Source organism: Amblyomma maculatum, chromosome 8, assembly GCF_055883805.1.
Source record: "Amblyomma maculatum isolate TAMU_Amacu chromosome 8, ASM5588380v1, whole genome shotgun sequence".
Lineage (NCBI taxonomy): Eukaryota > Metazoa > Arthropoda > Arachnida > Ixodida > Ixodidae > Amblyomma > Amblyomma maculatum.
Window position 1 is genome coordinate 32,336,428 of NC_139351.1, and position 67,386 is coordinate 32,403,813.

Below are 67,386 nucleotides of genomic sequence, written 5' to 3' on the forward strand. Positions count from 1 at the left end.
TTGCCAAATACACTTATTTCTCACACCTGTCCCATCAAGATATCACAGCAAAATCTCACCATCAAGTTGTCTAGGGGGTACAAAAGCAACATATCCTGTTTTTTTTTTCTACTAACATACCTCCAACGTGGCCTTTTTTTGTGGCATTTGAAGAGAGCCTGAGAAATGTGAAAATATGTCATGTGACTGCAATTGTGCATTACAATATTGCAGCACACTCAACATTTGGACTCCCGAAACATGCTCTGACCATGCTGCCACTAACTTCGACGAGCTGCACCATGACAGAAAGAAAACCAAACTTTCAATCAAGTGACTTTAGTGCTTTTTCATTTTTTTTTTTTTGGCTTTGTCAGTGTGACAGCTTGATAAAAGCTTCATTGAAGTAGGCTGTTGGTGGCCCGCCCATTGCATATCACTGATTGTGGCTTGGGCTTTCCATGCTCCAGCAGAATGTGCTCATGGAGTTTTGACCACGCTGACAACAGCTTCAGCCGCTCATTTCGAAACAGGTAGTGTATCTACTTCGTTGATTCAAAACACATTTTGCAGCGCTACAGTATGGTAGTGCAAGGCTGCAGTCACGAGATATTTTTTTATATTGCCCACGCTTTCATTAAATGCTGGAAAAAAAAAAAAAGATCATGCAAAAGGTACACTAGCAGAAAAAACTAGACCCCTACCACAACTTCAAGGTCACTTGGCCCTGAACTGAATATTAAAGACTCCACATAAATCAACTTAGCTAATTAACCATTTTACATGAAACATTAGAATACTCCAATGTATAAAATGATCCACAACATGATGGCAAACTATAGCATTGATTTCAGTCAGCTCCATTGCTCTGCTTTTTTTTAATATCCTAGTTCAGGCATTTGCCGTATTTGCCCCGTATTTGCCCTTCTAGTCAATGCAAATGACCTACTTTAGAATCATATGCTTGGCGCCTCATTACAACTGCACTGCCATGGTTCTGAAAGCATTCACTGACACTAGAAAAATCATGCAATGCAGTACGTGAAATGTTTTATTCCTTTCGTTTCCTTAGAAAAGGTCAGACCATAGCTTCTTTTCTTTCTGTACCTACTGTCACTATGCCCATATGTAGCTCCCGTGAAATTTTGTACTAGACCTGGCTGCTTTGTTTGTACACTGCAAAAACAACAGTTCAGTAAAGAAGGAGTACCTTTAAATCCACCGTATCCATCGACAACCTCCGTGCTTTTCTTCCTCTCTACCTTTCCCACATCCTTGGAGCAAGGTACTGTTAGCATAGCACTGCTAATACAACGGTGGTAGTAAGACAACCTCAGAGTACTACTGTTTTGCGCTCAGTACGAGCTATACCACACTAGCACCTGCATGAGCACTCGCGTGGTGCAACTTTTACCGAACGCAATGCTTACTGCACTCTGGTCTCTCACCTAAAACACTTTCAACCTCGGATTAAGCCAGGTTAACAATAATTTAAGCATTCAAAAACTAATACTTTATTAAGGAATAACAGCGCGGAGACAAAGGACAAGGAAGAAGACAACACCTGCGCTGCGCTGCGCTTCCTTGTCCTTCGTCTCCGCGCTGTTATTCCTTAAACATGTACCAACTAGCTCAACTCTGTTTTAAAGCCTAATACAACTTACAGAGAAAACTGCTCCACAGAAAGTACAAGATATCCACTAGCTCACATATGTGGTGCATTCCGCTGTGGCAAATCACATGTTCTTGAACGTGCATTTTCAGAATGAAGTCAGGTCAAGCCTAACTTCTCTCTTCTAATCTGCGTTAGAGTTCAATGACTCACTGCTTTCTTTTTAATTCAATACATTTATGCAAAGGCTTTGCCGCAGTGTAGTTGCAAGCAGTGCCAAATTTTTTTTTGAAGTGGATGGTACACAGTCGGGGACCGATCTTTAAGACTCCAATAATTCGGACTTTATTCAAGAATAGCCACGCGCCTCATAGGAACATGTACATTTGTATGACCGATATTTCAGACTCTATGGTGTCCAAAATTATAAATTTGGCGCCAGCAACACTGTGGAGATAGTTGTTTTTACTGAAAGCTCGTTTTTTTGGCATGGCATAGATGCGAGTGGGCATATTTGTCGCTAACAACTAGTTCAGTGCGGCCCTAAAAGCTACAGGTGAAGCAGAGTCATTCAGACAAACTAGCTTGGCTCTCTATTCATCGTTGCCACTTGAGGCAGTGGCAGTAAGGAAACGCTTATCGTCGTCGCGATAGCCTGCAAAGAGCATGCTATCGGACTGAAAATGGAATGTGTGCACCATCTGCCACGGCTCACTCCGACGCGCCAATGCCCGTGGTGAAAAGTGCAGGGAGTGTCAGTACACTATGGTGACTCTCATTCCGTTCGCTTTTTTTTTCACGTGAATTCCATTCACAGTTTTCATTATCGTCGTTGATTATGAAAAGTGAATGTTATTGCTTTAAGTGGTGTGTGCATTCGTTCGCAGCTTTGAGCATAACCAGCAGTTATGTGACAGTATGTCGTTAGGTGGCATGTACATGACGAAAGCATGGCTGGCCGAAATATCTGGAATGTTATAGTGGTTACAGCTTAGCAAGATCAGCTTCTGCGGGACACCACAGCACATGCGATGACCGCCTTAATCGAGCTGCATGCTTCCCAGAAGCACGCATACCTGCCGTGTCAACAGCAATCGGCGTGTGCGCATGGGCAGCGCGTGAAAGCAGATCACAATAACAGATTGGTCTATGCTGTAACAACTTTAACTCCCTATTATCGACATGTAAACAAAGCTTCGGGGGTGACAATTCGCAGATGTGATTTTTTTTCAAGTTTACGGATTTTATGGACTGTTCGATTATTCGGACCGTTTCCCAGGTCCTGCACCTACTCCGAAGAAGCGGTCGGCGACTGGTGTTCGGTACTCAATCTAAAAGCACGCCTTGAACTCCTTTACTTCTACCAGAGCAAGAGCATGCAGAGTATGAGCACTCCCTGCCTGCCAAGAATTACATAACAACGGTGCAACAACCTTAACATCAGCTCCTGCAGATAGTTCAGCTATGAGTAGCCGTATCACATCTCTGGAGATGTTCTTAGGCGGCAAGAGTCTCACAAAGATGCGCATAACCACGCTCAAGGAGGGCAGACTTCTCTTCATGATCATCTTTACTTTCTTCAACAACAATGCAGACATGCAAAAGGGCAGACTGCAAAACAACATTCTCTAGCAATCAGTTTAACACAAAGCAAGCTTATATATAACCAAAAAAAAGTGGGTTCACCTAAAGTGCCCAAATGACACGAGATTGAGTTTAGGTCTTGAATAACAAGAAAGAAAAAATGCCCCTCCACAGAACCTGCTGAATGCTCACAAATGTTTCAACAAGGTTCTTTCATCTCGGAAAGCACACAGAACAGCCCCAGCCAGAGGAATCCAAAGTACCAGGCTTGCTGCTCAGGCTAGCTTCCGAGATATCATCTGGAATACAACGAAATATGCACAATGTTACAATGCCCAAAGTGGCCACCTGACACACGAGACACCTACAAACATTGAAACGATACCTTGTCTACTGCAGGAACACTCGACCGAGAAGAGAGTGCTGCTGCTGCTGTGAGTCCTTAAAATATCTGATCCCGGAGGAAAATTTACTAAAAAGCGTATCAGACATCAGCAAGCTCTCATCTTCTACTTTGACTTCTTCTCCTGAAATGGGAAGTCAGTTCGTTGCGGTAAATGTGTTGCGCACACACTGCTATGAAATCAGTGCCTAGACTATTAGCACTAGAACTGGATTTTTGTCTTTGTATTAACCTTCCATGCTGATGCTTTAGGAGGAGTGGTTAAAACAATTTCGAGCTCTTTAATTATTCCTGGCACGAAATAAAATGTGAACAATGGAACTGATATGCAAATAAGTGGACTGCACTGTATGTTCATGAAGCACTTCTGCATGAGGGATGGCCACTGTGTCAACTGTCCACGAAAGACAAAGAGACGTGCCCTTGGATATTGCAACCTGCATTGCAGACGGTGCTCCACCGTCTATTCTCTTGTGACATCACACAAGCACATCAAAATGGCAGTCGCTCTCCGTGGAAGGAGTTTCCCGATTCCGATTTCTATTGAGTTTTTTGTAGTATGTGCCACGTGCTAGGCACTAAAACTTTGCAAGTAGAGCCACAGACTAGTATATTGTTCGCGGAAGTATAAAATGGCAATACATCCAATGGCCCTGTCATTGCTCCTTTAAGTGCCCCCAGAATTTTTGCACTGCTTTGTCATGCTTAGCATCAAGTCCAGCAGCTACACAAGAATGCATTGTTTAACACTTATGCAAGGCATTAAGAAGATGGACACTGAGCTATCTTACAACACAAAAACAGATTTAGAAATGGGAGACCGACAGTGGTGGCCCAGGGGATATTAGAGAAGTAGGCTCGTAGCAGCCAGATATTATCTGGCTGCTTGAATTTTATCTGATAAAATTCAACCCGGAACAGCCTCCTCATTCTTTGTACCAAAAGCCTGATGCTAAGAAATGATGCAAACATGCGCATATACAGGGTGTTTAAGCCAACTCTGATGTGTGGCTGAAGAACATTTGAAAGGACTGCCAACAAATTTCTTAAATGTGCAAAATTTTCTACCTGTTAATCAAAGATAAATTAACATACAAAATAAATGATGAAATCACCACAGCTTTGCTATCATTAAAGTTGGTGCAAAGTTTCTGCGCTAAAGTGAGAGAGTAGATTGGTAACGTCCCGTCTAAATTGATTTTTCATTACAACTTTAGCTTGGCTTCTTTTTATGTTCAAAAGAAGGCCCATAAAATCGTAACCTCGTCAAGCTCACCTTTTCTCATGATTTCATCGCACAGTGACTATAAATCATGCTCGCACGGCAGATGCTGTGCAGCAGAGACGTGGTCATGGTTATGTGTGCACAATATGGACACATAACAATCCATAAACAATTCTACTGCATCATGGGAAGTTAAATTTAGTAAGAGCTCCTGTTTGCATGTACCCAATTCCTATTCTGAAAGTCTTAGTAGGCACAGCTCTACTAAGAAAGTGAAAAGCTTAGATACTGTTACAGTGAGTGCAAATGAGGTCGGTGAAATCAAGCTTACTAGGTAGAACGCATTCTAAAGCCATACTCAGCGTTATACGGTGACCCTCCTGTGTGTTTTATGGTACACCGCAAATGCAACATAAACCATGGAAGCAATTCTCTTGGACTGGTTCGGCAGCCCTGCCCAGCCAGACGTGCACAATGTATGCACACATGATGTAAGCCAGATGGGATTGAATTCCACCAATCATCTTAGCAAAAGAAAAACAGGGGAGCTATGTCTGCGCATATTTGACAGTCGCCACCACCACCTCAACATTCGTAGGGTTTCCAGATGCTACACTGCATTCCAGCTGAAGCATTGGGGTAACCGCGTCAATAACCACCCATTCTCAGCATTGTAAAACCCTTCTATAGTGAACTCCGATATAGTACAGTGAAACTAAAGTCCCATTTCATCTTCCATAGACAATTGAACGTCTTTTACCCCTTCATAGTAAAGACACTTATCGGTTACACAGTAGAATCCCGCTATAGTAAAAACTTTGATATAGTAAAGTGAAACTGAAGTCCAAGTTCATCTTCCATAGACAACTGTACATTTTTCCCCCTTTATAGGAAAGATGTTTTTAGTAAAAGGTGGTTATAGTAAAGTGCGCCTGGCCGCGACGACGACTTCCACGATAAGACATCACCGCGCGCGCGCTCTACCTAGAATCACGGGGCAAAGGTTTTCTTGTAAATGAAAACCAAAAAATAACACCAAGTATTCCTTTAAATAGCTTTACCACCATGCTTAGCAGCATTCAGGAGAAGCCTACATTACGGAGGCCTTGGAGCCGTGAGGGAAAGCACGCAGTGCATAGGAAAAAAAAATGTAAAGCTGTCTACAAACATCGAAAGGAGGCGGTGCGGTCCGTTCAAAAAGTAAAGGAGAGTAAAAGTGCCACAAGAAATAGGGAAGGGGAAGAAAAGAGCGAACATTCACAGCACTGTGCACCACGAAGCATGAGGCAGCAGAGGTAAAAAGTGGAGGTGCAGCATATGCAGCCTTGCAGCAATTGATTGCAACGCACATTCATCATTTATTGCTTTTTAAAAGACAAAAACAGCAAAAAGTGACGCCATGTTCATGCAAGGCTTTGGTTTTCACATGAAATGAAGCTTGGTTGCATCCGTAGCCACATTGTCCTCCTGCTTAAGAGGTACTTCCACAAGATGTAAAAAATTTTTATAACAAAAAAATTGCATGAAGAGATGATAAGAGTGAGATAGAAGGTATTTGTTTGTTTTTTTTCATTAGGCAACAAGACTTTTTTTGGTAAGTGCCTATTTAACTACCAGACAGCATCTTCAGAACCATGTCATTACCAACAACTGCTATAGTAAAGACCCTGATATAGTAAAGATTTTTGCTGGTCCCAGTGACTTTACTATAAAGGGGTTCTACTTAGTAAAGCGCATCTAGACACAACGATGACTTCTCACGAAATGACGTTGCCACACATGCGCTACCTAAGGTCGCGGGGCCATTAAAAAAAAATAACTCCGAATTTTTTTTTAAACGGCTTTGCAACACGCAGAAGCCAGCTTTACGTAGGCTTTGGAGCCATGGGGGAAAGCATGCAGCGCGTAGTAAAAAGAAAAATTAAACTGGCTACAAACATGGAAAGGCGATGAGATCCATTCAAGAAGTAAAAGAGAGTAAAAATGCAGCAAGAAATAGGGAAGAGAAGAAACAGCCGAACATTTGCAGCACTGTGTTGCATGAAGCATGAGGCAGCGGTGGCAAGAATTGGTGGGGCAGCACATGCGGTTTTGCAGCGCTTGACAGCCACATGCATCACTTAACTATTATTTCATAAATGACAGAAACAGTAGACAACATCTAGTTCATGTAAGGCTTTGGTTGTGTTAGTTTTTCCTTGTTTCCTCAAAACAAATTTTTTACTGTTTACTAGTTTACAACAAGGATATCTGCATCAAAAGCAGATAAAGTATACAATGCTACGAACTGATTTGTCAGTTTACATACCAATTACATTGTGCACTGTAATTTGAACTGCTTGCCAACCAGTCCTCCCTACACTGAACTTCAACAAGTTGCAAGTTCATAAATGACAGAAACAGTAGAAGATGACATCATGTTCATGCAAGGCATTGGTTGTGTTAGGTTTTCCTTGTTTCCTCAAAACAAATTTTTTACTGTTTGCTAGTTTACAACAAGGATATCTTTGCATCAAGGGCAGATAAAGTATACAATGCTACGAACTGATTAGTCAGTTTGCTTACCAATTACATTGTGCACTGTAACTTGAACTGCTTGCCAACCAGTCCAAAAAGGTACTTCCTACATTGTATTTTATACTATCTAGCAATATATTAATAATAGTTTTCTCATCCGCATTCTTTTTTATTTGTTTTTGCAAACAATCGAGTGAATATGTCCAACATCTTGAAAACTGACATTTTAAAAAAAAGTAATTACACTTTTGAAATCAGTGAAAGAAAAAAAATGATTGACTGTGCATCTTCCTTAAATTTACCTAGTCGAAATATATAACAAATATAAAAAAAAATGTTCCAAGAGCCCTGTCAACCCTTAAGAAGCCCGGTGCCCTATCAACTATGCAGTGCCTCCAAGCTCTGTCAAAAGCATGCTTTTTTAGTGAGCCCCAATCAGAAGCTGCCCAGATAAACAAGCAATCAACCAGAGCAAGAAAGAGATGTGAAGTGAAAAGAATGTGACAAGGAAGTTCTGCTTAAAGGACTCACTTTGGTTGTGTCGTGGGGATTTGTTGCTGGCTCTGCTTGTGAATAAATGTCAGATAGGAATACAGTAGGCTCCCTGCGACGCTGGAAAGGAAAAAGGCAAAGGAAATGAAATATAATAGAAAACAAACATGCTAAGGTTCTTAAAACTCAATCGGCACGCAAAGCTCACCAAGGTAATCACACTTCGTTAACTCCCTGCAGGAATATGGTACACATGTACCACTCATTTGCCATGCTCCAAATGCCAGCAAATGGGAATCGGTGCACAGATGTACCATATTTCTGGATGCTACCAGACACCCAAACAAATCATTCATTATGTTATCGTTCTATAAAAGGCATCCTTAGTAGCCTGCATGCTTTTACTAAGTGAACATATACAGTTTGACATACCCCATTCTGGTACAGAAAGATGAAACTGTATGAGCTATTCAGTCTTTTTCTATCATTGAACTGGCCAAAATAATTCTTGAAGCAATTCACAGCTTGAATGTAAATCTTTTTACATGTCACTAAGACAATGACATGAACATGTACATCCACATTTGAGTTCTTAATACTAAGCAAAAAGTATTCTTTCTATAAAACAGGAACCAAACTGGTTCAAATATAAAATTCCCCGGAACACTCAACAACACTGCACGTGAAGGAATTTCTCGAAGAAGTGCTACTAATCTGGTCTAATCTAGACCAGGGGTTCTCAAACTAGGTTCAACAAGCTGATTTTCACGATTCCACAAGCTCCGAGTCAAGCAGCACAAATCGTGGGCCCAATATTAGTACTGCATCGGCAATGCAGTACCAATATTGGGCCCATGGCTTTTGCTGTCTAGGTAATGGACTGCCTCCCCCTCCTCTTCCCCCACTTTACCTGTTCTACTTTTTGCTCGGGGCCTGGTTTGTTGAGAACCATTTTAGTGCATCAGCTATTCCTAACCTAGCTCATTCCTGATGCGGCAACTCCCTTTGGCATAGTGCCAAGATGTTGTGCATCCCCAGCAGAGGCAGCTTGCCCAATGAACATTGCTGCAAGCCAAACTGCTCCAACATTAAGGCATGTTTGTGCAGAATGCCTGAGGAAGGTTTAAAAGGGGGGCATGGCACAGGTTACGCACGTTGGAGTTCGTGCACGTGGCAACTGAAGGTGTAGGTCGCACAGCCTAGTTAGCTGAGACAAGACATAAAAGCGTGTACACCCGTGAGCAAAAGTGGTATGCGCCCCACGAACTGCGACGACTGCATTTTTTTTTTGTATAAAAAGATGTGCCAGACAAAATTGCTTGGACAAGATGGCAAGTATATCAAGCAGGGTACCTTATGTGTATCTCAGAAATAACTGCTTCTCTGTCAGAAAAATCTGGCAGGCAGTTTTCTCGCAGCGCGAGCAGTACAAAGCGACTCAGGCTATGAGAGACGCCGCAGTAGAGGGCTCCGGAAATTTCGACCACCTGGAGTTCTTTAACATGCACTGACATCGCACAGCACACAGGCAAGGCCCATCGGAAAGCGGCCGCCGAGGCCGGGATTCGATCCCACGTCCTTGGGAACAGTAGTCGAGCGCCATAACCACTGCGCCATCCCGGCGGGGACGAACAACTGTACATTTCAATTATCATTTTCCCGGGCGGTTCGATGGCGTCAAAAGTAGAGGGGCGAAGTTTCGCTGCTAGTGAGCCCTTTTCACCCAAAAAAAAAAACAGTAACTGCCAAAGTAGGAAAACAGGCCTAGGCAATGCAGAGCAGGGAAAGGCAGATTACCAATGAAAGGTGGGCAGACTGTAATGTTATCGTTGAGTTCACTGTTTAAGGTGCTTTTCACAACAGCAGCTGCAGAGTCGCAGACAAAGTGCCACATCACTCTTGGCGCTCAGCTATCACAGCCACATCCTCCTCTTTCAATCTTATGCTCTTTGCTGGCAGCACTGAGCTTTCATCCTCCGCTCTGCTCATTCACTCAGCTGGTTATGGTCCCAAAACTAAAGCTGTCATACAGACGAACAGGCACTTAAGAGCTATGCCCTGCTCTTTTTTTTTTTTTTTTTTTATTGACATACGGGAAAAAAAACTGAATAACAAGTAGCACATCCTAAGCAAGGTATTTGAAATAACGATAAAGCATGCTGTTAACAACGCTCGGGGTTAGGTGTAAAATATTTGCAGTTGGCATACAATGAATTGAAAATTTATATAGCAGGCATACAACGCTAGATGCACTTGCAAATGAAAGAAACTCATTGGCTGGAAAAAGCAAGTCCGTCTGTAACGCATGTGATGAATTCTTCGAGAGTCATGCACTTTACAGCAGTGCCAGGAAGGGAAATCCACACATTAATCGCTTTTGGAAAAGAACTGTACTTAAAAAGATCAGTGCGAAAAGAAGGAGCTGAAATAAACAGAATGATGATGCCGTAATATCTCGTCAGGACAAATTTAAAATTATTGTGATCTGTCAATATTAATTTGGTTATGAATAAGTCGCCCACCTATTTCTCCGACCCTCAAAGGACCGAGATTGCGTCCGAAAAATCAAGCAGTTCGAAAAAACGAATTCCCGCAAACAAAAGTCACTTTATTTAGCGAGCAGCTTGAAAAAGTAGTGAATGTGCCTCTGCGGGGTGCTATGTTGCCGTACAAGTAAGTCGGCTTGCACATCGGCAAGGGCGACATTCTTGCTATACACAGCCGACAGCACCATCAGAGCTCAGGTTAGTTCACTACTAGTTGGTAGCACAAGCTCGGGCTTTGCCAAAGCCCGAGTCATCCCTTTCAAGCGCCTGGCAAACAATTTCATCGTCTGTGAGTTCAGCGCAGAGCTCGATCTCACTGTCAGCGTTAGCAAACTGCTCCAGCAGCGCACAAGTGCTTGATGAGGTCAGCAGATGAAGACGGCTGATGAGATTCACTGGTGCTATCATCGGATGACGACGGCACTTCATCTCTGATCGCGAAACCCACATGGTGGAAGCAATTCTGCAGTGTCTCCTCGGTCACTGCCTTCCATGCATTGGAAAGCATGCTTAGTGCAGACAAGTCATCGGACACAGGCACGTGTTTGGGAATCATGGCTTTCAGCCACACCAGAATGGCTTCCTCGAGTTTCGGGTAGGCACATTGGCTGATATCCTTTTGGCGGGATCCAGATAACTTCTTGGCGGCTTCTAGAATTTTTACCTCGTTTTTTAGGTAATCAGAGGTAGTCTGCTTCGAAATTGCAAATTGCATTGCAACGTCCACTTGCGACCGGCCACTTCCCACTTGTCTGATAATGGCAACCTTCTTTTCCAGAGTCAAATGGCTGCAATTTCCTCGCTTCGATGGTTTTGTCGAGGCGGCAGATGAGGACGGCGATGTCGGCGCCATCAGTAACTGCCTGTACAGTAAAAGCTCGTTAATTCGGACTTCTAGAGACCGTAAGATATGTCCGAATTAACCGAAACCCGAACTATCGAGAGAACAAAAAAAAACATGCGCGATTTTATCTCAACATACCTTTATTACTTAAAGTAATCACGGATGCTTGTCTGCTTTCCCGCAGAAACCCGTGCAGATACTATTTTCCTCAGTCCTTCCAGGTGCTCAGCAGCGCGCATGCCATCTGCAGTGCCCCAACAAAATTCCTCTAACACAACGAGGGCCTCTGCTGCTTCCTTCACAGTGCGAGGGGGCCGAGGCTGCTCCTCTCGTAGCCCCTCTTCCTCCTCCGAATCTTCGTCGTGCAGTACATCCCGGACAATTTCTTCCTCAGAGAGCCGGCTGTAGCAACACCGTCATCAATGCTGATGTAATCGGCGAGTGTCACCGCATCCGGCAGCAGACCTCCGAAATCCGGGCAGTCATCTGCATTGTCGTCTGGAGACACTTCTGCCACTGTGTCACTGCAGGGCTCAGGCAAAACGAAGCCACTAACAGTTAGCGATGACGTGCGCAGGCATGTTCTTCCAAACGTAGGCAAGAATGTTGACCGCGCTCAGAAGATCCACGTCGTACTGCTTACCGACTTCATTGCACAGTAGCATGCGCTCCATTACGCGCCTGCGGTATTTAGTCTTCACATACTGAATTATACCTTGGTCCATCGGTTGGAGGGCCGATGTAGTGTTGGGCGGCAAAAAAAAACAACTTCAACGTTGTTCAGTCCGATGGCACTGTTATGTGCACTACAGTTGTCAAGGACAATTAACACCTTGCGGTTCTTCGCGGAAAACTGTCGGTCTAACTTTTGTATCCAGCCGCGAAAAATTTCTGATGTCATCCAGGTCTTTTTATTAGCCCGGTACTCCACTGGAAGAGCAGGCACGTTCTTAAAGCACCGTGGCTTTTGTGCCTTTCCAATGACAACAAGCAGCAAGCGCTCTGTCCCTGTCATGTTTGCGGCTAAAAGGACGGTGACTCGTTCTTTACTCCTTTTTCCTCCAATGCAGGGATCTCCTTTCATTGTCACAGTCTTGTCAGGCAATGCCTTAAAGAAAAGTGCTGTTTCATCAGCATTAAAAGTGTCATTTGGATCACATGCTGCAATATGTTCCAGCAGCTGAGCGTTCTTCCAGTTGTTGGCAACATCTTCGTTGACGGCACCTCTTTCGCCGCACACAGTCTTGAAAACGAGACCATGTCTGTCTCTAAAGCGCGCACACCACCCTTCTGATGCTTTGAATCCATCGATATGCATCATCAGTGCAAACCTCTCGGCCTGCGCCATGATGAGGGGTCCACTCAATGGGAGGTTTGCATCACGCGAGTTGACCACCCACCGAAGCAAGGCTTCTTCCAACTCCGGATGAGCTGCTGTTCGCAGACGCTTTCTTGACGCTTGGAACTTCTCGCTTTCGAACGCCTGAAGAATCTGTTCTTCATTTTTTACATATGTGCTCAAAGTACTCCTTTTAACGTCATATTTTTTCATTGCTTCTTGGCGAGAGAGCCCGTTCTTAAAGGCCCGCAAAATTTCCACTTTGGTAGCCAAGTCCTTGGCCTCATAGCTCTTCGGCCGTTTTGCCGGTGTTGCCATTGGGGGCGAGTGCGGTGATACCAGCGCACAACAGAGAAGCAATGAGCCGCACTAAAGCGAGCAGTCTTCAATAGAACAGCGTAGCGCACCGACAGCAGCAAAACGACAAAATGGCACCGCCAGTAACGTCGACTCGTGAAAAAACAAGAAAAAGCGCCCATCCAGCCACAAGTCGAGCCAAGTTGATTCATTGATGTCCATGGCGATGCTGCTTTTGGGTATCGCTATTGCGCCGCGTTCGTCTTATTTTTATAGTGCCTAGAATATACTATGAACCCGGATATATCGAACTCGAAGGGGATCGCGAAAAAGTTCGATATATCGATAATTCGATATACAAAAATTGGCTTGTGACGGCACTTACGATGCGAAAAAAACGATACCGCATTTGCCGCGTAATCGACCCACTCGCATAATGAACCCTCTCTCCACTTTTGCTTCCGAGAATTTAAAAAAAAATAAAAATGCTTTAAGGCCAGCTCGCTCACATGCAAGCGATTGAGCGATCTCAGCGACGAGCGGCAGCGACAGAGCGAAAAATTTCCACCTTGTTGGAACTGCGTCCCGCTCGTCGCTCGAGCCACAGCGGCAGCTTAAAACAAGGTTTCTGTGTCGCTGCGGCAGGAAATCGCGAGCGTTTTCGCTTGCATGCCGTTGGCGCGCGTCACTCCGTTTCGGTCGTCGCATCCACAGCTCATTTCTTGGCACCGTGCCAAGATGTTGCGCAGCGATAAAGTCAGGGCGCGTTTATCTTTTTATAGCTCCTCCGGTGGCGGGGAGCGAACTTGGAAGAGTGCCCATGATGGCTTGATTGCACAAGTCTGGTTCGATTTATCACGCCGCGCTTAGGGCGGGCGTCATGATCGCAGCAGCTAACGGCGTGCTTCCCTTGATTCATACATGCAAAAATATACGGCTCTCGCCAAAAAAAAAAAAAAAGAAAGAAAAAAGCCTGCCGCTTCTTAACATCCGCAGCCGCCATATCTTACGCTACGTCGCGCGTACAGCACAACGATAAGAAAGAAAAAGAGAGAGAGAGCTGCCGCTTCTTAACGTCCGCAGGCGCCATAGCCACGTCAGCCGCCGCGCGCAGAGGGTTCGCAACACACGCTGGAGAAAGCGTCCCACGTCTGTCTGAAAACGGGCTGAGCTGGCTTGGCGCATGCGTAGCGCGTGCTGAAGGAGAGAGCTCTGCAAAAGAATGGGCACACCCACGCACATGGCTTGCAAACGTAATGTGCTGGCGCGCGGGAAACGATAACTGCAGATGCGCGCGCCTTTGGCGAATGGGCGCGGCGCTGTCCAGAACTGTCCCCTCTCATTCCTTCCGCGCGTGGCTTGAAAACGTCACGCGGTAAACGGCCAAGAGTGATGCGATCGTCTTTGGGGAAGGCACACTTTCCAATGCGTAGTGCGGAGTTCTATATATATCGAACGACGGTGAAATTGAGTTCGATATATGACGCGGCTTTCCTATACTTTTACATGGGATTTTCAAGGGGATATTCTGTGAGTTCGATATAACCAAAATTCGATATATCAGGGTTCGATATAACCGGGTTCAACTGTATTATTTTCGTTTTCGAGCCTCGGTAGCTGCCCGAAGTTGTCCGAATTATCCGTCCGAATTAACGAGAGTTTCGTCCCCTAGACTCCTATACATAATTCTGGGGACCAGGCACGAAGGTCGAATTATCCGATTTTCCAAATTAACGGGAATCGAATTAACAAGCTTTTACTGTAGTTGACGCGGCGATGTAGACAGCACAACACATTACACGTGAACGGCGACTGACGGCTGTACACGATGGCAGCACGGCAGCACTGGCACCGGCAAGACAGTGCAGCAAGCAGTGCCTGCTATCGAGGCTATACCGGCTATGCGAGGTTCCGATGGCATGATCAGCCCGTGCCTCCTGGAGAACAGAGGGTGCAGCGTCGCACCCGTCTCCACAGTATTGAAATCGGCAGTCTGTTTCACTGAGAGACATTGTGGTGGAGCTAGCATTACACCCTATACCAATACATGTGTAACGTGCGCGCAAAACATTTGCAGGTGCACTTTTGCTAGTGTAGCCCTTCCTTGATTTTCTGCTGGTTTGCAGCATCTTCAAGACAATTAAAATGCGCAGAAGTTGCCTGCAAGTGGCTGCTCCGCTGGCGTGAGGAGTGTCCGCTAGCATGGCCTCCGAGATCACCCCCACGCGTGCACGTTTTGCGTGTGTGGGGGTGATCTCGGAGGCCATGCTGCTAGAGAATAACTTCGCAATGTGGACGCAAGCCGGAGCCACAATTACACCCTTTTGGGAAAAGGAGTGGGAGAGGGTATGGCGGGAGGCAAAACCCCCAACACTGCAGGCACGGATAACTAAAAAGGCACTGCATCAGCGGACAATATGACACGTGGGTTCGAGGTTGCAGAAAACCAAAATGGCAGCAGCGTTGTTTGCGTTTTCGGTAGCTCTTGAGTCGCGAATCGAAAGAAAAAGTCCGGAAAATGGAATGAGAAAGATTTCAAACGTCCAAAATTTTGGTCGGTGTTATACATTGACTCTATGAAATGCGTGGCGGCGCCATGGCAAGGTCCGGATTTTCAGGCAGGTCCGGAAAATTGGCCGTCCGAAATATCGGTCGGCAACTGTAATTGGTACAAGTATTTTAGCCTTTCAAGTTTTTTATGTGACTATTAACGTATGAAAACCAGCTTGTGAACAAAGATCGGAAGAGGAGGTATGACCTTGGTAAATATGAGACCTAAGTATGTACTTATATTGCATTGCCTTTTGGATCATTTGATTTTCTAGTTTAAAATGCAACTCACTCCCAACTAACTGCCCAAAGCTTGGCAGTAAAGGCTTCGTTTACTGAAATGCCCAGGCTCTGGTTGTTTAATGCAGTTGAACCTAGATGAAGACTGAATTGGAGTCAAAGAAAATCGATAGAAATAAGTTGTGCCTTAACTACAGAAAGCAAGTCGCCTCCCTTGAACATTATGAAATAATCATTTAAGCGCTTGTTTATCGTGCTTTCTGTGCAAAAAAAAAAAAGTATTTTTACTCACCTGATGTTAAGGCCCACAAAGTTAGCGAGGTTGAAGATGTAGTCACCGCCAACGTACATTCCAACATATGTGGTCATTATGTTCTAGGGTAAAAATAAAAGGTAGAAACATACTAAAGTGACAACACGAACAAAAAACAAAAATTGGTCTGACCATTTCTGTTAACACCTAATAAACATCCATAGGAAAACTTTTTATGAACAAGACAGCATGGCAAGGCATGGCACTCAAGTGCTGTGCAATGTCAGTGCACATTAAAGAACACCAGTTGGAATTCCGGAGCCCTCTACTACGGCATCTTTCACAGCCTGAGCCACTTTGGTATGTTAAACCCCATAAACCAACAAGGCATGGTGTATGGTATCGTATATGAGGCTGTGCCAAACTGAAATTGGTTATGAAGGATGCCTTAGTGAGCAGCTCCAGAAAGTTCAACCGCCTGAGGCACCGACATCGCACAGCGCGTGGATATCCTTTGTTTTTCATGTTTATCAGCTGCAACCACCACATCTTTGCAAGCTTGCTAGTCTCATCCCTACACCCGACTTTCTGCCACCCCGTGCTATGCACGAATGTTGTCCTGCCTTCCACATTACATGCACTAGCCAAGCCAATATTTTTTTTGTATCTACCTTGACTTCAGCTAGGACATCATTAACAACTCACTCCTGTTCCTTGTCTCACCCTTTCTTCGAGTCTCTCAATGTTACAGGTCTCGTTACATGTTGACTACACTTTTTTTCACCAGTTTCAAAGACTGTGTTAGGTTGGTGAGTAGCGGCAACACAAACACTCGCTACAAACATGACTGCTTTGGTGTGATAATGCAAAAGCATTAACTGCACCACAGCCCAGTTTTGTCTTTGAATGTGTCCCCCTTTGAACAGGCAGTACTCAAGAATTACAACTATACAATAATGATATACAGTCAAACCAATATATATCAAATCTGGGTATATTGAGTAATTTCTTATATAGAACTGCTTGAACATCCCCTTGGAAAACCTAAGCAAAAGAATAATACCGTTAGTCGCATTTATCGCACACCTACTAATGGATCATTCAATATACCGAACGACACTGCAAGGGGTACTTCTAACGGCACTCCAAAATCACTTTCTCTGTGTTCACATTGTACCAGCAACAGAATTAGACCTCTTATAGCTAGTGACAGGTTTTTCAAAAGCAGCATCGGTTGCAGCAGGTTTGCAAATGTAACAGACACACCGAAAAAAAAAAAAGAAAGACACAGGATGCATGCCGTGTCCTGTGTTTTCCATTTTTTCTGCGTCTGTAACGTTTGCACCCCCTTTTTCCATTACCAACATGCAGCACATCATTGCAAGAAGAACATCCCTAGCGCCAGTAGATCACACTAACGCTTCTAGGTTACAGGCAAACCCATCTGTAGGCTTGTTTTATATACCAAATTATCAAAGTATCGAACTATATCATGATTCCCTTCGAATTTGATACATGGTGTATTTACAAGTGTACATTTCTTTTTTCCCGTTTCAATTCTTCGTCCTCATGTTTGCGGCGTTTTGCCTCTGCCTCCCATTGTCTTATCTCTGTGCCTTGTTGGCGCTTTTGTCACATCACCTCATCCCCTCCTGTCTTTGGGCACAATGAAGACTCACATGATCCGATGAGCACTGTGCTTGAATGGTTGTACACACACACCTTTTCCTCAACACCAAGCGAAACTGTGCATGCACAGCGCACCTCAGTCTTCCATAGGCATGCCTTGTTACTGTCTGCATACTTGCAGGAAAGCCCACCTACAGACCAACTCAGCGTCAACGATCTCCTTTCAGTGTGTGTAACGACGCATGAATGCGAGGATGAACGCACAGGCACACGTGTAGAGTGTTCTTTGCGCGAGCTCCAAACGATATCCTTACGCTCTCACCGCTACTCCACTCGCATGCGTGCTTCGCAATGCTGCCGACGACAGCAGGGTGTTGATACCGAGTGCTACCAACCCCAATGCCTTTTTATACTTTACTTTCCACCTGAACACAGGCACTTCAAACATCAGGCTGTTTCATCTGCGTCCCCCTGCCATGTCACTGGGGCGCCACCCACCTTAAGGCAGCCAACAATGGTGGTGGTGAGTGCAGAGTTGAACGCCGTGCACAGCACAGTGGCATGCATGATCATGAAGCCCATGAGGCAGGAACAAAGGAAGGCACTCAAGAAACCAGGCTCCATCCACCGGGGGAAATCCAGGGCCTTCACCAGAGAAAGAGAGATGGGAAACTCGGGTGAGCAGAAGCCTCCCTTAAATTGAGTGGAACCGGCACAGAATACATACTCAGCGGACAAATGTCATGACACTGTTTTTATAAAATAAAAAATAAGATGCCTATGCCTGCACCACAGATGTATACCAGACTGTACTCAATAGACCAATGTTAGAGTGGGCAGATAAAAATTAATTAACATAAAAGTACCTATCGATACTGGATGGATGGTTCCACCCTAATGTATTGGCAACGCAATGAGGACATTCGACGTCAATGGGATGTTGCGCCAATCGTTGATAAAATTTGGGAAAGTTGCCTGCGCTCGTACGGACACGTCCGCCGGGCGAGCAATGGGACTGTGGCAGCAACTGCCTTCAACTTAAGGTAGACAGCAAATGCCCAATTGGCCGCCCGAAAGATGCGCTGGCTGGATGCTGTGAAACGCGACCTGGCCGGCATCGGACTAGCGGTCACAACACTGGATTACCAGAATCGCCCAGGATGGAGGAAGCTGATCAGGGCCGCCGACACTAAACTGGAATAAAGCGTTGCTGATGATGATACCTATCGATACTGCAACGAGCTTCTGATGAATGCAGCTCGTTCATAATCCCCCCCATCCGAGCTAAGTGGCATGCAGTGCAGAACAGAGGCTTTTCGCGCCAAATCACAGTTATTATGGCTGCACACCAGCCGTTGACACCAAACTATGTAAATTTCCAATCTCATGCTCTAATCTGACCTCCTACAAACCCTAAACCTGTTCAGATGACGAATCAAACCATTTTAAAACTGGCAAGTCATGAAAACTAATACTGACTGCTGGACTTGGCTACAGAGCCTTGGATAAGACCAAGCACAGTTCCTATGAGACCCACAGCATGTGTCCACAAACAAGACATTACCTCTCACTCTACCACCTTGTACCTCTCACTCTACCCCCTTGTAGCTGCTACATCACAACCATCTGTAGGCTTCATAAATCAATACCGACTGCTAGCTGCTACTGGCCCGCAGTATCGACAAATCCTGCCTGCTAATAAACACCACTATCACCACTCGATCTACACACCCACCCGAAAATATTCCACATGCAATGCGACCCCAAACTGGCAAAATCGGCCGTGTGGAACGTTTAAATAATCACAGCCAAGTACAAAGCAATGTGGAGTAGTAAACCATGCAGCATGTTGGTTCTACATTAAATGGAAAGAAGACCACTAATATTAGGCTCCAGGAGCATCTGTTCCCATAATATAAGAGTAACCATAAAAGCTCGCGAATAATGTTTCTTTTTTTTTTTGTGTTCAATTTTATTGAGTCAGATTTCCAGCTTGTATTATATGCAGATCCGAACATATTTCAGCCTAAATTCAAAGTTACGACCTTATTATTAATAAGTGCTATCAGCATCAGGCTTCCAGCAAGAAGAAGCACTATGCAGCAGGGACATGGGCTGCCTGTTTTCATGGTTTCGGTTTCACCATGCCGATCCTGCGATACTCGCAGCCACGGTGCCCGCGGCGCACATGCAACCGGAAGGTCAATCGCACCTTGCATGATGCAAGGGTTGCGAAAAGATCACTCTGCATGTCGCACGGGTTTCTCACAGGCCTGTTCAGTCATGCTGGCTGTGCCTTTCAGTCGAATTGCGGACGCTTGGCCAGTACTCCCAAGCAGAGAGTCGGCCGCGGTTTCAAGAAATGCGGGATGCCGAATGTGTTTAGGGGTACCGAAAAAAGTTTCTACATGAGATGTCTCCAGCAAGGTACTCTCAGCAGACAATACACATACTGGATGATAAAGATCATGAAAATCCCCGAATCTGGAACACTCCATGTGCCTGCGCACGGTGCTAGACACGCACAGGCGCAAGTGTGGTGCACGAGCTGCCGTCCCGCATACAAGCTGGAAGTGGCCTACTAGTTTTTGAACAGCCAGAGGACAATGTGGCTTCCACAATTGCCAGAGCAAGTGTGAGCTGCTCTTATCCTTATGGTGCATGATTTTCTCCGATCATGTCGGCATGACAAGGGGAGTGATCTAGCACCACGGCACATGAAGGTTCGTGGCAGTATTTGACATCTGGTTGCATTGGACCGGAAAGCGCGGAATGCTTACGATTTGTGGAACGGTTCTGCAAAATGCAGAATAAATAAATACGCCGTTGTGAGAGAAAAACTGCGAGCATGGCGCTGGCAGGCGGCAGCGTGCAGCTGACATCGGTGCATACTCACTGAATGCATTGTTTGCCTAACATAATGTGTTGCAGGAGCTGCCAACTCGGGCCTCTCCTTTTAATGTGATGGTGATATCAGAATCAGCCTGCCGTTGCAATCATGTTACCACTAGCTAGGCCATGCAAGGACATTCATACAGCTTAGTTAAGCGAGGCTCTATATGTGGGTTGGTGGCGTAAGCTATCGCGTCATATTGTTACGATACGGCAAGCCGATGAAAACAGGAGAACAGAGGACAGAGAGATTGTCGATGACAGTGAGATGACGTTTACTGAAAATGTTGCCGAGCCTAGCGCGAGCGCTCCTGTCCGCGCCACTGCCCGCTTTTTCTTCCTTGATGTCGTCCGTAACATAACCCGGGGCCACCGAGCGATGGTCCCAATCGTGGACGAGGAAATGCACGATGTTGATGATTCCATGGCATGATGATGGGTGTGTCAAGATGCTTGAAAAGAAGAGGAAGAAAGAAGAATAGAATGGCTTGCCGGCACGATGATTCGCGATGAACCTTGGCAGGACACTCTCGGGCCACACGTTGCCACGACTCGATGGCGGAGGCCAAGGCACGCACCGCATGGCATAGGCAGGAGAGAATGTCTTGAAGTGTTGCGGTGTCTTGGGTCGTAGGGTCTTTGGTCGGCAGATCAGGTCAGTGGGGTCACATTAGGTCATTCGGGTCTCTCCTTGTGTCTTGTGGTCATGTGTGGCGTCTCGGGTCAGTCTCTCCTTCGTCGTGTCTTGTGGTCGGGGCAGGGGGGGACGATTTGGGCGGAGGAACAGCAAGGTCTTTCTGGGTCCGGCAGGCTGGGGAACAGCCATGCAGTGCCTCCTAACCTTTCGCCGACGGCGCAAGAAGTCGCAGGGCGCTGATGCTCCAGACCAGGACGGGGGGGGGGGTGATGACGAAGTACCCAGCACCTCCACCATATGTTACGATACGGCAAGCCGATGAAAACAGGAGAACAGAGGACAGAGAGATTGTCGATAACAGTGAGATGACGTTTACTGAAAATGTTGCCGGGCCTAGCGCGAGCGCTCCTGTCCGCGCCACTGCCCGCTTTTTCTTCCTTGATGTCGTCCGTAACAATATCCTTAAAGGCAGAGCTTAAGTGTCCCCCATAACTTTTAGCAACATCTTGCAGAGACCCTAAACTCCGTTTCATACATCAGGTGCAATGCAGCGAAAGCTACGCAAGTAGTCCACAAGATAAAAAAAAGGAGGTGTATCACTATGCGCTCGTTTCGTGGCCGAATTGTTTCTGCAGAAACGGGCTCTATTCCATGCATACACATTTGCAATAACTTGCTTCGCGTGTCTGGACATCTTCGCAGTGCGGTTCTTAAAGAAAAAGTCCGCTCTGAAGAGGCAGTCGAAGTCGCTGCGTTGCACAGCGTGGAGGGCATCGCTGGCAGGGTTGCGGGACAGCGAAAATTCAACACGAACGAAAACGACAAACAAAACATACAAATTCACTGAATCCGATCCTTTCTCCCTAAAAAAGGTGTTTTTTATTTAGTTGTAAGATGTATTCAGCTTGCAGACAAAGCAACTATTATTTCCTTTTGTCAAGAGCATGTACTATTTTTCATCGCAGATGCGGGGAGCGCGAACAAGAGCTTGTTTGTTTGTTTTGTGGGGTTTAACGTCCCAAAGCGACTCAGGCTATGAGAGACACCGTAGTGGAGGACTCCAGAAATTTCGACCACTTGGGGTTCTTTAACGTGCACTGACATCGCACAGCACACGAGCGTCTTGATTTTCGCCTCCATCGAAAAGCAGCCGCCGAAGCCGGAATTCGATCCCGCTTCCTTGGGAACAATAGCCGAGTGCCGTAACCACTGCTCCACCCCGGCGGGGCGCAAATAAGAGCTCTAGCTATATAAGAGGTGAGAACATGGAAACATGGAAACGTAATGGAAACATCTTTTGATCCATTTCAAATTTCTGGTTCATAGTTTGTAGGGTTGGCAGAGTTTAACATCCCAAAGTGACTCTGGCTATGAGGGACACTGTAGTGAAGGGCTGTGGAAATTTGGCCCCCTGGGATTCTTTCACATGCACTGACATCGCACCGCAAATGGGTACCTAGCTTTTCACCTCCATCAAAAAACAGCTGTTGCAGCCAGGATTCGATCCCGCATCCTTGGGCACAACAGTCGAATGCCCTAATAATAAGAGGCAGCACGAACAGACAAGGACAAAACACAAGACAACCGGAGTGTGTTTCGTCCTTGTTTGTTTGCACTGTCTCTTATTATGCAATCTGACCAACAGGCCCAAACCAAGATTCGCGCACTCTAACCACTGCACCATCACAGCGGGGCAATGACATTTCTACTGGAGAAATGTCTACATGGAGAAACAGCATCTGTGAAGCACAGACGAAAATTAGATTCCCTTAATCCTTCTAACGTGTTCTCATGTGCTGGCTACAGTGTTACAAGCAGCATGAAGAACTTAAAATTTTCTTTTTAATGCCTGCAAACCTACTTACCTTCTCTTTCTTTTTTTTAGGTGCAGAGTTAGAAGCAGGCTCGGGCATTTTGGAGGTACTCGGGAAGCAGCAATAAAGCAATTCTGGAGCAGCCTTGAAGCTAAAGCAAGTGCTCTGGACCATTCGAATTATGTTTGGAAGCATGTTTCTCATGTCAAATGTCAAACACTTTTATTACCTGCAATTTTTTATTCCTTACATGCAAAAACACCCAATTTTATTCCTTTTCATTCCAAGCTAAATGCTTTACTGACAACATGCACATCTCTGACAAGACAAACAGTCAAAACATGTACACATGTTTCAATTTGAAACAGACTAGGAGCAAACGGAATACAGTCAAACCCAGATATATCGAACTCTAAGGAGATCGCGAAATAATTTGATATTGATAATTCGATATACAGAATATACAGAGTTAGAAGCAGGCTCGGGCATTTTGGAGCTACTCGGGAAGCAGCAATAAAGCAATTCTGGAGCAGCCTTGAAGCTAAAGCAAGAGCTTTGGACCATTCGAATTATGTTTGGAAGCATGTTTCTCATGTCAAATGTCAAACACTTTTATTACCTGCAATTTTTTATTCCTTACATACAAAAACACCCAATTTTATTCCTTTTTATTCCAAGCTAAATGCTTTACTGACAACATGCACATCTCTGACAAGACAAACAGTAAAACATGTACACATGTTTCAATTTGAAACAGACTAGGCGCAAACGGAATACAGTCAAACCCAGATATATCGAACTCTAAGGAGATCGCGAAATAATTTGATATTGATAATTCGATATACAGAAATCGGCTTGAGACGTCGCTTGCGATCATGAAAAATGACACCGCATTTGTCACGTAATCAACTCACTCGCAAATGAACCCACCCTACACTTTTGCCACTGAGAATATGAAAAAATAAAATATGTAAGTGGCGCATCCCTCCGTTTCAGCCGTCACATCCCCAACTCATTTATTGGCAGCACGCCAAGATGCTACACAGCGATAACGACGCTGGGTGTTTATCTTTTGACTATACTTTTGATGTTAGCTCCTGCGTTGGCGGGGAGCGAACTTGGTGGAGTACACATGATGGGTTGATTGCGTAGTACGTGCTGCTGCAAACGAAGACTGGGAAAGAGAAAGGAAGTGGAGAGAGAAAGCTTAGTAGAAGAATGGGCACACCTTGCACTTCGCTCTATCGCGCGTTTCCCCTCTCCCGAACATCACGGCTGCATTGGCTGCGTCTGCTCTGTACCGGCCGCTGCTAAACCGATTCCCTCTCGTTCCTTCACGCACATGGTTTGCAAACGTCACGTGCTGGCGCGCGGCAAACGATCACCGCAGATGAGCGCGCCTTTGGGGAAAGGGTGCGGCACTGCTCTAAACCAGCCGTTGCCGAACTGTTCTCTTTGATTCTCTCCGCGCATGGCTTGAAAACGCCATGCGACAAATGGCCGAAGGTAATGCGATAGTCTTTGGGGAAGGCGCACCTTCCAGAGCGTGGTGCGGAGTTTGATATATTGAACGACCGGTGAAACTGGAGTTTGACATACAACACAGCTTTCCTATGCTTGTACATAGAATTTTGAAGGAAATATTCCCCGAGTTTGATATAACCAAAATTCGAATTTTGGTTATATTTGCTTCGACTATATTTGCTTCTACGATTCATACCTGCACAGTAACTAACAAAGCTTTTGACTATTACGACTTCACATATTCAAGAAATATGAAGTCTGCCACTTTGATGTGCTCAAGTACCACCAATAGTTTGGAGTTAACATTAATGAGCAGCACATTTCTGCTATCTTGTGCACATCATATCTGATCCTATGCCTGTGCTGACAAAAAATTTCTGTGCACTGGTCAGTAGTGTCATCAGGAAGGAAAGACTGTGCTCAAGTGTAGCCTTTTCCTCCTTCAGATTCTTAACTTCGTGGCCTTCTGCCAGTGGCTTCTGACGTTTTTGCTTCGACATTGCGACTTCTTTAAATTTAACATGTTAGAGATAGGCCTTCTATGGTTTTCCAACATTCACAAGAACATTTCTAGTGATTGTCACCTTGATGGCGTCATCTTCATAATGCTTTAAGCATGCTTTTATATGACCTAGGCTCAACATGCCTGTTATTAACCTAGAGGCTCGATGTTGCAGTGCCTGTTCGTTTTCAAAGCAGGACCAACAGAAGCGCTCGTGCAGCTCCTTGTTGCCAGACAAGTTTCCCAAGAGCTTGAGATAGCCCACGAGTGGCTCTTTCGCTTGCTGCTCTCACTTCTCTCTCCAATGGTGACTCAAAAGGCTAGGAAAAGATGCTATGTCAGTGTGCAGCACAGTTTTTCGCAATTAATTCCTTCCAAATGCTTGTGGCTTCTTTTATATTTACTTATGAACACGGACTTATTATATTCTATGCTGTTCTAGTTTACGAAAATTTTACATATATTACGCCCACTGCCAGATGCATTATTAAACCTGCCACTGGTGTCTTCCATCGTTCGGACTATGGTCCCCCTATCACATGTACACACAACTCACAACATGTCACCGCCCTACTGTGCTTCTCACAGTCACTTAATCTAATAGCATAGCACCACATTTTTCGTAGGCCGTACCACAGGCTATTGTGCGGCAAAAACCTGTGTTCTGCTAAATTTGATGGCCTCGCTGTTCAGCCATCAAATTTAGCAGAACAATGGTTTCTGCTAAATTTGATGGCTGAACAGCGAGGCAGCCGGTTCGGCACAGTTTTGGAGCAATATTCTGTTTCAGAGAGAGCTGGAGCAGGGAAAGCAGTTTGGAGCAGCAAATGGAGCAGCACTTCCACCAGTGCCATCATAAAATGTGCTCACACTGCACACGCCCCTTCGAGATATCCCGAAAAGGAGGAGGAAGACGAGACGACTTTGGCCTGAACGGCTACGTGGAAGCAGAGGTCGTAAAAGAAACTGACAAATACCTATTTACACCAGGCAACCAGATTAGTCCAGATAATGATGCTACAAAAATTAAAGAGCACTGCAGAATCTACATTGGAGTAATGCGAAAGCACGGATGCTGCTGTTGGTTGCTTTTGGTTTCTTCTAGTAGCTTAATTCACTTCTTGCTTGCCCATTTTAGTCTTTGGTACTTTCAAATTGCGCGCCAATCCCTTCCTACGACGTTTTTCGGCTCTACTTCCTGTTGTGTAACGTCACATCCTCACATTAATTCCCTTCTTGTTTGCCCCTTTTAGTCTTCGGTACTTTCAAATTGCGCGCCAATTCCTTCCTATGCCCTTTTTTTGGCTCTACTTCCGGCTGCGCGACGTCACATCCTTGACGGCATATCCACTGTGACACCCGTTTCTCTCTTTCTGCTTTCACTCCCCCCTTCCTCCTTTCCCTTACATCTAGTTCAGGTGTCCAGAACAAGTGTGGAAGATACTGCGCCTTTCCTTTCCTGCAAAGTTATTCTAATTAATTACCTAATTAACCTATTGGCCTAACTTATTAACTTATTACCTAATTAAATTATTCTTGGACTTAACATTAGGACACCATCTATCGATTGACACCACTCAATAACCTCTACCACTTCTCAATTAACCCGCAATTGCTGCAGGCACGATTTTGCGGACGCGGTCTGCAGACAGAAATCTGTAAACATAGCGAAGTAACGCTTTTGCGTTAATAGCCCCAGACTCACCATTTGCATGTCTCCCAAGAGCCAGGAGAAAAAGCTGAGAGGAACCACCATGAGCAAGGCATTGTAGAAGAGGAGCTCATAATTGCTGAGATCCTGAGAGGGAAGCGTGTAAAAAGAATGAACAGAAAGAAGCTTTTGAGGCAAAAACTACACAAAGAAGAAATGCACTCAGGCCTGCCTGAATCATTCATTTCTTTATAACACATCACACAGTTAGTCCAGAAACCTTGTCGGCATAATGCAAAACATGCTTCAAAAGCGTGTGGCGAAGCTGCTAGTGCCAATGGGGAGCGCAGGGCAGAGAAGCAAAACCAGGGAATATGGAGGCAGGCACCCTCCTTGCACTGCCGCATTCCTGATCTGTTCCATGCCCATGCAGAGCTCTTGTGCTGAATCTGTGGCGTGTTACAGTGTACCGTCTGCGGCGCGGCTTCAGGAAGATCTGCTTGCTTGATTTTTATTTTCCGTGAATTGAACTTGAACAAGGTTGCAAAGCTCGTTGATATGTGCACTCTCTGAAGTAAACGGTCGACAACTATAATACATGACTATACGTGAAGTGCGCTTTACGTCGCATATGGCACATACTTCGCATTGTCACACGCTGCACAGTGACTGGTATGAATGAAGTGAAAGTGACTGTAGGAAGAAGAGGAGGCTGACGAAGTGCGAAGAATGTTGGCCTGGCTACCTACTCTGCCTCGAGTTCATCCTTCATTATCTGTGAATAAACCCACCCCATCCGTAACAGTATTAATTAGTCACCTTGTTATATGCTCGAAGCACCAAACACTCTATAAGCCCTACAAAACAAAGCACTCGATGCTGCGCTTGATTGGTGTACTACGCTGTCGAATATGAAGATCACGCTTTATTTGCTTTGATATGGCATCCTTGCAGAAGTAATTGTGCTCTCTCAGGGACGAAAGCTAACGTCATGTGAAAAACATTTTTCTTTGGTAGGGGTATCTGTCCGCGGAAAAGGCTTGGAAGGTAAAAGACACGTGTTCTCCATCTATTGAATTATCATCCATTGCTGTCGGGGCTGATGGACACTGTTGCGTTAATATGCCCCATGCTGTTGTCGATGGACATACAGTCAAACCCGGATATATCGAACTCGAAGGGGATCGCGAAATAGTTTGATATATTGATAATTCGATATAAAAAACTGGCTTGAGACGCCACTTGCGATCATGAAAAATAATACTGTATTTGTCGTGTAATCAACCCACTCGCTTAATAAACTCACGACCCATTTTTTCCCCTGAAAAAATAAGCGTTCAGTGGCACGTCTCTCCATTTCGACCGTCGCATCCACAGCTCATTTATTAGCAACGCGCCAAGATGCTATGCAGAGATAATGTCATGGCGTGTTTATTTTTTTACTATACTTTTGATAGATCCTATGGTGGCAGGGAGCGGGCTTAGCAGAGTGGCCGTGATGGCTTGATTGCACAAGTCTGGTTCGATTTATCACGCCGCGCTTGGTGTGGGCGTAGTCCACTATAGTTGCCACAAGATCATTGGAAAGAGTGATAGCTGCAAATGCCGTTTGAAGCGAACAATGCTAAAAATCGGTGTCATGATCGTAGCTGACCGCGTGCTTTCATTGATTGATAGATGTAAGAATAGACGACTCTCACAAAAAAAGAAAATAAAACCTGCCGCCGCAGCCGCCATAGCTTACGCTGTGTCGCATGTTCAGCATTACAAGTAAAGACGACTCTCGAAAAAGAAAAAAAAAATTGCAGCTTCTTAACGTCCACAGCTGCCATAGCATACGCTACGCCGCATGCTGAGCCCGATGGCAAGAATGAACGATTCCCGCAAAAAAAAACGGGAAAAAAAGAAAAAGAAAACAAACGACTTGCCGCTTTTTAGCGTCCGCAGCCGCCATAGCTTAGGAGTGTTCAGCACGACGCCACGAGACGCACATCAGCCGCCGCGCGCAGAGCGTTCACAACACACACTGGAGAAAGCGTCTGCCACGCAGACCGGGAAAGAGAGGAAGGAGAGAGATAAAGCTCGGCAGAAGAGTGGGCACACCCTTGCGCTTCGCTCTATCGCATTTTTCCCCTTTCCCTAACACCACGGCCACATTGGTTCCCTCTCATTTCTTCACGCATATGGCTTGCAAACGTCACGTGCTGGAGCACGGCAGCGATCACCGCAGATGCGAGCATTTTTGGGAAAAAGAGCGTGGCACTGCCGCCAGTGCCCTCTCATTCCTTCCGCGCGTAACTTGAAAACGTCCCTCAGCAAAGGGCCGAGGGTGATGCAATCGTCTTTGGAAAAGGCGCACCATCCAATGCATTATGCGGAGTTCAATGTACCGAACGACCGGTGAAATTGAGTTGGATATACGACGCAGCTTTCCTATACTTTTACATGGGATTTTAAAGGGGATATTCCGTGAGTTCGATATAACCAAAATTCGAATTATCCGGGCTCGACTGTACAACTGATGTGCTAATGGTTGGCCAGTAATCAAAATCAAGTGGTAGATGAACCAACTAATCAAGTGTTACAATCAACCAAACTGGGCACCAAGCCAATAAATTAGACCACCTTTGTAGACAGTGTGCTGAGAAATGGGGGCTACAAACTACATGGGGTCCCAGTGATGAGGCCATTTTCCGGGAGCACGACATTTTATGTGGGCTGCATGTCAGAGCCGCACACACAGAAGCAACACTTATGCCACAGAAGGCACCTACCTTGGCATCAACCACTTTGCGAACGCAAATGATATTGGCCGCGGTGAAGAAATCGTTGAGCAGGACTAACGTGTAGCCGCTGAAGTCGAAGGTCAGGTCTCTGCTGCACAGGGGAAAGCAAGGCACGAGCGGCACAGTGTTTTCGGAGGGAAAGTAATCCGCTCATCCAGCACTCATACTGTGCTTTTTGTTTCGAGTGTGAGCCAATTGGTCCAAACCTAAATTTCTATCATATCTCTATAAGACAGCCTGTCAGTCATTCAGAGAGTCTGATGTGTGATGCATTATATTAGATGCAGTTACCATTCCAACAACAAGAACTGCAGCTGCATCAGCAACACTAGTAAACAATACAAGTAAATATTGACATGCTTACAAGCTCTACCTTACCGAAGTCAAAATTCAAATCATACTCAGCCTCACTATGTCCACTGCAGGGCAAAGGTCTCTCCCATGTCCATCCTATTAATCTTGTTCTGTGCTAGCTGCATCCATTTCATCCCCACGAACTCAATGCTCTCATCCACCCACCTGCAACTTGCTGCTGCTCCCTACTAACTTGCTTTCTCTGAGAATACAGTTTTCCACTGTTATGGTCCATCAGTTATCCTCCCTTTGCACTACATGCCCTGATCCTTCCCATTTCTCTTTGATTTTATTTATTTATTAATTAGAACCTCAAGGGCCCCAGGCGGGACATTACATGAGGGGTGGTTGCTTGAACGGCAGTTAACAAAGATTTTTGTAAAGTTATTACAAAGATATTCCCCTAGGATACCACTAACCTGCATTTGTTCTCTGACCCACTATGCACACTTCCTGTCTCTTAATGTTACACTCATCATTTTCCTTTCCACAGGTCTCTGCACTGTCCACAATTCAGGTTGAACCCCTCTCTTTAGCCTCCACGCTTCTGCCTCACAGGCGAGTACCGGTAAGATACAGTTGTTACTTTCCTCTCGAGGGATACGGTAACTTGTTATTCATGATCTGCGAGTACTTTCTGAATGTGCTCCATTCGAATCTTATACTCCTTGTTATTTCCCTTTTGTCGTCTGAAACTGTGGTTATTAACTGTACTAAACAAATTCGCCTACCATTTCCAGTGCTTCGCTACCTACTGTAAATTGCTATTCCTTTCCAAGGCTGTTGAACATTACCTAAATCTTTGACACATTTATTTTTTAGACCTACCTTTCTGCTTTTCCTACATAGCTCATAAATCATTCTTTGCAATTTGTCCCCTGAGTCAGTCACTTAGCAAGGCAATGTCATTGGTGAATCGCAGATTACTGAGGTATGTATTCTCCATCAACCCTTGCCCCAAACTACTCCCATTCCAAGTTACTGAATACTTCCTATAAGCAAGATGTGAATAGTACTGGGGATATTGTGTCTCCTTGTCTAACACCTTTCTTTATGGGAATACAGTAGAATCTCGGTGATACGAAATTCAAAGGGAGACGAAAATTTTCGTATCACCCGAAATTTCGTATCACCAAAAAGCGAGCAAAATCCGTTTTCAAGTTTTCCAACAGGTACGAAATATTTATTTTCGTTGAAAGAAATCGCGTATATCCTTCTGCACCTTCTTTTCCGCGAGATCTGATAACAGAGAGTTTTGAAAACTGAAAAATTGGGCCACTGTCTTCTCCCGCACAGACTCGGAGGTCACGGCGTGCCGCAGAACATCGATGGCGTGCATCGTTTCTGCTGCCGTCGGCGGTGGGTCATCAACGCTTTGGTCGCCGTCATCTTCGTCACTGCATGGAGTGCCAGGCTGTGATGACGCTTCCTCCGCAATATCTTCAACCGAGCGGAGACCACAGGTGGCGAGGTCGTCGTCCGCGGTGACGAAATCGTCGACGCAACAGTCGACGTCAAGTTGATCCCAGACATCGATGGGAATCGGGTCTGGCACTTGCGAGGCAGTAGCCACAGCGGATTTGAAAACCCCACACTTCGCGAAACAATTGGCGATGGTCGTGGGAACGACGCGATCTTAGGCAATTGCAAGAAAATGCACAGCGTCCAGAAGAGTGATCTGGAGATTCGCGTCCTTCCTTTCAATCTTCGCGAGGAGGCGGCGCACCAACAAAGCTTTGAAATGGTGCTTAACATTCCTTATAATCCCAGCATCCAGTGGTTGCAAATGACTTGTTGCGTTCGGGTGCAGGAACACCACCTTAACACTCTGTAGTGTCATTTGTTTTGGATGGGCGGTGCACTGGTCCAGCAGCAAAACTATTTTTCTGTTGTGGCAAGACATCTTGCGGTCGAGGTATGTGATGAATTCCATAAACAAAGAAGACGTCATCCATGCTTTTTTGTTCACCTTATAGACGCAGGGCAATCGACCGGCTGCCTTAAAGCATCGGGGCTTTTGATATTTGCCAATGACTGTCAGTGGCATCTTTTCCGATCCGTCGGCGTTGCAACAAAACAAAACTGTGATACGCTGTTTGCTCTTTTGTCCGCCCCGGCAGGCATCGCCTTTAAAGCACAAACTTTTTTCGGGCTGGAGATTGTAAAACAGCCCTGCTTCATCTACATTAAAAACATCACGTGCCTCATATCCCGCTATGTAAGACGGCAGTGTGGTTGTCATCCAGTCTTCCACGGCGGAGGCGTTGACTTTTTTTCCTTCGCCACAAACGGTCTTGTAGGAAAGATTATGACGCACCTTGAACCGGTGAATCCATCCACCGGAGGCCTGAAAGTCATCAATTCCAAGTGCGAGTGCGATGTCCGCTGCCTTCTCACGAAGCACTTTTCCGTCGATGTGGACGCCGGCCGCCGTGACCTCTCTGAACCACGTTAGAAGAACCTCTTCCAACTTCACATGGTGGGCAGTTTTGGCTTCTTTAGAATTCATCGCGAAGTGCTGCACATTCTGCATAATTTGGTCGCGCTGACCAACGATCGTTGACAACGTTGACAGTGGCAGGCCTAGCTCCTTGGCCATGTCAGTGCGCCTTTTCTTGGGCTCTTTGTCCACCTTATTTAAAATTTCCAATTTGTCTTTAAAGGTCAGCACCTTTCTCTTCCGTGACATTGCAGTATGATGTACCTTTTCACGTTGCCGAGATGATCACAAAACGACGCGCTATCAACGCGTTGTCAGCCTCAACAAACGAGAAAACGAAGCAACGTGTTGCCGCTGCAGCGGAGACTCCGGAAAGCGGAAGAGCATGGCCTGCGGGGCGGCGGAGAAATGTGGAGAGGGCCGCAAGGCCGTGCGCACAACACCAATAGTAGAAAGCATCAACGAGATAAAAAAAAAAATGCGGGGGGGGGAGGGGAGAGAAAGAGAGAGAGCGGGAGGGGGGGGGGGGCAAGATATCACCGCCTTCCTTCGCCAACTTCGCTGCTGCCACGGGTTGCCAAGCCGGTTTTTACCCGCTGTATTTTTTTTTTCTTCTTTCGCGCGCGTGTGCGTGATCCGTGCTATCAGTGCTGCGCACGCTTTTCTTGCTGTGCGTGTGTGCGTGGGCCTCGACCAGTCGTGATACCGAAGTTCGTATCACTCGTAGCGAAAAGAAAAAGTGTTCGGAACATCCGATTTTTTGCCCACTGAACGCAATGCAATTCGGCCGGGGAATTTTATGAATTCGTATCACACCGAATTTCGTATCAGCCGAGTTCGTGTCACCGAGATTCTACTGTATTATTATTTTCCTTACAGAGAACTATGGCTGCTGTGCAGCCACCATAGATATCTTCCGGTACTTTTACATACAGCTCATCTACACCCTGATTTCGCAAAGGTTGCATGACTGCTGAGGTTTCCACTGAGTCAAATGCTTTCTGATAATCAATTAATGCTATCAATAGGAGGCTGGTTATATTATGAGCATTTTTTCATAACTTTGTTGAAAGTATGGATATGATCAATGATAGAGTACCCTTTAAGAAAACCTGCTTGATCCTTTGGTTGACTGAAGTCTAAGGATGTCCTAATTTTATTACCGATTACCTTAGTAAATACCTTGTATGTAAATAGTAAGCTGATTGGTCTAATTTTTTACGTCCTTAGCGTCCTTTTTCACACGAATAAGATTATGTTAGTGTTCTTCCAAGGTTCCAGTACCTGCGATGTCATAAGGCATTGCGAATACAGGGTGACCAGTTTTGCTAGCACAACCCTGCAGCCATCTTTCCCTGAATCTACCATTACCTTATCCTCCCCAGCTGTTTTCCCCGTTTTAATAGCTTCTAAAGCTTTTTTACTTCATTCTTCGTTACCAGCGGAATGCCTGATAGCTCCGTGGTACTGCCACCCATATTATTGCCCTGCATACTTCGGTTGATGTATAGATAAGTAAAACTCCTCAGCTATTTTGACTATTTTATCCCCATTAGTAATAACACTGGCTCCCTTCTCTTGGCATACACATATTTTTTGCTCATCATTCCTAGTTCCCTCTTGACTGCAGCTCAATTCTCTCATACTTCTTTATGTCAGACACTTTACTCATATTGTTTAGCTCTGATAGCGCTGCCAGGTATACATCTTCCAACCTGGCAAGATAAATAATGTCTAGAGATGTTTCTATTTCTGGCCTGCCAAAACAGTCATTTTGCAGGTTAAATTTTGCAGTAGCAGACTTTGTCGCATTCAAAAATCTGTTGGAGCAGTTTTGCTCCAAGCATGGTCCACACACTGATGGCCCTTCACAGAAACCAGATGTCCGAAGGTTGCACTGTGCACAAACGAGCAGAGATCAGTGCTAGTTTCAATTTTAAATCACCTTTACCACCGTGAAACACACCGATGTTGCATCCATAAATTGTGCAAAATGCAAATGTACGCAGTGTACCTTTAACAGCAACTGCAGGGTCCACTCAAAGAATGCCAAAATGAAGGCACAATGGCAGGGAAAAGGGGCAACTACTCACCATGCAGCAATTACTGCTCCTCCAACCATGGCAAACACAGAGATCACAACACCTCTCGAAGGCTTTTTGCTGGGGAAAAAAAATGAAAATGCCAGCCATCACACTTTTAACACATCCTACTGCAATTGTCTACACTCAACAGCTCAGAGAAAGCAACGAACCTCACGCGTCATCACAGTCTAAAGCCTTAGCGCAACAATATAACTCTTGAACTCGCCCGCTAGGGAAGTGCAGTAGGCAGTAAAAATTTGGTTAATGAAAAATTTTTTCTTCATTTTCAAACAATGCCAATATCTGCTGGCACATCCTTTGTTGAGCTCAGCTTGCAGTACAGAATATATCTATGAGACAAAATTTCTGTATGAGCAAAAGCATTTTTTTTTTTCTGTTTGACAAAAGGTGGGTCAAATTGCTTACTCCTGCGGCATACACAGCCAAATCCTGGGGACGCAGAAGACCACATAATTTTGCAACTGCTGGCCTGGACTTAAGTCACAGCAGATGCAACAAGCGGCACATGAAGAGCTCACACCTTGCAAAGGTTACTTTTGCAAAACACTTTAACCTTAGAGCATGCATGCCCCACGTGCATGACGTGCATGCATGTCTGTGATATCCAACATTGAATAATGCTGAACTGGCACAATTATAGGAGGCACAAACTAAACCACTTGGTTGCCAGACATAGGATGAGCACTTTGTGCAACCAACTCTCCCAGCCACCAAAAGTAAATTAAACTTATGCAAGATCAAGCAAGGCAGTAAAACAAAGAATCCCTCAACTATTAAAAAGCACACAAAAATAATAAACAGAGAGATGAAGACAGTGCTCACCTCAATACCAAGTACTCCCCAATCATAGTCATGAGAATAGAAAACCTCCGTAATGCTGTGAACATTGGTAAGCTGAAATGAAAGGCAAGTAATGTGGGCCTCTGTTAACATTTCAACAAGCACAATGAGCACCACATGGCTGAAAACACCCCAACACAGAGAAGTGTGTGCTGTGACTCTGTTTAAGAATACACTGCATTCTGATTCATGTAAAGTTAACCAGGTTGACTGCACGTCAATGTTGAAAACAGAAACAAACCATGCCAACGAGCACTGCAGGAGCTGAAACCCCACTGAAATAACATTTCAGGGACTAAACTTCATGCTAGTACTGTGAAGCAAAAAACAATTTTTTCTGAACTGTGCAGTAACACATTACCAGTATTACACAGTGAAGATTTCCATGAATTGACTACTGTACAGCTAGAATGCAATAATAATCACTCGTTCCTCGACCCCTGAGATCTGAACATGACCCAACTGCAATACAACACAGCACGACATAACCTGCACAAGTTATAGCCATGCTTAAAAAGCTGTAGCGGTTTTCGAATTGCATTAAATTCTGTGGTTGGAAAGAAGGGGTATTGTTAATCATTTGTGTCAATGCTTCTTTTTTTTTCAATTCTGTTGATAAGAAAAACAGAAATCGCATGTCAAAAACGCGCCGCAGTCATGCCCTCGTCGCTGCCGCAAGCAGCGGAGGCGGGGCGTCGAAACTGTGGAACAGGCGGCTGTGACGTCAATTTGGGAATGCTGGCCGGCCGCGCGTTTTACACGCTTGCTTCGATCCGTCCCGCGCTTTAGGGATCTACGGATCAGCGCAGTATGCAGCGCAGTATGCTGCTGGTGCCATTTGTTTTCTCCAGTTCTATCATCCTTTGCTGAAGGTCCCGCGTATTCAAAGATCCCATGAGGTCAACCAGCAGATAGGCAGCTGTTGCACAGTGGCGTTCAGCACTGTTCGCGCCCTCCAACTAGTGAGCCTCTTTTGCTCAACTGTAAAATAAACGTCGTTCAATGTTCGAAAATTGTTTTTTTTGTATCATTAGAAAACAAGCATTCCTATGAGTGCGTGAAGCAACAGGTGGCTATCAGCCCTGCTTTCCGTTGTGCGAACTTTAGTGGTCCAGGCGACATTGTGCTTTATAAAGTCTCCCAGAGCATAAATTTTCGGCACTGTGGGCCTCAGCCATGAAAAGCAAAAAAAATCTTGCCTTTGGAATCAGCTGTGTTTTGCACTGATGATTTGCATGCCGATGACTATAATCGAATCTTGGAAGCGATTGCGGCCATTTGCGATTTCAATTAAATCAGTACAACTGAAGTCTGCGACCGTTCTGTCATTGTTCCCGCACCTAATTAGGGTAATACCACTGCTGCACGGCTGGCTTCAGCGTCGTTACACTTAACCGAGAATACCAAATTAAAACGAGATTCGCGGCACACTGATGTTACACAGCTCACCGCCCTTCTCGGCTACATCAGCAATTACTAATTAGGCACAGCAAACGAAATGAATAAGATCAGTAGAATAAAGCTGCATTTGCATTAGTCATTCCAGTCAATCCAGACGCAGTGTCTGGATTGCTGCGCTGCTTGCGCGGCAACACCGCGCTCAAGCATCGTCCGAACGCAGCACTGCCTCCACATGCCACACCGGCCGCGCTGTCTGTGGATCCCTTGCGCTAGCGTCAAGAAAGCGTGCTCAAATTTACTGCTGTGTTAAATAATAAGCACAGGGATAACGGAATGTCAAAAATTAACCCTTATTGAGGCTCGCTGACCTGTACCGAGATGTTGGTAGGATAACTGCGATACAAGCAAGTTTCTCTTCACAGCTGTGTAGCGACAGTCGCCGATGCCGTCGCTGCTCATTTGATCTTGTATACATTAGCTCATCTTCTGAGGCGGCGCCCTGATAAATAACGACAATCAGGGCGCTCGTTGGCCACGCTCGCTACCGGCACCGTTCCGGTAAGCTAGCTTCACCCGGCGCTGCAGATGCTGCAAACATGTCTGATTTCAACGCACCGCGCAAACTAGCTGCAAAATATATAGGACGGGCAGCTGCAGCTGCAGTACGCGTGCGTTTGTTGTTGCACCGTTGGGCGATACTCGAAGGTTGTATAAACGCGCTGTCGACTATGATTGCATCATATACAATGCCCATTCCTTTTGTTGCTACTGAAACGAGCCTTAGTGTGTAAAGGGCAGTTGTTAAAGCGGGCCAGCTCTCGCGCTTTTCGACTCACGCAAATGTACTGACTTTGCTTTCGCTGTAGACGTACTCGACAGCGTCTTTCGTAGCGTCGTTTGTTTGTTGTTTTTTTAACTGCTGGTTGCTCGAACGCGTACGGTAAGTGTTAGCTCTGTGTTTTACATTGTTCGAATAATCAATAACATTTTAGATCGAGCTCTCTAGTCCCCTGAAGCGACGCACATGCAGCAACACCGCCAACGCCGGCCTCGCATACCCAAACTTGACGTCATGATAGGTCCGGCCAATTACAAACAACAGCGGCGTTTGCTTGGAGGGCGGTCCCGCTGGTGCTCGTTTTCTAGTAAAAACAGCCGTTTGCGCTCCTTTGCTCCTTTCTGCCTTTTTTAAGTATGATAGTCTTGTTCAGCGGACAAAAACTATAAAATGCCGCACATAACTCATTTCTTGCGGAATACTTTTCAGCTTACCTTTAACACTTTCCTGTCCGCGCATATTCCCATCGATAGCCGGCTATCGATGGTTTCACGATTTGAATTTTCCAGCTTTCAAAGCACTCCTTTACAAGTGACGTCATCCAATAGAAAATAGAGGAACCCTTCTTTCAGTTTTGCTTTTGATTTAATTCTTCCACTCTGCCACGCCTGTCCAGATAATCTCAGATGTCAGGTGATCGACACTCCTTGTTTACATAACGGTGTCGACGTCGCGCACTCCTGCTGCGTGGAAACGGGCGTTTCCGTGGAAGTTGACGCATCGGAAAGTTCGTTTTTGGGTGCGAGCAGCAGCAGTGATGACTCAGAAGATGACTACAGACAGCTCTTCAGACTTTAGCACTGACAGCAAAACTGCGTCAAACCGACCCGGAAAGTCGACAGCCATGCCGCAATAAGTGTCGCCCACTATCGATGGTTGAGTTTTCCCGCTTTCGAAGCACTTCCTGATGGGTGAGTGGCACCATTCAGTGAAAAATAGAAGAACCTTCCTTTCAGTTTTGCCTTTGGTTTTATTTTTTCTGCTGTGTCGCGCTCGTCCACATGGTCTCCGGAGTCATGTGATCGGCGCTCCTTGTTTACATCATGGCATCGACGTCGCGCGCTCCTGCTTCCGTGCAGCTGCGTGGAAGTTGACGCATCGGAGAGCTCAATTTTGAATTCGAACAGCAGCAGTGATGACTCAGAAGACAAATTTAGCTCTTTAGACTTAAGCACTGACAGCGAAACTACGTCAAACCGAACCGGAACGTGGACAGCGATACCTCGATAAGTTTCACGTTCGCTCCCAAAAAATTTCTGCTTTTGCTGCGCGCTGATCGGAAGAGATCACTGTTCTGAAGGTCGCAACCATTATCTGCAGGGTGATAACATCTTTTGGGTACTAATTACGTGCAGCCGGCAGCGCAAGGAGTCGTGTTTTACGCGAGAGAACAGCCAGGGGTTGACCTCGACTACTGTTTTCTTTCCTAACTCAGTGTATACTGTGCACAAAAAGCTAGAACTTGCTGCACTGTTGCATTGGTCCCTGTTGTAAAAGACGTATATATTTAGAAAATTTTTTGTTTTATTTTTATCAAGAAACTGATATTTTTGTATGTTTGTTCTTTTTTTTACTACAATTTTTTGCTGAAAGCTCTTTTTTTCATCACTTATAAAATTAATATGTGGACTGCCACTAATACCACTGTGAAGAGTAATTCCTCCTCTACAATTTGATACTAGACACTTCTGTACCAAGCAAGTTTTGTTAAAGAAAAAACAGTATTAATGACACCACCCAAAAACCACCCCTTTTCCTACGGACAGGAAAGCGTTAATGGCAACATCATCTGGCACTGCTTTCACAAACTAGCCAATAAATTCACAATGTCATTACACACCTAATTTTTTGTGTGCCCCCGAGGCCACACATGAGATTGGCACAAAAAAATACTGGAAGTGGAAACACCTGGAAGAAAAAGAAAGAAATCAAGTCATTTGGTGCTCATCAGCAAATGCAGCAATTCTTCAATGATGCACAAAAGCGGGAGCATCTAAAGGATTGGGTAATTTATGTGCAATCAACCTGCATCACTGTACATCCTAAATTAGAGTGCAATATTAGAACGTGTTCAGATTCTGCAATCATAGAAAGCAGGACTGCACTGCTATGCATTGTACATGAAGTCCTAATTATGCACGAGAAGGCCAGTCCAAACGTCCTACCCAGTCATCATAGGTTCTCCAAGACTTGGCTTGCCTAAATTAATGCAAGAACGCATTAACAGCTACATTTTCAACTCCCATTGTCCACCATGGTTCTGTCCACCAGCAATAAAGAACATGCCTAGGAGCCCTTCAAGGCTAAAAGGAGTTTCACAAATTCTTGTGTGTTGTATTACCTCAGATATCGTCAAGTGAAGCAATACTAACTGTGAATGGTTTTTGTTTAAATTGCTACCCACAATAGCGACTTCACAAAGGCACAAGGTTGTTAGTTTGGGAGAGTTTACAGCGTGTGCATCATGGTGTTTAAATGAGAATTGCCGTGGAGGTGCCGGATGATGACACTTGTACTCAAAGTGGCCGAAAATCTGCAATCTCAGGACCAAATGAGCACGTGTGCACTGACTGGTAAAAATTCTGTAGTGAGCTAACCCAGCACAAGTGCTTGAACGAGCATTTTCGCTTTGGATATCTCGCTCATCAACTGCCAACTGTGTTGCTAATATACTAGGACCTCACATAATGGCGTCACCATAAGCAGAACCTTCCACAAGTACTGTTGCCGATCGTTGAGAATGCACCTTTAGAAGAGACAGGCAAGGCAACAACAGAACGTGCATTCCTGCAGTGGAATAATCAAGGCGTAGCCCAGATTAGACAACAAATCTTTTACTAGGTGCATACAAATATTCGAAATTTCAGATACGAATCGAATATGTTTGCAATTGGATTCTTATTCAAAAATCACAAATTAGCAATCTTCGAATATTCGAAAATTGTTGAATACGCCGCAGACTCACCCCACTGCACACTCCACTGCAATGCTTGACCGTACTGACTGTGCAGTGAGGCCTCCTCAAAATGCGACCAGGCCCTTTTGTGAAGAGGGCATTCCAAATAGTATGCGCAAATGAAGCACATGACGAAAGTGGGAAAAAGTAATGTGTTCCCACTTCAGTTTTAATTCACATGCAGACAACCATTACACAGGTGTTCATCAGATACAATTGCTGTGATGCAAATGGTTTTGTAGCGAGAGCGACGTTGGCCAACCTCGCCATTTCGCCATTCCTACCCGAAGAGCAAAGAGAAGAAAACGAAGAAGACCGATAACTCGGTAGTTGGTAGAGGCAAACACAACAGTGAGTTGCTAGGACAAAAGGTTCGGTCGAACGTTGTGATGGCGGTGTGCCCTGGAGTTCGACACAGAGACGATGTCATACCAGTAAAAGTCTTCTACACCCGAATGAGAATGGTCAAGGAGGAGAGGCAAGGGGTGCTCATACGTGAAGAGATTTCCCTATTGTATAAATAAAGCTGAAACCATAGAGTAAACTACTATGTGCAAAAGCCATGTCTTTACTTTCAAGCTGAACCTCAGCGAAGCCATGCAAATTGCTTTCGCGTAACTCCAGGTTTAACCACAATCTAAACCACAGCTACTAGTAACTTTGTTTGGCAGTTTCTTCAGGCCCAATCGATAATACAAGCATTCGGTTAATTTGGACATTTTTTCTGGTCCCTTAATGTCAAATTAATGAAACAGCTTTGTTCAGCAGTGATATAACACTAATGCTGAATTTTTCAGCTGGGTATAAATTTCTGTGCAATTCTAGTTTAATGCTAGTTGCAAATACTATGCGAATTCTGAAATAAAAAAGACATTTTGCTATTCTTTAATTTTGCATCAATATTTTACAGATCAGATATTCGATTTGTCTAATCATGTTGTCTAATCAGATGAATTCAGCAACCACAACAGCAGTGCTATATGCTACTATCATAATCTAGAGTTCACAGAGAAACCTTTCACACAGAAGTGGAGGACAACAATCGTGCTTTCTCACCTTTGCACATGTAGCAAGTGATACATTGGGGAAATCAATGAGCCCTGCTTGCCTTAATGCCCAAACAACACTAATAGTGATGGCCATCTGTAAGAGAAACCGGAGGAGAGACTCATTTATTGGCACGCAATTTTAGTCACTGGTCACAATGCAAGTCCACACTATGTTCAGCTCAATTCGCCCAAAAGTGCCAGAATGTGCCAGAAAAAAGGTCACTAGGAATTTTCGCTACATCATTCTCGTACACTTTCAGGTACTCAATTTGAAGTTTCTAGCCTGTCGGCATTGTTGTCGCTTTGCAGCACTTCCGCACAAAATCATCAAGACCACTGCCTGCCTGCTCCATGCTGATCCTGCCATGCACCAAAGCACAGATGAGGCCAGTAATCTCACCTTCAAGTTCTAATATTTTCTCACACTGCCAGTATAAGAGATCGAGCAGTGCAGGCTGAGATTTTCTTTTGACCGCTGCCTCTTTGGCCAATGTCTTGTGACAAGACAATGACATAGGTGATCCCGCATATGGTCGTAGATATCTCTGCAGTAGCTATTATCATTCTCAGTGTTGCAACATCTGCATACTATATCATGGCTGTCTTCATTGCCTTTTCTGCTTGCAAAGAATTTTCAGATATTCATTTTCAGCAAAATAATCATCCAGACCTTTTTGTTTATGACAGACCTTGTCAGAGATGTCACAACTAGGCTGCCAGGTATTGAGGTGCGCTTTTCTTTAAAAGACAGTAAAGTGCTATCGAGAGTTTTGGCAATGTTGGTGTTTCTGAAAATATGTGAGTACGTGTACACAATAGCACGCCAGGATAGAGTTTAGAGTGTGTCAAACATAGGCACGCCTTCAGTTCCAGCCAGAAATGACCCTTCTGCCCAACTCTGAAGGACCTGTACAAATCGAACCACAGCCAATAGTGCTTTCCATCTGAATTCCACAGAAAGCTAAGATAGGTGGTGACTCAGGACACAGAGACAAAAAATCTTTGTACCATTTCCCCGTTTTTGTTTCCACAAAAAGTGGGAGCGTTGCCAGGGAAATAGGCCTTTCAAGCATGACGGGCTACCTCCTTTTGTTAGGGAATGTTTGTAGGGTGCAAGAATTAGGCGAAATAGAGTTTGACCCAAAGTGAGGAAAAGCTGCATTCCTTTATACATGCTGCAACCACACCAAGAGCAGCTAATTTCTGAGCCACTAAGAGGTAAAATTTTATACTTTTGGCACAAGAGAATGTTTGGTTGGCTGGTTTATGTTGTTCTCAAGCCCCCAAGCAACTTTGGCTATGGGGGACGCTGTAGTGGAGGCGTAATTCCGTCTTCTCAACGGTACGGTCCCGCAACTTCTTTCTCGTCACTAGTTGCCTGTGAGCGGGTTAAACGGCGATTGTTACTGAGAGATGTGTCTGAACGCAACCTAAAGGTAACATACTCTCACTAAGGGTAGGAAATGATTACGTTGAAAATTATTAAATAGTGCAAGCGTTGTCATTCTGTTGTCTTGCGGCTGTGTTCACGGCAGGTTTTGTGGCTATTAAGAATTAAAAACATCACATGATGCAACCTAAAGGGGAACACCCTCCAGAAAGATATTAGTAGCTTATTTTAATGTTGCAATTTAAAAAACAAATTTCGAAAAAATTTACAAACGCAGGATTCGAACATACATTTTATTTGCTAAGTGCTCAGGTAAGTAATGTTAAACCATTGCGCCACTGAGGCAACGAGTACGTCGGGCTTTAAATGTGCTCTTATTCATTTTTAGAATATTTCCATTATCTGTCGCCAGGTGACGCTGATCAGAGGACCCTACCGTTGAGAGAACGGAATCACGCGTAGTGGAGCCTCTGGATACAACCTGAACTTTTTCAGCAAAACAAGATATGTTTGGTGTCAGTTTTCTCTTAGTGCTATATTAGTGATCTTTCTGAATGCCTATTTGTTTGGACACAAAAAGAGTATCTGATGTTACAAACAGTGCATGCAATAAATCAGTAATATAGCAATAACAACAGGCTAGACCGCAGGACACTGCGAAATAATCAGAAATAGCTTGCAATGTATATACCATTAGATCGAATATTTAGGAGAATCCCCCAAGGTGGAGTAGATTTGTAACAAGAAAGTAATTACTCATTGGAATCCACCCAAGTGCAGCCATACAGCTACAAAGCAAAGCTATAGTTTTCTCAGAAGCTTCGTAGTTCCTGGCCCAGGGGTCGAAGCCAGGACCACCGCCTTTACGGGGCAGTCGGTCTACCAACTGAGCTAACCAGGACGGTCAGCAGACCAGATGGTAGGGCGAGAGCGAATTGATGGTTCTGATCAAATATTTAGGTGGAGCAGATTTGAAATAAGGGAGTAATTACTCACTGGTATACCTTTTGGTACACTGAACTCCAGCCAAGTTTTGTTAAGTGCTGCAAATGCATCACTTTTGAACTCTGTAATAGCAATTATCTGGTTCTTTGCCGCAGCCTCATGAAATGATTAGTGGCTGCCTTTTGAAAGGACTGCTAATGAGTTTAAAGGTTACTCGTGACAGCTGGTTTCAAGATAAACTATCCTCAAGATAACTACCACCCTGTGTTGTCTCCAGCCTCCTTCCTGTGTCTGCTGCGGTTTTATTTTCCTTACCTCATTATACAATCTCTGCAGGTCATCCCAAACATTCCCTTTTTTTTTTTTCGCAAGTACGGAAAACTAAAATTTAGCCTCATAAACTATAATACAGCGGTGGCCTACTACAACTCTTTTTATTGTCAGAAAAGTCAACAATGTAGCTTTCCAAAAAAAAAAGCTTTTTTTCAATGGCTCAAATAGGCTAATAAAATTTGCACAATGGAAGCAACACACATCATAAATAAGAAATTGTACTCACGATGAAAGCTTGTAAAAGCACGTCTTACTATTTTATTCAAACAGTGCTACCAGACAAGGACAAGAAAGAAAATAGTGCAAACCATACTGAACTTCCAACTGCGCTGATTAGCAAAATATTCATCACTTTTACAGCCAGCCCTCAAGCGTACAAATATGCATGTTGCCAATACAATTCCCTCGCCATATTTAAAATTATCCCCTGGTCGTGAGTGAGATTATCATAAATTTCTCAATCCTATTGAGCAAACCCAAACCCACCTTTTTGGATGACAAGGCTATGTATGGACGGCTGAACAGCACAGCCACATACTTTCCTCAATACATGAGAGGGCTCTGGCACTCATCTCAAAACACTGCTTTGTTAAATTAGTTGAGTTCTTTATGAGAGAGAGATGATATAAATGCTTTACATTAATCTACCAATCTGTCTGCCTTGCCTATGTGCAGCGCCACGAAAAAGAGATCAGACAGACCACTGCAACATTTCCATGGTTTATTTTATGGCCTGCGTTCCATCTTAGTCTTCTCTATCTTAAGACCGCTGCTCCCATCTTATCCATTTCGTTAGAATATGACAACAGACATTTACACCACACCTGGCCCCATCTCCCTTAAATCTGTGTGACGGAGAACAGACACATTACATTATTGCTACTTTTTTTTTATATCTTCATCCAGAGTAATGTTCTACCTCAAGCTTCATTTTGAGGATTACACCTTACTAAGGACCTAATCGGCATGCGAGGCAAATACTGAGAAACTGAAACCAGCCTCCCTTTTGCAGCAGACCTGAGCTATTATACTGTTGCCCATCTTGGGAAAATAACATGTTTTAACTGCCATACCCATGCATCCATTGACTACCCCCTTTTAGATAAGTTTAGAATGCCGACTTTTGAAAGGAAAAATGTAGGGAAAATGAGGGGATTGTCATGATATCAACATGAAAAAGGCCAACAGTCAGTCAGACCAAGAAAAAGATAGGGGATAGTTTTTTTTTTTTTAATTAGGCTGTTGAAATCAATTATAGTACTGTAACATTTTCAAGGTGAAAAATAAACCCAAAGTAGGAAAGAAAACGCACCGCTGACAAGATCTGCACCAAGGTCTATGTACAACTGGTCGCGCAACTTGGAAGAAAACGCGTGCAGCTGCCTACTGTCAGTGGCATCAACTCGATGATGAGGGCTCCTGCGAACTGTGAGGCAAATTACTAGCGCACAGAAAATAAGATCTGCCAGAACTCCAAAAAACTAAAAAGTAAACATAATATTCGCGCTCAGGAATGAATGCAGTTTTTGTTTCTTGCACAAGAAAAAACGTGTCACATTTATAATAATATTTTAACTTGTTTCCAACGGCCTCTCTCGGCCATTTATTATCCGCTGCGTAGTTTCCCAAAGCTCAGAAATGGCTTAGACTAAAGCTTTTTTCATCCGCGGAATGAGTGCGCCATCGGCCCCGGTTCAACGTTCATCGTTGCGTGCTGTGTACAGAGTGGGTTATCTGTACCAAACAGTCAGTATTTCATTCTGCTGGTTGTGGTAGAGCTTTACAGCAAGGCGAAGACTGTGTGTGCTTGATGAGAAACTGATTGCCGCTGCATGTGCGCATTTCCGGACGATGGGACAATGCTGCGTCACAGCTCAGCGGCTCAGCTCGGCCTCCCAGGCACGTCGCGAAAGTGGTGGCTTGTTTTACGGATACACGTCTGCATGAGCGGTGTATCGCTGCATGTTTTAATTGAGCGGTGAAGGTGAAATTTTATTGCCCCAAAGACGCGTGTTGCATTGCTCAAAGCCTTCCGTTCCGCTCCCTTTGCTGCTTGTTTTGCTTACTGCGCCGTATTACCGCACCAACGTTCGCTTGAACGTGCTTTAGCTGTTATTACAGTGATGTTCCTATTGTTAATGGGATCTTTCTCATGAACACGTTAAATGTTTAAGTTGTAAATTTGTAACCTCACATTGACTCCTCTCAGTGGCAAATGAAGCGCGAGTAAAATAATGGAATCATGAACAGGGCGAGATTTATTGGAGCGAAGCTATATCGTAGATATTTTCACTTCTCAGACGCATTAACTTCTAAATACTAGCAATCCCAATTTGAATTGCTCACCTAAGCTCTTACAGGTTTGCGTCCTAGCGCTAGCGTTAGTTATTCTGTTCGTTTGTTTTTGCTTTGACACTGATATGTACTTTGTTAGTTAGCAAGATCTTTTACCCTTTAATAATCTCACCGCGTCTCATTTGGAGACCCACGCTCAGGTCATTTTGTTATCACGAGGATTTCATGAAGACCGTGTGACCGTGACGAATATGAGCGGTGGTCGCTTTCCTACACTTAAAGATTTCATTGCCGTGAAGCGTTTATGTAAGTAATCGTGAATTAATAAAGCCTGGCTTTCTATGCAGCACAGCTTCACTCATTTATGCCCTTAGTGAAATGCCTCAAGCCATGTGATTCTATCCCTGTGCTTGCCAAATTCACTTGAAGGCCCTTGTTCACAAATGTGCCCAAAGAAATAAGCCCCAGAATGCGTTTACATGACGCGCGACGAAAGACTAGGCTAACGACGACGGAGGCAGAACGATGCTATGATAAGGTGGTTAAAGATGCCGTAACATTTCAGTTAACGTATGACAGTAGAAATCCATGTCAAGTAAAGTTGGCTGAACAGTTACGGTGTCCATTTTTCTGCCTTATCCGAGCATCGTTCTGTCTCCGTCGTTGTTGGCCTTGTTTTTCGTTCATAAGTAAAAAGACAGTCAAGTTCCCCGCCAAAAGTATGTCACAAGCAACGTCACGTGTTTGTTGTGCCTCACAGTTCGCAGGGGACGCCGGGAAACTAAAGCCTCGCTCAGAGTCGACACGCAGGCTTCTATGGGAGTTACGCTACCATTTGTTCTTCTACCATGTCTGCACCCTTGAAGCTCCAAATTTATGTAGAAAATATTAACAGTATGAATTCTTGTCAACAGCAAAAATCAAAAGAGCAATCTCCTTAACTTTCTATGGCCTTGCTGAGTGTTGGCTCCTTTCAACTGAGTTTTGAAGTTACTGAATGCCCTGGCATGGACACCACAGAACGCGAAGCTTCATGGGAACATACCCCACAGGGTCATCTCGCCCAACCTCTGAGTATGTCACCTGCCTTAACATGGGCAAACATTCACTCATCATGCTGCTAGTGAGTTAGACAACCTCAATTTCCGCAGGCTTTTTTGCTAGCACCCTGCAGCATCACGAGTACTGTGTAATCAGTGTTGATGCTAAATAAAATTGTTTGTATTATTTATTTGTATTTGCAATTGCAAGGCTCGAGCCAGACTTTGTGATGTTGTTGCAGTGTGCTCTCCTGTTCCATCATTGACATAGCTTCCTGTCTGTCCTAAATGCTGCTTTGTGCAGAACTCCAGGAATATATTAACATATGGTACTAGCAAACAGGTGTTTCCAATAAAAGCACCATCATCCTTAATTGTTATATGGTGTCCATATTACTCATATGGTGTCCTTTCTTTTCTGCTGCAGTTGTTTTTTTGTACGAGCAGGCACAACAATCCACTTTACATCTCGAGGCTTAATACATCAAACAAAGGTTGTCACATGACAGGCAGTCGGTGTTTAAACTTCAAATATGGTTCTTCCCACTACAATAAAAGCTGACAAAAAAGCCCCGAAACAGTGATGTCATCCTGTCTTTTAGAACTCAAGTGATGTCAAGCATCAGAGGAGTTACTAGAGGCTTTGCAACCAGGTAGCGCTGTACTCTTTCTTTCGTTCTTTATTCCCAAGAAAGCGACACATGCTCGAGGAACGAATTGGAGTAAAAAGTCGCATCATGCGGCTTGACAAGCTCCCATTACCTATGCGTGTTCGACAGGGCAATGCAGGCAACAGTAGACGTAGAAACGCATACTTAGTGCGCACAGGATACAACTTACAGGTTATTAAGAGAAAATTACAGTGATGCTCAAAAGCAAGGAACCTCAAAGAAACAATCAAATGAAATTCAGCCTTCTTTTCACATACCTGACCGACCCCCAAGAAGTACGGCGAAGGAAACCTGTCGGGGTGAGAAAAGACAAATGAGGCACAAAATCAAAAGCGTAATTAAAAATAATACGGCGCGACAGACGAGATCAAAGAAGGCACAAACGACAGGACTTCAAAAGCTGCCTCCGCGAAATGACAATCCGGACTGTAAGAACTAATGGAAAATTGGCAGTGAAGGTACTAGACGGAAGAATATAGAATGCCGCTGTTGGGCATGTGGCCCGGGCCACTCACCCGTACGTTGTGAGCACAACTTTGTTGACGACGATTATCAAAAACGATACGATGCCATAGAAGAGAGCAGAAAGAATCTTGGCCCGGGCTGGGACCCGGTTGGTGACCAACGGCTCGTCCATGACGCGCGAGGTGGTGCCGCTCAGCCGGTTGAAAAGCCCGGCGACAGCGTGCAGGCTTCCACGCAGTGCGAAGACAAGAGGCCGTCGTCACCGCCGGGGCGGCACATCCATGGCAATTTTCACACACGCCAAGAGCAGTAGCAAGGGCGAAGCGGGCTGTACTCGTGGCGCATCGAGCGTCAGCACAAACGAATATATGCGCATAAGTGATACGTCCGTGCGCGACAAATAGTCAACAGAAACTACACACTACACATCGCGACGACACCAACGACACACCAAACGACACAACGCCATCCATCGCACACCGCGCCAACAGCGCGCAGACGTCCCTTGAGCACTGAGCACCCTTTCGCTACCTTTCGCGCTGCGCTACGTTGGCTACGTGCTTGTATGAATCACGTGGCCGCACAGCGTGAAACCCAGGGTAAAACTTGACGGTAGCCGACGCGCAACCTTGTGTACTGCGCATGCGCGAGACCTGCACAGCGCATAGATAGTTCACTGTGTAGACATTGGCACAGAGCACTTCTCCAGCGCGCACCATCTAGTTCATAATCTTCGTCGCTAGAAACAACACGCTACGGGCAGAATGACGCTACTGTAAACTCACGAATAAAAATCGCGTTTGTCATTATTTTACATCACATTAGTTTCGTCATTTACCTACCCACGTTGTTCTATCCACGGTGATATGCAGTCACTCATCCGTTCTGCGCGTGCGCAGTATTCTTTTTCTTTCTTTCTTTCTTTTTTTTTTGCGTTTCGGTTGTTAGCGGACGACCAACCGAGTGGAAATCGCGCGATATTCAAATCCGTTAATGCATAGGCTCACAAAGAAACTTGCTACAATAAAAAAAAGTAATATGCATTGGCATTGCCTGGAGAAAAAAAAAAAAAAAAAGACCCTATGGGCATCTACGAGGAGGAAACGTTGTAGCCCGCGGGAATATATCTGCTGCTCGGCGCGAGCGAGTTAGTCGATGTATACCAGTCTCTTAGCGCAACATTCAGACAAGAGTTTTGTTTTTCCTGTATTCGTCTTGGAAGCGACTTACTTGTTACATTGTTACACCCAAGCCAAAGAATGGATAAGCTGCGTATTATCCTGCAAATTTGAGCAAGGAAAAACGCCTAGCATAAGCTTTCACGAGTTTCCTGTGAACTGTCTGCAAGACAAGTGGATCCGAAATATTGCTAGAAAAGGTTGGTCCTCGTTTTTTTTTTTTTTTTTTTTTTTTTCTCGTCACTTTCAGCTAGATGACAAAATAACGAGGCAGGCAGTTTACAAATTCGAAATGAGGTGAAATACTAAAACCAAAGAGAACGTAACGGGTACCACGCAGGTTTAGAATTTTCACGTGGTTTATTGTGACAGCTTGTAGACCAATCCATCCCCCCTCACAGAATATTGGATGACCTGTATTTGTTCTTTAATCGTAATGCAGAAAACTATCTCATCACTCGTTTACGTTTTAATACTTGGACACGTGTTCCAATTATACGCACCAAATATTAGTTGGTTTGGTTGGTTTGTGGGGTTTGACGTCCCAAAGCGACTCAGGCTATGAGAGACGCCGTAGTGGGGGACTCCGGAAATTTAGACCACCTGGGGGTTCTTTAACGTGCACTGACATCGCACAGCCCACGGGCGCCTTGCTTTTCATCTCCACCAAAAAGCTGCTGCCGAGGTCGGCATTCGATCGCGCACCCTTGGGAACAGTAGCTAGTCGAGCGCGGTAACCACTGCGAATGGTAACAGAATGGTAACGTATGCCGGGTACAACAGTGTTGAGATATATTTTGTTTTCACTCTTCCTTTCCTTCTTCATCGGAAAATCACCTCTGGCCGATCGAAAGTGTGCAGTTTGCACTTCACGCATGATGATTTCAAGGTAGGCTTGCGATAGTTGCTTAAAATTGAAGCCGTGTCTTCGTTATTTTACGCCACTACGGACATGCAATGCCTTTGGGAGGAAGCAGTCCCTGTATGCCACAGATGCGCCGGGAGGAAGAGCCGAGAACGATGAAATGTATATACTATATATACACGCCAAAGCAGTCACATATATGCAACAGTCGCCGTACATATGATGCATAGAATGAGAACTCAATTATTTTTTTTATATATTTACTAGGGGCAAACAAAAAGGGTCCTCCCAACAACGGCGAAATTCCGAGACCTAATGTCCACCCTCGCAAACAGCGAGGGTGGACATTAGGACATTAGGTCTCGGAAGCTCTGACGGAAGCCTCTAGCGGTGTCACTTGAAATATTCAAGCGCTCGGTCTCGGCGCAATCAAACCTAATCAAAAGAAATGCAACTCAAAGCAGCGGCCACAAGGACGCTGAAACGAAAGATACAAATAATAGTAAAACAGAATACCACCCTGAAGGCACAAGTTTCGGAACTGGAGACTTTGGTATTCAATGTCAACGAACACTAACACTTGCTAATGCCGCAATACTTCAGGTACCACTGCCAATTAAACGAGGTTCTTCAGCATAAGCCTGAGGATCGGCACACTACATACTATAACAAATTCCGTTTTTTTTTTTGTTTGTTTTTATAAAGAAAGTCAGCGAAAATCATTCAAAAGCCCTGTTTCGGAAAGAACAGCTGTCGTGATTGCTGGTCAGAAGAAACAATAAGGTGAGCCATACTGTGCGTTTCAAATCACGCGTGCACCTATGAGATGCTGTGGGAATCGAGGCGCTTAACCCTTCCAAATCGCACCACACTGAAACGACACATCGGACCATGCAGCGGAGTATTCTCCTAACCAAGCTTGCCCCAAGACGCTGCGCGTTGGTCCGAACTGCATTTTTATTGATGCATATGTGAGATCAAATATTTCCTTTTTTTTTTTTTTTTGTTGCGGTGGAAAAAGTGGAATAGAAATTGTGGTCGATGAAATGTCACTAAGCCAGAGTGCAAGATACATCAAAAATAAGGAGATGCCGTACATGGGGTTGTGCAGGGGGGGGGGGGGGGGCTCAAGAAAACGTATAGGGCTGCAAAATGAGCTGGCCACACACCTTCTCGCATTTGTCTAATAGCATTTAGAAGCACTACTCGTGAGATACAGCAATAACTACATAATGATAAAACCACTGACAAGGATGGAAATCGTGTTTACGTTCTGCACAAATGTAACCTGATGTGCATGTGCAACCCTATTTCAGTCTTCCAGTAGAAGCTGCATCGCGGTTGACAGTGCCAGTAATGAGGCGGTCTGTAGAAGAGGCTGGATTCAAGATAGTGCGTCTGGTAGCAATTAAACAACCATGCCTCCAACTGCAAGATATTTGCCATATTAGACAATGGCAAAATAAAACCGGACGTGGCGTAAGTAAAGTTTGCCGTTGTTCCCTGCGCCTACACTTGGCCCACTCTGATCGAGTTGTGCTAGAATTTGAAAAACCCATCCATTTCGCTGGACAAGGTGCCCGTTATTTAAAACTTTCGTGAACAATTTTCTCGTTTAATATGTCAACGTTACGGTAAACGTCAAAAGGTTCTTCTCGTTCTTCTTTAAATCTTCCGCACCTCTCCAAGGTGCTCCTCGATTCGGTAGGCGACGTGCAGTTCACACACAACCACACAATGAGACGAACTTGCAGTAACAGCACGAAAATTAACTTTATATAACAAGAACACGAAGCACAGGGTACAGAAAACTTAGTTACACAAGACAGAGAGGCGGCACACTTTACAAAAGAGACTGAGCTAAAAACTAACATCAAACTGAGCGCATCGCTCTTTTTACGACTTCTCAGTCGGGGACTGCCTGCTACGCTGCCTTCTCCGAGCGAGAATCGAATCAGAACCAGAACCGTCAGTAACTGCGCGGCGCGCTCTTAAATAGCCAGCGCCAAACCTTCTAGACGCGGAGGAGGAGCGGAGAAACAGCTTAGCGCTGCCAAAGTTATGCCTTCCCCCCTTGGCCTTCTGGAGAGGCCTCGAATTTTCTCGAACATGGTCAGTACGCGCGGCCCTCCCGCGCGAAGCGAGGAGGAGGGCCGAGACCGTCCGGGGGAATGCACGCTTGGCTCCGCGAATGGCGACGAGGGCGAGGAGGCGCAGCGCGGTGGCCGAGATGACGTAATCGGTCGCGTCTTTTTCTCGTAGCTTGGAGAACGTTCCATCGCCGTTTTCTTCGGCGCGCGCGCCGAAACATTAAAGAAAGGGCCACCGCGGCCTTACACGCCCCACCATAAGAGGATTGCTGGGTTTTTTTGCCCAGCCAAACCGAATACATAAGGCCGCGGCCCTTCGTCCGCTGGCACACGGTCTACATGCACACTTTCTGTTCATAGTCGCTTCGCGGCATGCATGATGTTCAAAGCCAGTCGCAGTTCCTGGCGCACAAAGTCCACGAGCACAAAGTCCAAAAGCACTTCTCTCGCGCACAGTCACTCCACAGCATGCAAAACGTTCACAGCAAGTCCCAGATCCTCTAGCTCCGCACACATCACATTTGGTCAAGTCCGGCAAGTGTTCTTTGCAAGCTTCGCTTGCCACTCCATGCTCGCGAGCGCACCCACTTTTAAGCACAGGCGAGCAGGACCGCTCACGCCCGCCGGTGCTACGCTGCTCAGGCACAAGTGGAGCATTTGTTTCGTCTCGACACGCGTTAGAGCTATTGGGCGCCACATCGGGCGCCTCGCGTAGGTCTGCAAAAAGGCGGCATGCTAAGCGCTCGCCTTCGAATGGGGGAGTCGTCGCTTCACTGAGCGTCTCGGGTTCACGAGTGCGAACGGTGGCCAAATCAGCGCCTGTCATGACACTGACCTTGATATTTACGGCCGCTGATGAGACCGCTCTCCTACATACCGCATCTTCTGCGGTCAATGTGTTCGTAGCCGGCGCGTCGTGGTTCATCGCGGCGGTCTCGACTTGCGGTGTTGCTGTCGATAAACCTCCAGCGATGATGCCCTGTTCTTTAGAGCCAGAGGGATGGGACGTATCCTGTGGCTCTCTTGGGTTTTTGTTTATGCTACCAAGCTCATCTTCACATGGGGTGCTCGCTACATCGTGGAGTGTTTTTGGTTCACAGTTGTGAGTGGTGGCTAATTCCGTGCTTATTGTGGTGCTGACCACCCTAGTGCTCACTTTAGTATTTGCGACAGCTGCTGAGACTTCTGCCTTATAAGCAGCATCTGTTGCAGTCAACGCATGATCGCGGATCTCGCTGATCCCATCGCTCGCGTCCGCTGTCACTGAATCAACTGTGGCGCCCTGTTCTTGGTAAGCGCTCGCGCCTGTTGTCGCTGTTTCACCCGCATTTGCCGCGTTTAACGCGTCAGGATCACTTTTTAAACACGCGGCAGCTTTACGCTCTTCAATTACCTCGTCTACAGCGAGTTTGAGTTCGGTCTCCTGCTGCCGCGCGCCTTCCAGTGCACCTGACGGGACGCTGACGCCCTCGGTTATTTGATCGCACGCGGGCACTTCCATTGGGAAGACTACAGCCGATGTTTTGGCGTTGCTTACTTCCTTAGCCGGCGACGCGCTGTTCATGCCGACTGAATTTCTCTCCTCGGCGAAGGTCGTCTCCGCCGGATCTATGCTCGCGGTAGTGTCTGACGCTGAAGCTGCAGCGTTACCTGACACATTCCCTTCGAGTACTATTCGGGGCCGCTCTTTCGGAGGGTTCTTTTTTAGTTTCTTCTGCTTGAATACCTGTTTCGATTTGGCGTCCGAGGGGCATTTGTCTTATTTCTAAAAACTGGACCTCTGCTGGTACCTTTCGAGCTTCAGCTATCGCTTTTTGAGTTTCCAGTTCGTGCTTTCTCAATTCTGCCTCCATCTTTGCGATTTCCAACTTAGCTGCTATCTTTCTCATTTCCACCTTGGCTTCTATCTCCATCTTTCTAATTTCTAATTCAGTCTCTGCTTTCGCCTCTGTCTCTCGACGCTTCGCTAGGTCCTTACTATTCGTCTTTGTTACGCAATTCTTCCGTCTCAGTGCAGCTACGGGGACTCTAACGGACACACTGGTCCATCCGGAAAACACTGACTTTCTGGTGTTCATGTTTACTAATCGAACTAACTACACGTCGACACCGCGCACCTCCCGCTCCTAATGCCTGAGCCACGCACACCAACGGACGCAAGAAATCCCGCTCACCTGAGCAACGGTAATTGCGCCCTTCTCGCCGCGTCGCTCCTCGCTGTGGGGCACTTCCGGTCGTCGCTGCCTCTGACCGTCACCGCTGGGGGTCCCTGGGTCCTTGCACGCGTCGATGAAGTTCCTTCCCCGAACGACCGGGAGATCTCAGCACCTCAGCAACGGTTGCTCCCTCCTTGACGCGCCGCTCCTCTCTGGTGGGCACTACTATTCGCCGCTGCCTCTGACCGCCTCCTCTTGGGGTCCCTAGGTCCTTGCACGCGGCGAAGCTCTTCCATCTTGAACGGCCGGTAGACTTCGGTAGGCGCCGATAACGTTGCGACGGCTCGAGTAACGGGCTGGGCTTGCGGAGTGCAGCAGTTGCCGAATCGTACTGTCGACTGCGCCAGTAAACGTCAAAAGGTTCTTCTCGTTCTTCTTTAAATCTTCCGCACCTCTCCAAGGTGCTCCTCGATTCGGTAGGCGACGTGCAGTTCACACACAACCACACAATGAGACGCGCAGGACGACGAACTTGCAGTAACAGCACGAAAATTAACTTTATATAACAAGAACACGAAGCACAGGGTACAGAAAACTTAGTTACACGAGACAGAGAGGCGGCACACTTTACAAAAGAGACTGAGCAACATCAAACTGAGCGCATCGCTCTCGGGGCCTGCCTGCTACGCTGTCTTCTCCGAGCGAGAATCGAATCAGAACCCTTCGGAAATGGGCCCGAATGGTCCAGTCCAACCAGTTCGAAAGGTGAACTCGGCGGCGAAAAAGCCTGCGGGGGTGGCTTGGTTATTCGTGTGGACGATTTCCGGTATTGGCACGTCTGGCAGGACGCAACGTGTTCGTTGACGTCTCTGGACATATTAGGCCACCAAAAGCGCTCCGACACTCGTGCGTATAGGTCTTGCCGCGACCAAGGTGACCAGCTGTGGGAGCGTCGTGTAGGCCGCGCAAGACTTGCGACCGCAGTGTTGCTGGCACCACTGGCAACCACACGGGTGGTCGACCACGGAGCCGCCTCACATGACACAAGAGATTATCTTTAATTCGATAGACCCGGCGCAGTTTACGGAGACCTGCGCCGGCGACGGTGCCAAGGGATTGGACTATGGCCGCAATGTCGGGATCTTGCGTTTGTGCAGTCCTGAAATCCGTCAAAGCCGTCACGGGACAAGGGTGGCGAGAAAGGAAATCGGCATCTTGATGGGGAGAACCGCGTCGATGCACTATGGTGAAATCGTACTCTTGAAGTTGCAGTGACCAGCGTGCAATCTTGGCATTTAAGTGTTTAGCAGACTGCAACCAAGTGAGAGCGCTATTGTCCGTGACTATGGTAAAATGACGGCCGTGCAGGTAGGGACGGAACTTCTCGACGGCCCAGACAACGGCGAGGCACTCGAGTTCCGAAGAGTGGCGGCGGCGCTCTACGTCGGAAAGCTGGCGGCTGGCATAAGCTAGAACTTTGTGGTCACCAGACTCGTCTTCCTGCAGAAGCGCCGAGCCCATCTTGGCTGGCATCCGTGTGGAGGACGATGGGGGCCGATTCGTCGTAGTGGGTCAATGTGGGAGGCTTGAGGAGGGCGTGCTTGACGTCGAGGAACGCGAGCTGTTGGACCGTCGTCCAACTCCACGCTGCATTCTTCTTCAGCAGGGCGGTCAACTGAGCGCTTCGCTTGGCAAAGTCCGGAATGAAACGACGGAAATACGAAGCAAATCCAAGGAAACTTTTAAACTCCTTGGCGGTGGTGGGAGCTTCGTAAGCGGTAAGCGCTTTTAGTTTTTCAGGGTCGTGACAGATGTCATGCCGGCTCACAACGTGACCCAAGTACGTCACCTCTGCAAAACCGAAGAAACATTTCTTTGGTTTTGCAGAGGTCCATCCATCCATCCATCCATCCATCCATCCATCCATCCATCCATCCATCCATCCATCCATCCATCCATCCATCCATCCATCCATCCATCCATCCATCCATCCATCCATCCATCCATCCATCCATCCATCCATCCATCTATCCATCCATCCATCCATCCATCCATGCCTGCCTGCCTGCCTGCCTGCCTACCTACCTACCTACCTACCTACCTACTTAAACCTACCTACCTACCTACCTACCTAAACCTGCCTACCTACCCACCTAAACCTACCTACCTACCTACCTACCTACCTGCCTGCCTACCTACCTACCTACCTACCTACCTACCTACCTACCTACCTACCTACCTACCTACCTACCTACCTACCTACCTACCTACCTACCTACCTACCTACCTACCTACCTACCTACCTACCTACCTACCTACCTACCTAAACCTACCTACCTACCTACCTAAAGTAACCGCAGATCCGGACCACGAAAAGGAAATAACAAGAAGAATAATACTTCTGTCACACGGGCAAGTTCCAACTCCTTCGAACTTCTTTTCCATAAAGGACCACGGAGGGAGTTCAACCCTAAAGGAGTTGTCGCCGTGTCACACGGCTAAGAACCAGCTTCTCCGAGACGCCGTCAGGGTCCCATTAGGCGCTGTTCGTTTTGTGTATACATATAAAATAATCAAGTTAAAAACATGTGAAATAATTTTTAGCTGCTTTCTTTTCAACAGTTTGAATTGACTTTAAAATATAAATGTATCTTTATTCATGTGAAAGGAATGCGCTGTTACTTTTACTAGCATATCGTGTTTGTCTGTTCTGCTGGCCACAATGTGCTTGTGAAATTCTTGCGTGCATGCTTGGATTTTTGCACATTTACTTTTTTTCCATGCTTTGCGTTATGCTGCAGTATTAAAATTCGTTAAAAACGCAAAATTAATGCATAAGTACTTCTTTTAAAACTTGCATAAAGCTCACGGGGAACCAGAGTACTCCCTTTACCTGCTCGAGGGAGATGATTGGAACTCCTTACGCTAGGAACTTCCTTAAACTTCCTTTCCTAAAGGACTGCCGTGTGACATGGTGCGTATCTCCATTGAGATAAAGACTACCTTGGTTGAAGGGAGTTAAAAGGAGTTCAGCCGTGCCCGTGTGACAGCAGTATAAGATTGGGATGGAGCGCATTTGGCAAGCACTCAAAGATTATGACTAGCAGCTTGCCGGTATCGCTAAAGGAGAAAGTATACAACAGTTGCATCTTACCTGTACTCACCTATGGGGCTGAAACGTGGAGGCTAACCAAGAGAGTTCTACTTAAATTTAGGACAACCCAGAGGGCTATGGAACGAAAAATGGTAGGGGTAACATTAAGACATAGGAAGCGTGCAGAGTGGGTAAGAGAAATAACTCAGGTTACCGACATACTAGTAGAAATTAAGAAGAAATTGGCATGGGCAGGACATGTGCGAAGAGAGGATAACCGATGGTTGCTTAGGGTAACAAACTGGATTCCAAGGGAAGGTAAGCGCAGCAGGGGGCGGCAGAAAGTTAGGTGGGCGGATGAGATTAAGAAGTTCGCAGGGGTCAAGTGGATGCAGCTAGCACAGGACCGGGTTAAGTGGAGAAATATGGGAGAGGCCTTCGCCCTGCAGTGGGTATAGTCAGGCTGATGATGATGATGATGATGACCTACCTACCTAAACCTACCTACCTTCCTAAACCTACCTACCTTCCTAAACCTGCCTACCTACCTAAACCTACCTCAACCTACCTACCTAAACCTACCTACCTGCCTCCCTGCCTGCCTGCCTGCCTGCCTGCCTGCCTCCCTGCCTGCCTGCCTGCCTGCCTTCCCGCCCGGACTTCGGACTTATCCATCTGTGTGTCATGAGCCTCACCTAAATTGTCAGACTTTCGCATAAGAGAAGCGAAAGGAGATTCATCTTGCACGTGAGACATTGCGGCTGAGGAATGCTGTGCTTTTAATGAAGGCACAGGCAAGGAATCGTGGGAGAGGCCTTAGCAATTAGCAAGTAATCTGTTCCACGGCCGCTCGATGGAAGCGCACTGGGTGCGGCCTGCTGCGTCGCGCCGCCGTCAATGGGCAAGCGCGTCCTTAGGGAGTTTACAGTTGCGCCCGCTATTTCTGCTGAGGGCGCCACTCTTCGGGGACACGTCGCCACCGGGGTCGCCGGCTCTGAGCGCGCGGTTTGCTTCCTTTCTGGGCGCGTTCGCCTCGCGTCTGCGTGGTAAACGCAAACTTTTTTTGTGTGCGCGTGTGCAACCACGTTAACGTTGAGACGGGATGCGTTTGTTTTTTAAGGCGAAGGCCGTTCTAGGCTCATGGATCGAAAATCTGTGCGCAAAAGCTGTGCCTTTAATCTGTGAGTCGCGGACGTGCAAGGAGGGAGATTATAATGAAGATGATTGATGGTAAGGTAATCAATAAAAGTTATAAATAGACATTAATAGAGGTAATGACTAATGATAATGACTAATAATGGTTAATAATGACTAAAATGGTTTGTAATGACCAGTATATCAAACTACGACATGTAATGACCGCAATTTATTAGTAATGAGTAAAAGTGCTTAGCGACGTGTGGTAATGACTATAATAGCTAGGCATGACTCATCATTACTGCTAATGACTACGAAATGACCAATATGTGAAACGACGACATGTAATGACTACCGCTGGTTCTAAATGAGTAACCTGCTTAGTTATGAGTGATAAGGGCTACAATGACTACGCAAGCAGACTCATCATGACAGGGAAACGACCAATATATCAAACGAAGACTTGAAATGAACTGTGGCAAACGATGAGAGGCAAATGATAGGAGAAGGGTAGGCTTTCGCCGTCCTCCACTTAAGAGACATCTAAGAGACCCTCTAATTTTATTTTCTGAACTCGCTTCAGGCAAAGACAGCAGCGAGGAGTGGAAATGCACTCGCTTCCTCTGAAATGAAAGTGGCGCTGAGGTTAAAAAGTACAGATGCTGAAGCATAATGCCCTATCAGCTGCCATTGAATTTGCTACAAGGGACAGTAGATTGGACTTGTTGGTGATTAATTATAGGTTAACCACGCAAACAACGTGACGGGAACACAGGAGAAGAAGACGGCACAACCGCACTAGGTGTGTCGTCCTCTTTTCCTGTGTTCCCGTCACGTTGTTTAACCTATTTAGTTACCAGGGAGCTGGTCAGTGAACTAGGATTTTTAACGATGTGTTGTGAAGCAGATGAACACGATGAGATAGCACCAGAAGCTTTTCTCGCAGGTTATGTTGCGAGGACATATAAGAAAACGCTACGAATTGTTTTTTTTATATATAAGCATGCAATTTGTTCTAAATTTTGCCGCGCTAGTCTGAGTGGCCTTGCAAGTAAAGGAGCCTGTGCATACAACATTTGTTTATACTCTTGAGACTGTTTGAGCCGATGCGATAAAATGAAAAGCCACGTTCCACAGAAACTCCGGCGCCCGCTCTGTCGGCGGAAAGTCGGAAAAAATCCTCTCTGGTAAGAGGCACTTTAGTTGGTGATATGGCCAGACACATTTGGCGCAATGAGAACACATGACGTGTTCAATGTGGCAGGAGCTGACAAACCAGAGAGAGTCAATAAGATGTAGGGGTGAAATGGGAATTTTTGAAAGCGGGACCCTTAGATCCCAAGCCAGGCACACTATACTCCTATAGGGCACGTTCGTACGGCTTCGGTAAAGAGGGTCTTTATATAGCTATGTGTAGGGTCCTATTTCATACAATGCGGTGGCTTATGGCTGCATTCTAATGATATGCGACAGAGGCAGCATTTACGGGGTACCGTGAATAAGCAGGTAGCAAAGTGCGGGCACTCTAACGAGGCTCCTCAAGAAGACTGAAGAACCCCAAGTTTTTTTTATCACTACCAGGTTGTTGCTCAATTTATGTGATATTTGGTAATTGTTTTGAGGCGACATATCAGTCGTGCAAGAGCCTGTTGCAGGAAATATGAGTCAATTGGACCAGTTACAGGTTAATGAAAACCAAAGACAATGGAGTCTTGATTTACCCCGCAAAGGAAGTAATCAAGCTTTGTCAGCTTACGAGCACCTTCATTGGCAGTATGATGAAGTCTGAAGAGGTCCGGCGAAGTAGCAAGCTGTGTAAACTTTTGATTTCATCATTGTTTTCTCCCTGTACACTGTACCTGCAGCTAATCTATAAAAACAATGATCGTGTCCATGCCAAGGCGCTATGCAAGATATCGTTAAGTTGCTGCCCCCACTGATAGCGAGCTGGGCTGGAAATGTCAACTCAGCAGTGGAGCGGCGTTTATGGCTATGGCATAAAACTCTCACAAGAAAGGTTTTCCGTCTGCGATTGGTAATTTTCTTCCTTTCTTTTGTGTAGCCATTAAATAAGCGTACTCGGCTGCTCGCTGAATCTCGGCTGAAGTTGCGCTCTGAAGCGTGAACATTCTTGTGATCGCAGCTAAGAGTTTCACAACAGGAACACTCGATGCGTGTTCTTCCATTGAAAATTACGAACCAGCAAAATTGTATGGGTTTTCAAGCAGCCAATAAAAATAGTAATAAAAGCTTTCAGCACAAGGCAGACCGGCTCTATCAAGCGCGCTTACTTTGTCCGGGCATGCAAAATACGGGAAGCCATGACGGATAGCGTTCTGGCGTGCAAAGTTTAAGGTCTCCAACTGAGTCGAAGATCCCAGGTTATCATCTAGATTTAATCTAATAAACATCTTCATATTTCCACCGTAGCATTATTTGTCAGAATGAGATAGAAAGGTTGGTTACATGTCGCATTTTCACAGAGGTTGCTCATAGTAGGACATATTTTATTGGATAGCGCTGGCAGCTTAGAACAAGTTGACATCAATTTGTGTATAAAAGCTGTATGCAGGAATGAGTAAATGGTATGAAAATGACACACGGAATTCGCAACATAGTTAATTAAGGGGTTATGCATTATGCTACCATGGCAGCTGAACAGCTTCGAATTGTTCACAACCGGGTCACATTTTCATGTGACAAACAACTAGATCCGAATGCAACATCACGGTAATGCGAGCTCTCCAATCTAGTGGTCTTGAACCACCGTCACTATAAGTTTTTCAGGGTACACTCCAGTATACATCCTTGCCAAGCAAGCGCTAAGTGCTGACATGGTTACACTAGACATGACAGTATATACTAATTCGTGTTGCCAAACTGTGTGAAGCGGAGCTCTTATATCCTTAAAATAAAAGGCTTCTACCACGCCGACGCCTCCCTCAAAGCGCAGTCAGGCGCAGCTCTCCGCGCGCGGCTGTCCCCGAACGGTGGCACCACGGCGGTAGCGACTGGCGCCTCCCGCCGGTTTCGGGCGACGCTTCCATCGAGCGGCCGTGTCTGTGCTTTCAGAATGTTGGATATGCACTTTGTAATGGTGGTTACAATCCTGTCAAGCACTTCAACCATGGTTGCCTCCACAGCAATCACTCTGGCTTTAGATAGCGAGGAATCTAATGTGGCTCCTGAACAGACTGGTACACCTAAATACCTGTGAGCTCTCTCCTTGATTTCCTGTACTGCCTCACGCCGCGAACGGCATTTTCGTTCAACTATGTCGAGAATTTGCATTTCATGAGCCCTAGAGGGACATTGGGTAAGATGGAGTCCAAAGTCAGGCTCCTCCCACACCACTGATGTATCGCACATAGAGAAAGATCTAGAATTGGTGACATAAACGAACAGGTCCATCCAGAAAAAAGTTTTAATATAGAAGTACAGTCGTGCCTCGTTAATATGGACACTTTGGTTTGCGCACAAAACTGTCCATAAAGCGAGTCGTCCGTAATAACGAATCAAATTTTTTTCTTAAAAAATCAAAAACAAAAACGCTAAGGATAAGTTCTACTTTAGAGCATAATGTAGGCCAGAGAAGTTGGCATTAGGAGCTACAAGAGTGAGTGAGTGAGTGAGTGAAAAAACTTTATTGAGGTCTTTTGGTTAGTCTCGGAGAGTCTTCCTGCAGCCGCTTCTTCGCCACCGTTGGAGACTCCTTAGCACGGGTGGTTCCCTCATTCCAGGGCTCCACTGGTCCTGGCTACCTCGCATGCGTGCTGCACCAATGCCCTTTGGGCGGTGAGCTCGCAGCTGGTTAGCAGGCCCTCCCATTGCTCCGCACTCGGGTTAGTTTGTTTGTGGAAAGTGTAGTTGTGTTTACATTCCCATGTGACGTGGTATAGGGTCGGACTGTCTCCGCACCAGGGGCAGCTATCTCTATACTGTGTGGGAAACATTTTGTTTAGAATGTATAAGTTGTGGAAGGTTCCAGTCTGCAGTCTTCTCCAGCTGGTCGCTTCTTCTTGTGTAAGTCGCTTGTGGGGCGGAGGGTATTTTAACCTGCTGCCTCTGTAGTGATTTAAAATATCTGCGTACGTCGGGTCCACCATCACGGGGTCCTCGAGGTCTTCTGTCAGCAAGGCTCGGTGCGTGATTTCGCGAACCAGGCTGTCTGCCCTCATGTTGCCCTCTATGTTGGTGTGCGCCGGTGCCCAGAAAACTACTTGTGTTGCTTTATAGCCCGAGGCTCCTGCGCCGAGGAGAATGCGTAGGGCCTCCCTGCAGAACCTTCCTTGTTGGAACCTTCTGCAGGCTGTCTTGGAGTGTTATTATAACCTGTGATTCGTTTCTTCGATAGCCCTCGACCGCTGCGAGTGCCACAGCGATCTCCTCTCCGTCTACTACCGATCTTCCTCTCGCGGATGCGCAGCTGATCGTGTTGCCTGAGCAGTCAACCACCGCTGCTGCTATCCTCGTGTTGGTGCTGTATCTGTCTCTCGGGTATAGCCCTGCGTCTGTATATACTGTATATGCCTTTTTAGCTAGGTGGTTCTCCACGTATTCTGCTCTTGCCTGTCTTCTGGTCGCGTGTAGGTTGGGATCCATATTTCGTGGTATCGGGCGAATTCTGAGGGTTCGCCGGATTTCGTCTGGAATGTTTTCGTTTGGGTCTGGCGTGTTTTCCGCCTGGTAGCCTAGTCTTCTCAGTAGTCTTCTGCCTGTTTCCGTGAGTTCTAGCCTTTCTAGCTGTGCTTCCAGTTGGGCCGTCGCCAGCTCCTCAAAGGTGTGAACTCCCAGTTCTAGTAGCTTGTTGTTTGGTGTGTTTCTTGGTAGGTTTAGGGCCGTTTTGTAGGCTTTCCTTATCAGAGCTTCGGCCTGTTCTTTTTCTTTCTTGATTGCCGGGTGGTAGGGAAGGGAGTATGTCACCCTGCTGACTACCAGTCTTCTGACTAGTTTAAGGGTGTCGTCTTCCTTCATGCCATGCCTTCTATTGGAGACTCTTTTAATCATTCTGCTGACTTGTTCGGTTGATTTTTGCAGTAGGCTGATCGTGTGGCTGCACTTTCCGCTACTCTGCAGCCACATGCCTAATATCCTTATGACGTTTTTTTCCGGTATGTTTTGGCCTTCGAGCTTGATTTCCAGGTTCGCCTTCGTAGGTTTCTTCGCCACCCTGAGTAGCTCCGACTTGTCTGTTGAACACGCTAGGCCTCTTGCCCTTACATATTCTTCTACGCATGTTGCGGCTCTCTGTAGGCTTTCCTGCTTCTCTTCTAGCGTGCCCCGGTTGGTCCATACCGTGATGTCGTCCGCATACATGGCATGCTGTATGTCTTCGATTTCTTCCAGTCTTTTGGCCAAGCCAATCATGGCTAGGTTAAAGAGCACGGGCGAGATCACCGACCCCTGTGGGGTTCCCTTGTGGGGGGTGCTGAAAGGCTGACTTCTCACCTCCCCCAGCCCTATGGTGGCTGTTCTGCCTGCTAGAAAGGCTCTTACATAGTTGTGAGTTCTTTCCCCGCAGTTTATATTTTGGAGTCCCTCCATTTGGCCGGGTGGCTGACGTTGTCAAAAACCCCTTTGATGTCTAGGGCCATGACCACGTTTTCCCCTGTTTTTGGGATGTTGGTTAGAATGTCCTCCTTGAGTTGTAGGAGAACGTCCTGCGTAGATAGCTTAGACCTGAATCCAAACATGCTGTGTGGATAGATTTGCACTCGTTCCATCCACCGCTGGATTCTTTTCGTAATTATTCTTTCATACAGCTTTCCCAAGCATGAGGTAAGGGAGATTGGCCGCAGATTCTCGATTTGCAATTTTTTGCCCGGTTTGGGAATCATACCACCTCTGCATGTTTCCATTCGGCCGGGATTGTGCCCTCGGCCCAGAGTGTTGAGGTAGTTTGTCAGCTGGTTTACTGCCCCCTCGCTGAGGGTGCGTATGAGGGAGTTTCGTATCTTATCTCCCCCGACTGCCGTGTTTTTAGTGAGGGCCCCGATAGCCTCGTGCACTTCTGCCAGCGTGATCGGCCTGTCCATCTCAGGATTCTCTTTGCCCTGATAACTTCCTTTGTATTCTTCTGGGCTTTCTTTCCCGTAACATTTGGCCTTTAGGTCCTTAATCATTTGGTCCTCGGTTCCTTCGTACTGGTGGATTAGTCTTTGTATTGTCTTGTTGGTTTCGGTCCTCGTTTTTCCCGGATCCATCATGGCTTTCAGGATACGCCATGTCTTAGCCGTGCTCAGTGTGCCGTTTAGCGAGTTGCTGAATTCCTGCCAGTTTTGCCTTGCTAGTTGTGTGGCGTATTCTTCTGCCTTGGCTGTGATTTCTGCAATCTTTTTCTTTAGCTTTCTGTTTAGCTTTTGTTTCCGCCATCGCTTGGTGAGACTGCGCCTTGCCTCCCATAGCCTAAGCAGGCGCTTGTCCACCTCTGGTGCTCGCTCGGTTCTGTCTACTTCCTTCATATACGTTTCCTGTATTTGTTTGAGCTGCTGGCACCATTCTTGGATGCTCGTAATCTGTCCTGTTAGGTCCCTGCTCCCTTGTCTGAATGCGTCCCAGTCTGTGAGGCGGGCTTTCCCAAGCTTCCGTCTGGTGGACTCTGCCGTCATTGTGAGCTGGACTATGTAGTGGTCGCTTCCTAGATTCTCTAGGGTGTTTTCCCACTCTGTTTGATTTGTACCCTTTACGAAAGTGAGGTCTGGACTTGTGTCTGCACTTACGCTGTTGCCCGTTCTTGTGGGTTGGTCTTCGTCCGTTACTAGTTCGAAGCCCTGGCCTGCCGCAGTGTCCCAGATGCTTTGGCCTTTTCGGTCAGACGTTGGGTATCCCCAGTTTGGACTTTTGGCATTAAAGTCTCCCGCTATCACAAGGGCGTTTGTTTTGGCTAATTTGTTTACTTCGGTAAACAACCTTCCAAAATCGCCGTCCTTTTGTCTCGGGGGGCTGTATAGGCTTACTATGAAGGTGCTTTTTGCCCCAATTTTCTTCTTTGGAATTATTTCGGTGATTACGTGTTCTATATTCGTTCCCTCGATCTCTTTGTGTGCTATGGTGGCTATTTTGCTGCTGATGAGGGTTGCGGCTCTTTTCCCACCTTCCTGGCAAGTGTATTCCTTTAATGTGGGTGTGCTGTTGGTTTCTTGGAGCAGGATTATGCCTAGCTGTTTCCCCCTGGAGTTTATGTACTGCTGCAGAAGGCCCTGTTTTTTCCTGTACCCCCTGCAGTTCCACTGCCGAGCTACGAGAACATTATCCGTGTTACTGTTATGATTCAGATGCGATTTAATTGAAAGTATTCTGATGCAGATGCATATTCTTGATGGTGTTTCATTAATAAATTGCTGGACTTCTATTTTTCATTTCCCATGAACCCCTGCTTCGTTTTAGCAGTCAGTCGGCTGAAAGCTGCTGAATCCAACTGTCTACAAGGCGCAAGCTGCTGTCGGAGTTTTCTTAGCGGGAATGGCTACAAAAAATAGTAACGTACGTGCATCAGCTGCGCAACTCGAAAATAGCAGTCAATCAGTCATTGGCACTATATTCATGTGGTGCCAGTCAACAAAATCTAGAAGTGCAATTACCTTTAAAGCAGTGTAAGGATTTGGTTTTCATGACTGCCCATAATAACACGACAAAAATACTAGTACCCTTATGGTATCTGTGCATTTTCTCCTTGTCCATTGTCCGGATAGCGAGTTTCCATATTAACGACTCATAAATGCAAAAAAAAAATTTGGTCCCCAGAAAAACTGTCCATAATTCGAGTCGTCCATATAAACGGGGGTCGTATTAACGAGGCACGACTGTAATATATAAAAGGGGGATGCTACTACAGCTACCTGGCGACGTCCAGGAGTATGGGCCCAGGGAGCCTTGCCTGGGAAGTAGTGGAATGGGATGGGAGAATAGGAAATGGGAAATAGGAATAAGGGATGGGTTATGGGCAGTTGGATGGGATCTGAGAACAGAGAGTCTTTTCCATGACTTTCTAATATTTCTTGGCTCCGGGAGTGTCTGGCCATGAGTAGAACACCAAAATCCTTCGAATATGCGGTCCCGCGAGCCACTCACCCACTGGTCGCACCCGGGCACCAACCCAGAGAACGGTGATAATCCTAACATGGGGGTGGCGAATCTGGGGCCCCTCCAGAACACACCCGGTTTCATAGCCCGTACCAACCGCGGAGCTGGGTCGTTCGTTCAGTCAGTTAAAGGGAATCGTTCGCTCCCGCGGCTACTTCGAGTGCTTTCAGGGTTCCAGCTCTGAGTTTTATGTGCAATGATGCTTCCTCCTCAAGCGCAGGTCGGCGAAGGGACAGCTGTCCACCCAACGGGCATCACCTGGGCTTACCAACCATCTTCCTGCCTTTGTTTCCTCATCTGAGCTTATACTCAACAGCTACCGAGGTGCAAGCGTTCATGACCTGGC

The 67,386-nt window shown here is 45.9% G+C and overlaps 1 protein-coding gene across 5 annotated transcripts; it reads right to left on the bottom strand.

Annotated features, from left to right (window-relative positions):
- Nucleotides 1-3,143: 3,143 nt before the first annotated feature.
- On the bottom strand, nt 3,144-49,035 carry frc (UDP-sugar transporter UST74c fringe connection). Of its 5 annotated transcripts, XR_014700123.1 has the most exons (13): nt 48,489-49,033; nt 48,231-48,264; nt 41,307-41,393; nt 39,135-39,202; nt 35,038-35,109; nt 34,204-34,272; nt 29,305-29,407; nt 26,585-26,677; nt 18,009-18,155; nt 15,921-16,003; nt 7,852-7,932; nt 3,561-3,702; nt 3,144-3,474 (listed from the first exon to the last, which is right to left on the bottom strand). XR_014700123.1 is itself a non-coding variant. In XM_084576185.1 (12 exons), exons 1-12 carry the CDS (start codon nt 48,608-48,610, stop codon nt 3,471-3,473), a joined length of 963 nt encoding a protein of 320 aa, XP_084432311.1. In that variant the 5' UTR covers nt 48,611-49,033; the 3' UTR covers nt 3,144-3,470. The 5 variants fall into 5 exon arrangements, 2 of the variants coding, with proteins under 2 accessions (XP_084432311.1, XP_084432312.1); XR_014700124.1 differs by lacking the exon at nt 26,585-26,677 and having other exon boundaries at nt 48,489-49,035; XR_014700125.1 differs by lacking the exon at nt 18,009-18,155 and having other exon boundaries at nt 48,489-49,035.
- Nucleotides 49,036-67,386: the final 18,351 nt, after the last annotated feature.

Bases quoted from the DNA above. Each gene is read 5' to 3' on its own strand.
- frc (XM_084576185.1), bottom strand. From the start codon at position 48,610: ATGGACGAGCCGTTGGTCACCAACCGGGTCCCAGCCCGGGCCAAGATT. The intron at 41,394-48,230 runs GTATGTGAAAAG...TTTCTCTTACAG, and splicing joins ACTTCTTGGGGGTCGGTCAG to ATGGCCATCACTATTAGTGT. The intron at 34,273-35,037 runs GTGAGCACTGTC...TTTTTTCCCCAG, and splicing joins GGGGAGTACTTGGTATTGAG to CAAAAAGCCTTCGAGAGGTG.